General features: G+C 50.7%; 2 protein-coding genes and 1 long non-coding RNA gene across 7 annotated transcripts; 2 read left to right on the top strand and 1 right to left on the bottom strand.

Moving 5' to 3' along the window:
• Positions 1-22,369: 22,369 nt before the first annotated feature.
• Positions 22,370-57,383, top strand: PER2 (period circadian regulator 2). Of its 2 annotated transcripts, XM_080670910.1 has the most exons (23): positions 22,370-22,527; positions 28,535-28,782; positions 29,267-29,329; positions 30,724-30,878; positions 33,551-33,672; positions 34,863-35,064; positions 35,539-35,590; positions 36,487-36,629; positions 38,018-38,096; positions 40,203-40,309; positions 41,087-41,240; positions 41,449-41,557; positions 42,304-42,429; positions 43,317-43,401; positions 44,723-44,882; positions 44,974-45,098; positions 45,825-45,989; positions 46,926-47,180; positions 49,182-50,020; positions 51,307-51,493; positions 52,350-52,542; positions 53,482-53,632; positions 55,267-57,383. In XM_080670910.1, the coding sequence occupies exons 2-23, from the start codon at positions 28,553-28,555 to the stop codon at positions 55,414-55,416; spliced, it is 3,852 nt and encodes a 1,283-aa protein (XP_080527036.1). In that variant the 5' UTR covers positions 22,370-22,527; positions 28,535-28,552; the 3' UTR covers positions 55,417-57,383. The 2 variants fall into 2 exon arrangements, with proteins under 2 accessions (XP_080527036.1, XP_080527037.1); XM_080670911.1 differs by lacking the exon at positions 45,825-45,989 and having other exon boundaries at positions 22,387-22,527.
• LOC308249430 lies at positions 32,832-39,241 on the bottom strand. The gene is made up of 8 exons (XR_013960726.1): positions 39,112-39,241; positions 37,521-37,667; positions 36,545-36,683; positions 36,240-36,408; positions 35,095-35,127; positions 34,841-34,939; positions 33,568-33,775; positions 32,832-33,278 (listed from the first exon to the last, which is right to left on the bottom strand). It is a non-coding gene; the product is annotated as an uncharacterized lncRNA (long non-coding RNA).
• Positions 57,384-61,630: 4,247 nt separating the features above from the next.
• On the top strand, positions 61,631-65,297 carry HES6 (hes family bHLH transcription factor 6). Of its 4 annotated transcripts, XM_080669462.1 has the most exons (5): positions 61,635-61,801; positions 61,900-61,986; positions 62,093-62,174; positions 62,392-62,865; positions 64,688-65,297. In XM_080669462.1, the coding sequence occupies exons 1-4, from the start codon at positions 61,721-61,723 to the stop codon at positions 62,829-62,831; spliced, it is 690 nt and encodes a 229-aa protein (XP_080525588.1). In that variant the 5' UTR covers positions 61,635-61,720; the 3' UTR covers positions 62,832-62,865; positions 64,688-65,297. The 4 variants fall into 4 exon arrangements, with proteins under 4 accessions (XP_080525587.1, XP_080525588.1, XP_080525590.1 ...); XM_080669461.1 differs by having other exon boundaries at positions 61,631-61,801; positions 62,392-65,297; XM_080669464.1 differs by lacking the exon at positions 64,688-65,297 and having other exon boundaries at positions 61,642-61,801; positions 62,093-62,134; positions 62,392-63,439.
• Positions 65,298-67,231: the final 1,934 nt, after the last annotated feature.

Here is a 67,231-nt window from a genome sequence, read left to right as displayed (position 1 = left end):
ACACCTTCCTTTACTATTTCCACGGGTCACCTGGCAATGAATTCTCTCACCTTTTGTCTGAAATTCTTTATTGCACCTTCAAGTTTGAAAGGTAGTTCCACTGACTGTAGAATTCTGGGTCATTATTTTTTTCTTTCAGTACTTGAAAGATTTTACTGATTTCTAGATTACAGAGTAGAGAAGTCTTCTATCATTCCTGTCTTTGTTCTGTCTATTGTGTGTCTTTCTACCTTCAAGACATTCTTTTTAAGTTTGCCCATAAGTTTATGGAGTTTTTTTTACTTAAAATTTAATTATTATTTACATACAATAAAATTCACCCCTTTTAAGTGTGCAGGCTTATATACAATTGTTACCACCACCACAATCAAGATGTAGAACATTCCTGCACTTATACATCTCACCTGCTCATCTCCATCTCCTCCCCCAATCCAGACCCAGGCAACCACTGATCTGGTTTCTGTTGATCATAATTTTGATTCATTAGTGGAATCATATAGTACATAACTTTTTGTGTTTAATTCTTTCTCTTACAATGTTTTTGAGATTCACCAACATTGCTACATATATTAATGTCATTCCTTTTTATGGCTGAGTAGTATTCTGTTGTACAACTTGTTTATTCGTTCACTAGTTGATGGACATTTGAGTTACTTCAGGTTTTTTTTGTTATCCTATATAATAAAAGGCTAATATGCAAATTGACCGAACAGCAGAACGACTGGCCGCTGTGACACACACTGACCACCAGGGGGCAGGTGCTCAATGCAGGAGCTGCCCCCTGGTGGTCAGTGCACTCCCACAGGGGGAGCACCGCTCAGCCAGAAGCTGGGCTCATGGCTGACTAGCGCAGCAGCAGTTTTGGGAGCCTCTCCCGCCTCTGCGGAAGTGCTAAGGATTTCGGACTGATGGCTCCCAGACTGTGAGAGGGTGCAGTCCAGGCTGAGGGACCCCCCTCCGAATGCACGAATTTCATGCACCGGCCTCTAGTTTATGAATAACACTACTAAGACCATTTACATACAAGTCTATGTGTGAACATAAGTATTCATTTCTCTTGACTACATAACTAGGAATGGGATTGCTGGATCGTGTGCTAAGGATATGTTTAGTTTTACAAGTTACTACCATACTGTTTTCTTAGTGGCTGCACCATTTTTCATCCCCTCAGGCAATATCTGGGATCTCTGGTGGCTCCATGTCCCCGGATACCTGCTATATCAGTCTTTAGCTATTGTAGTAAGTGTGTAATGGTATCTTATTCTGGTTTTAATTTGCATGTCTCTAGGATTAACAGTTGTGAGCATCCTTTCATGTATTTATTCGACATTTATATATATTTGGTGAAGTAGCCCATAAAGTGTCATGCAGGCATTTAGTGACTCACTGCCTAGGTGCTGGGTTTCATAGAGAACTACATACCCTCTGGTAAGCAACTTCCTCGCCGTCCACTGCTATCCACTGCTCCTGGGAGCATTGCTCTCCCTGTGCACACTGCACCTAGGACTGTGTGAGCTTCGGTCACCTAGACAGGCCAGGTGAACGGGAAGGGCATGTCTCCCCTCAGCAGTGACAACCTCATTCTTTCCACATTTCACCATGCAGGTGGGCTGACTGTATGAGACTTTACTGAGAGATTGGGGGAAGCCTAAGAGAATGACACTCCATGATGAGAAGAATTTGACAACACTCACTGTGGGAAATAGACCCCATGAACTGACCCTCAGGGAGATTTCCTCATTCATGGCCCTCAGTTAGTAACCCTGCTCCCCAACCCCTGGACAGAGCACCTCCATTCTCTGAGCCCTGCCAGACAGTTCCCAGTCTGAATTCTCCAGACTCACACCACAAGGCCTCCTCAGGACAGCCAGCTGTGACATTTGGCATTCAGTCCCTTGGAACAGTCCAGGGTGATGATGGACAGTGAATGAGGCTCCTTCCAGGTCTCCTAGATCCCTGTATTCCCTGGTTGTCCACACACTTATCTTTATCACATGTGTCCCATTTCCTATGAACAAACATTGATTCTCAGACAGTTCATCATAAAGAAAAATAAAATAGTTCCCCAACTGCCTAGTCATTTCTGCACAGTATCACCCACACTGAAACAAACCCTTCCCATTCACAGAAAGAAGGATATAAGTGCCTGTCCTTCCCCTGGCCTGCCCATCACCCAACCCACCTCACTTTTAAAAGTGAGGCCACAGTAGGACAGTCAACTTCATGGTTGGGGCCCTAGTTCAGGAAGGCTGGACCAAAGCTCGGAAGTGCTTAAGCTCTGAGACAAGGACGCACGTGTTAGGGGGGAAGGGGTCGGTGTCATTCTCCCAGGATGGCTGTGTGGAGCCCCTCAGAGAATGCCATGGTGTCTGAGGGCTGGAGTGTTGGCCCCAACATCTTCCCTGATCTGCTCACTGTGGCCCAGAGGCTGCTGTGAGGAGTACCCACCTCAGAGCTCTGAACACTGACTGGGGGGGTGGCCTGATCAGGGGGTGAAGGGTGCAGTCAGGGAGGTTCCTGACCCTGGCCCCAAATGCTCTGCCTTCTCAACAGCCACCCCAGCCCCTTCTCAGACAGTTCACAGCCCAGGGCTGCAGGAGTAGCTGAGGCCAGCAATTGGCTTGTTTGCAAGCAGTGGGGAAGTCTATGTGGCCATTAAGAGCTCTCTGGCCACTGAGGCTCCACTGAGGACCCCAGCCAGGGCCCCACAAGGCGACGCCTGATCCCAGTTCTCCCACAGCCTGTAGAGAGCAGGGGGGCCTGTAGACCTGCAGAGGCCTGAGGCTCTGGTCTTGCTGCTCTCTGTGGGAACTTGAGGCCATGAAAGAGGGTCTGAGAGGGTCTGGGACAAGGGAGCAGAGCTGCCTGACTCCACTGAGGGCCTGTCTGGGGGGAGGTGGCTGTGGAATGGACACTCGTCCCTGGTCACAGCCTTAACACTGCCCCTAGGCCAATCCACACTCTCCACTGTGGGGTTAGGGTTGGGGGCATTCTGGTGCCTTAGAAAGCAGGGCTGATGAAATGCAAGTAAGTATTTTCCACTCCAACAAAGAGACCTGGAAGCAGGGCCACAGGAGGGTGGGGCACCCAGGGGCCAGCCCAGAGCCTCTAGTTCTGGGAGCTGGTGGGGAGGAGGGTGGCCACTGAAGCCTGAATTACTCCTGAACTCCTCAGAGTCATGAAAAGATTAAAGGAAAAGGCAAATAAATAAATAAATAAATAAATAATTTAAATAATTTAAATAAAATTTAAAATAAGAAAATTTCAGCAAAGAAACTTGTTTGAAACATAAAAGGCTGGCAGAAGGTGCTTTTGAAATAAGCAGTTTCTGATTGAATGAAGATGACCTGCCCACTATGACCATGACTCATCCCAGGAGAGAGAGCTCCACAAAGCCAGGTGACCTGCCCTCGCCTGGAGGCAAACACCCCTGGAGACAAAGGCCTGGGGAGACACAACTCAGAGCTCCACTTCTGTGAAGAGCCCAGGATGTGGGTCAGACTGAGGGAAGGGCTGGGGTAGCAGGTGCCAGGCAGGAAAAGGGGCCCTGAGCCTGGAGACAGCCTTACCAACCCTGGATCCAAGACTGAACTCCCTGACAGCCTCAGAAGGGCAAATATCAGTCGGTGGGGCCAGTCAAATGCCTTCCTGTATGTGGCATCATCTAAGCTGGGAGGTGACTGACACCTTTCTGTGAAACCTGAGGGGTCTTGTCCCCTCCTCTCCAAGTGAGCCTAGAGAAAAAGAAGTCAAAGTCTTCTGTCCCTAAACTTGCTTAGATGGCTTCAGCCTCAGGACCTTTGCACTTGCTGGTCCCTTTAGCTGAATAAAAACACTCATCCCCCAGATCTTCATCTGCTGGATCCTTGACATTAGTTAGGTCTCAGCTCACATATGATGTCCTCAGGATATCAGACACATTGCATCTGAACTCTCCAGCCCAAAATCTTTATTTCCTCCAAAGTCCTCTCTAACGTAATTTTCATTCATATCGGCCTTTTGTTTTCTGCCTCCGCCCCCACTCCCTGAGTACAGAGGCCTGGTTGGTTTGCTTACCCCTGAACCCCCTCTACCTTCCATGCTATCACACACATATAGGCACGTGATAGCTACCTGCCAAATGTTGAATAGATTATGCTCTTGTAAAAAGTGCTCTTCTTAGCCCTAGCTGGTTTGGCTCAGTGGATAAAGTGTCAGCCTATGGACTGAAGGGTCCCAGGTTCGACTCCAGTCAAGGGCACATGCCTGGGTTGTGGGCTCAATCCCCTGGGTAGAGGGGCATACAGGAGGCAGCCAATCAATGATTTCCTCTCATCATTGATGTTTCTATCTCTCCTTTTCCCTTCCTCTCTGAAATCAATAAAGACATATATTTTACAAAAAACGACCCTGCTCTTTCCAAAGGGCACTTCATATGATTTGCTATGTCACAATTTTAAATTTTTAAAAATCAAACTGTAACATTATATAGACAAAATGATCTCTGTGATGTTAAATATCTGCATATGTGTGCATGTACGTGAGTGTGTGTGTGTGTGCGCGCACACATGAGTATGTATGAATGTTTGAGTGAGTAAATGTGAGAGGGTGTGTGAGTCTGTGTGTGTGTGTGTGTGAGTGTGAGTGAGTCTATGTGTGAGTATGTGTGTGTGTCTGTGAGTGTGTTAGTGTGTGTGAATGTGTGTGTGTCTGGATGAGTGAATGTGAGTGCATGTGAGTGTATGAGTGTGAGTCTGCATGTGTGTGTGTGTGAGTGTTAGTCTCTGTGTGTGTGAACAAATCCAACAGTGTCAAGGTTTCAGAGAGTATCTGAGAGGATTATGGGATGTTTCTTCTGCTTTTGTATACCTCATTATCTCTTAGATTTATTTCTCAATAAAAACTTTTAAATCAAAAACAAAAGTTAAAAGTTAAGTTGTCAGAAGAGACCCCCACTTTGCGAAAACCAGGGTAGTAATGCCCTGCTGGGACCATGTCCCAGGCGCCCATTTACAACCACTTATGTATGACTGCCTCTGTCAGGATCATTGACAAGACAGAAGTTCACTGGTGCTGCGGCCAGCTCTGAGTTAGCAGCATGGCAGCTGTCACTGAGTGCGACCTTTACCTGTGGCCAGCATGTGACATTGGTCAATTCTGGCCTTTTCAACCCTCAACTGTTTCACAAGGAAAGTGAAGCATTTGCACTAAATAGCTTGGACGTCTCTTCCAAGAACCATTCGGAATGGCAAGTGCTCAGAGCACTCCCCACAGAAGACCCGGGGCAAAGCCCAATTCTGCCAGCGCGTCCTTAAACCAGGGTTGGAGGGCCCTTAAATCCTGAAATGCTACAGAATAATTGGGTAAGGGCACTTCCTGCTTTCATCCTATTGACACAGCTGCTGCTTCTCGAATACAGGATGCAAATCAGCTGCTGTTGGTGTCCCAAGCAAGCCTTCCAGCCTGGTATCCTAGTGTCCACAGTCAGTCACGATTTGCCCTTTCCAAAAGTAAATGCAGACAGGACACACCTGTGGATTTGGACTTTCTGCCAGAATAGGTGTTGGGAGGCGGGCTGACGGGCAGGTGAGATTGGACAGATGCCCACCTTGGCAGGTGCCAAGTCCTGTGAATTTCAGCTCAGCAGGGAACAGTCCACCTTGCTCCCTGTGCCCAGCCCCTCTGTGTGCACCACTTACCAGCTTCCAGCACACCAATCCTCCTCAGTGAGGAGCTGAAAGCATAGCTTCCTTTCCAATGATATAAAAACCAACTTCTGCTGTTGCCAAAGACCGGAGAAAATCAAGCAACGCTTAGAGAGATTGGAGTTCTACTTTATTATCATTATGTGAGGTCCCAGAGAAAAATGTCTTTCAAATTCTGGGCTAAGCCATAAGCAGAAGTTTCCTTTTTATTAAAGAGCCAGTCCTATGTGTGCTTAGTAGTTATCTCGCTGGAAGCTTGTGGCCTTGAAAACAACACAGTTCTATTCAATTAAAAAATATATCTGGCATGGTATGAGAGCATGGAGTATCTATTCTCTGGCCTACAAGGTCAGACAGCTAAGTGTATCTTCCTTATTAATCAAGCAGGCTAGAAAGCAAAGTTATTTTTGCAGAATAAGGGGCTGTCTAAAAATAGCAGAGTTGACTTTACAGAATAAGGGACTATCTAAATAGCAGAGAATTTCAAACAGTAGTTTTACAAAATAGGGGTTAGCCTTCTCACTGCCAGAGGGGAGGAGGGTTGGAAGGCTGAGGGAAAATGGTGAAGGGATTGCCTGGCCAGTTGGCTCACTGGTTGAGCATCAACCTATGAACCAGGAGGTCATGGTTCAATTCCTGGTCAGGGCACATGCCCAGGTTGCAGCTAGATCCCCAGTGGGGGGCGTGCAGGAGGCAGCCAATCAATGATTCTCACTCATCACTGATGTTTCTATCTCTCTCTACCTCTTTCTTCCACTCTGAAATAAATAAAATATATATATTTTTTAAAAGGTGAAAGGATTAAGAGGTACAAATTGGTAGTTACAAAATAGTCACAGGGACGTAAAGTACAGCATGGGAACATAGTCAATAAGATTTAATAACTATGTATGGTGTCAAATGAGTACTAGACTTATCAGGTGAACACTTCATAAGATATACAAATGTCTAACCACTGTGTTGCACTTGTGAAACTAATATAATGTTGTAAATGTATTCGACTATAACTGAGAATTTTTTAAAGTTTTAAACCTGAGTTCTCCCACCTAAACTATCCCCACCTGCCACCCCCACACCTTTATCAGATGCCCCCTTGCTCCCCGTCAGGCTTCCTCCGGGCACACTTAAATGGCAGTCATGTAATTGGTTGTGTAATGTCTCTCTTCCCACTGGAACCCGAGCTCCAGGAAGGCCAGGCCGCGTGGCTGTCTCCCCAGGGCACTCGGATGAACCCCAGCTGAATGGGCCCGAAGGAGGAAGTCTTAATCACTGTAGTGGACACTGTGGCCGACCACCCAGATGCCCTTCAGGACCAAGGCCCACTTCACAAGGAGTATTGGTCCTTGTCAGCCACTGCTAAGCTCCTCTCTGGAGAGATTCATCCAAAGGGGCCTACCTGCCCTGCTCTTGGAGCAGCCCACATGGGAAGACTGATTGAGTTGGGGGTACTAACCCAGTTTCCCAGGGACCCCCACCTAAGAGAGTTGCTCTCAGAAGTGGTCTGAGGAAGTAGCACCTAACCTGAGATTTGGGGAGCTGAATCACCCACTAGCCAGCTGACCTGAATCCCCACGATTGGTGTAAAAGGGAGAACTGAACCCCAGGTGCTGTGATGCTACAACCATGAAAACTTCCCCAGCGGTGTGGTTGAAGGGGAGTCCTGCAGGGGGCGCTCCTGCCAGTCCCATCACAGATCTGTGAGCCTCCAATGACTGCTCCATGGACATAAGGGCCCAGCCCCTCACCAGGACTCAGGGGTCCCTGAGGGCCATGCCCAGCCCAGAGCCCTGGGGATGGGGGCTCCTTGGAGTCCTCAGCAGTACCTGGTGCCCATCCTGCCTGCTTTGAGAGCACTCCACTCCACCCACACACAACCTCCACTTCCCAGTCCGTGTCCAGGGAGCCTGACCTGAGGCCACCCCCAGAGACTACCCGGCAAAAGAGCACAAATGAGAAAGCAACTTGAAGTGATATGATCTAGGATTTTGTGATGACATAGTACAAAAACAAAAAACAACCAATCCACAGTAAGGATAAGAAAGCGCAAGAAAAATACAGGCAGGCAGCAGGAGGCAGACAATGTCACTGGGGGATGGGCAAGTGGAAGGACGGGCACTGATCAGGCCAGCACGGCCACCTCCCCTCTCTGTACCCCGATGGTGGGGACAGAGCACCCCAAGGGGCAGCTGGTCAAGCAGTGCTCAGCAATGTTTGCTGTTTCTTTTTCAGCAGCAGCTTTTTCTTTGCCTTAGATGAGCACTGCGAGAGTCAGCCTAAATGTTATTTTCCTGTTTGGCTCATGTTTTCATTTGTACAATGTTGATTTGATTTGAAAGTGTGTGCATCAGAGGGAAGGCAATACCACATCTTGTTCAGAAGGCAGTAAACAGGGTCTTTGGGCGGCGGGGGCGGGGGAGGGATCAACCTGTTAGGGAAAGGGAAAGGAGTGGGGCTAACTGGCAAGGGGTAGTGCAGGCCAGATGTGGGAGTTGAAGGTCTCTCCGCAGATGCCAACCCTTTGATTTGTTTTTATTTTTTATCTTATAAAAAGAATGTATGTCTTGTATACTGTAGAACAGTGGCTTGGATTTCATAATTCAAGTAGCCAACTTCACAGTTTATGTAAGAGGTTATTTTAAAAGTTTCCTAAATTCCCATTTGTTTTGGTTCGGGGAGGTCAGATGTTCCATTGGGGCCCCAATCACAGAGTGGCAGCTGTGTGACAGGAGAGCCTGGAGGGGGCCTAGCCAGGAGGCCTGAATCAGGTACAGGGTCTTGTGTGGGGTTATGGCTCTGAAGGTAAAAGTGTGAGGCTGAAGGATGCCCGGGAGATGGAGGGAAGGATGCGAGGCCTGGGAGGCTGTTGGGAAGTGTGGAGAAGGAGAGGCAGGTGGAAATCACTTTCCCCCATAATCCGTTAGGCAGTGTTTGAAGCGTGACTGTTTCATGTGTCACTAAGTATAAGAACTGACATGCACGGGGCACTAGCTGCCTGTGTTCCAGACGCTGGGAGAAGCACATTTCATGTGCTTTCTCACTAAATCCTCAAAACAACTCCACAACAACAACAAAACACAAGTGGGCAAAGCAAAAATGGGAAAGGACTTGAACAGACATTTCTCCAAAGACGATATCCAAATGATCAACAAGCGCAAGGAAAGATGCTCAATTTATTAATCATTAGGGGAATGCAACGCAAAGCCACAATCATACTCATTAGGGTGGCTACTATTAAAAAAAAAAAAAAAAAACACGAAGAAAGAGAAAAACACCAACAACAATAGAAAATAACAAGTGTTGGCGAAGATGTGGAGAAACTCAAACTTTTGTGTATTGCTACTGGTGGGCATGTAAAATGGTGCAGCTGCTGTGGAAAATAGTATGGTAGTTCCACAAAAATTGAAAATAGAATTACTATATGATCAAGGAATTCCACGTTGGGCATATACACAAAAGAATTGAAAGCAGGGTAGCAAAGAAATATTTGTATGCCTATGTTCACAGCAGCATTATTTACAACAGCCTAAAGGTAGAAGCAACCCTAGTGTCCATGGGCAGATGAATGGATAAACAATATGTAGTTCATCCATGCAATGAAATATCATTCAGCCTTGAAAAGGGAGAAAATTCTCACATAGACTACAACATGGATGAACCTTGAGGACACTATGCTGAGTGAACTAAGCCAAACACAACAGGACAAACACTGTATGATTCTACTTATATAAGGTTCTTAATGTAGTCAAATTCATAGAGACAGAGGCTGGGGGAAAGGGGAGAGGGATCATTTAATGGGTACAGGTTTTCGCTTTCACCAGATGAAAAGAGTTCTGGAGGTTGATGCACAACATTGTGAATATACTTAACACTACTGAACTGTACACTTGAAAAAGGTTAAGATGGTAAATTTTATGTTATGTGTTTTATCGCAATTTAAACTTTTTTTATTTAAAAAAAAAAATCCCCAGGGCGGTGCCTCTGATAACCTGATGTTACAGAGGAGAACACTGAGGCTCAAGCACTGTTCCAGGTCCTGGGGCTAGTCGATGGCAGAGCTGAGATTGGGGTCACTCCACAGACTGTGCTCTCAGCAGCCACACTGTACTGTCCTGCCCTCGACCGACTGGAACTAAGGGAGACTGCCCCAAAAGAGGGAGAACACACTCATTACTGGACCCTTACTGAGACAGCAGCCAGGCATGAGGTGTTTCTTAAGAAAGGCAATATCTGGCTAACAATTTAGACATTAGTCTTGTCCATTCTCTTTGTTCAATAGAAATAGATGGATTTTATATTATGCCAACGAAAGCCCACTGCACCGGTGAATGCAGCCCCTGAATGAGGCTGGGCCCAGCCCCGGGACTCTGGGGTCCACATGCAGGAGGACCAGAGAATTTTCAGAGGTTAAGCAATTATTTTTATTGTAAGTGCAATGAAATTTTACAAACAAACCAAACACAGTTCAACTTGCTGGGACTTAGAAGACTCTCAACACATGCTGAGTGCACTTGGCTTGGCTTGAAGCTCCCTTGGCTTCAGCCATGTGCAGGAGCTCACCCTGGTGCCCCATGGCCCCCCACCACCTGGACGCAGGCTTTCACTGCCAGCTCCGAGTCCCAGTTACCAGCCAGGTTATGCTCCTAGGATATTCCCATTGTCCACTGTGGACTTTGTGTCTAAAGAGAGGTTTAAATTATGACTGAGTAAAGAAAACCAGAGTCTTGGAAATTCTCCTGAAAGAAAGGAGATGAGAGTCATGGTCGTGCTTCCTCCCCACCTGCCAAGCACCCACCACTGCTCTCAGACACAGCCAGGCTCAACTGCAGACACATTTCAGGCCTCCATACAAACCCAACAAAGGCTTCACCCACTGAAAGAAGGTGGTTACTGAAAATGGGTCAGTCTTTTGATACCAGTGGAAAATATGGGTCCCTGGTGATAGGCACACCACACCACACACACACACACACACACACACACACACACACACACGGCCATGCAGCTGGAGGCCCAGAGCACCAGGGACAGACAAGACTCTTCCCAATCTTGGCCAAGTCTTTGGAGGAATGATTCCGAGTTTTAGAAGCTCTACCTGCAGCCTATTGTGAGTTCCTTTCTTGGCCGGTGAAGAGTGTCACAGAAAGTAGCTCATCTCTGCAGTAACAGAAACGTGGCCTGAAATCTTGGTGACCTGAATGTTGAGGGGGAGAAAAGAGAAGTGGAGATAAAATATGGGGGAAAGCCTGGCTGGTGTGGCTCAGTGGTTGAGTGTGGACCTATGAACCAGGAGGTCATGGCTAGATTCCCAGTCAAGGCACATGCCTGCGTTGCAAGCTCGATCCCCAGTTTGGGATGTGCAGGATGCAGCCGATCAATGATTTTCTCTCATCACTTGATGTTTCTATCTCTCTCTCTCCCTTCCTCTCCGAAATCAATAAAAAAATATATTTTTTAAAAGATGGGGGAGAAAACACAAATATCCTTCAATAGAATGAGGTGAAGCTCATCCTTGAAAAAAGGGGGGAAATAATTCTTATTTTGAGAGCACTCCTAAACCTAGAGCCCAAGGAGAGAAGAACATAGTCCCTAAGAATAAAAATGCCTCCCTTCATTGTCCCAGGCTTGGATGCTACCCGAAGATGACTACAAGGGTAGTTGGATGATGTGTTCTGAGACTGGGAAGAATTCTGGAGTCCTGAGGTGAGGACAGAGAGGCGGGCAAGAATGGGAGCTGGGGACCAGAGTGGGAGACATGGGTACACAGTGCCTTGTCTCAAGCTCAGGCAGAAACGGAGAGCTGGGGACAGGGAGACTTTTCAAATCAGGCGATTGCCAGGACACTCACTAATGAGCCCCACCCAGTGCTGACTGACGTGTTATTTCTGGGCTCCAAGTCCTCACCCTGATGACACGGGTGATGAAGAGCGTGAGCAGGGCAGCCCCACATCCAAACCCAGTGCCCACAGGTGTCAGAGGAGGAAGGGGCTGCAGAGTTATCCAGAGGCTTGCTGAAGCCTCGCTGGGCTGGGCAGTGAGGGTTCAGAGCTGTGAGCAGGAGGTGGAGTAGATGCAGGGATGAGCCCACCTGCCAGCCCAGGGCTCACTGGGCACACCCACCTACATTGCTCTGGCTGGTGAGGAAGGGCCTCACCCTAGTTCTCTGCGTCCGATGCCTGAAACCCACTCGGGAGAGCTGATGGCCTGCAAGCAAACCTCCTAGAAGGTTTTCATTTTAAAAAAATATATTTTTAATTGATTTCAGAGAGGAGGAGAGAAGGAGAGAGAGATAAGTCCATGCACAGAGTGGGGAGGACAAGTGAGGAAAACAGTCATTCCATCTGCTGACAGGAGTGTGTCCCTCTGTGACCCCTCCCGGGGTTGTCCATCGGCACAGATGCGCTGTGGCTGTGCGCAGAAGCTACAGCCCCCAAAATGCAGACTCTGCTTGCCTTCACTCCGTGCCCAGGTCTGCCTATTTTGACTTCACATGTATGTCCACCCCCATCGTTATGTTTGACTTTCCTGTGGCATTTGTGTCCTGGCATGACTCTTACCCCCAGATACCCATTGTGCTCGCCCACATGATGTCTCAGCTCCTACTCCAGCCACTTGTGTACTGCCCTCCTGGTCACATCTAGCCATGTCTGTCACATCCTTTTTTTGTAGTTTGGTTGTTGTTTTTTATCTGATTTTTGTTCTGTCAACTATTTGTTTAAAATTTCTGTAAAGATTTGGACCATAAATATAAGCCCAGTAAATCTCCAATGGTGTGAAACTCCTATTTATCTAATTATTAAGACAAACACTGGAGCATGAATAGGAATCAAATAAAAATACAGTAACTTTGCAATATGAAGAATTCAGTGCTTTTGATTTTTACTGCTCTGGTCCAGATTCCCCATCCCTGTTCATGTAACCCAGGTCACAAAGCAAGTGATTTTAAACTGATACCAAACATCATATTCAAAATTAATTTTTTATTTTATGTTTATTAGATTATAACATTTAAAACTATGTTTTTATACTTATGTTTATTGTAATATATAAGTTCAGATTATATAGAATTTATAATTTATAAGTACAAAATATGTAACATAACAAATACTGTAGAACATATAAATAATATTAATGTCACCCATATTCCACAACCCAGAGAAAAATCTCCTACAAGTTTTGACATTCTTTTTAGTTGTTCTTTGTACAGTCACACAAACACACTTCCCTAAAAACATAGACTGTTAATTTATGCCCCTCGTCTGTAAGGTAAGTCCATTTTCTTTTTATAAATTGCAAGTCTGGGTCTCTGTGGCCAATATTTGACATCAAAGGCAGGAGAGTTTGGGTCCAGCTCATCTATGCTGGCCATGCTCACCCTCCCCACCACCGTGAACAATTGGTCAGGGACATTTGCTGACCTCCCCCTGGCCTTTGACCCTGAGGGCTGGAATTGATTGAGGGCTGGAATGCCAATGTCAGCTCAGACTCTGGCTCCACAGGCTCTGACAGTGAGCGACGGGGCCAGGAGGCACTGGTCATTCCCAGAGGCAGAAACAGGGATGGCCCTGCCAGTGTTGCTCAGTGGTTGAGTGTGGACCCACGCATCAAGAGGTCACAGATCCATTCCCGGTCTGGGCACATGCCCAGGTTGGGGGCTCGATCCTCAGAAGGGAGCGTGTAGGAGGCAGTGAAAGAAGTTGATGTTTCTGTCTCATCGATCTCTCTCTCTCTCTCTTCCACTCTCTCTCTCTTTAAAAAAAAAAAAAATTAAGAAAAACATATTAAGAAAAAAGAAACAACAACACCTGGAGCCGCCTCTCCTTCACTGAAATCCTAATCCTAATGAATACTTGGGTGAGCAACGCTGTCCTAACCAGGGCCCTCACTCGGGGGACAGAAACTTGAGCAGCCTCCTTTGTGCTGACAGTAGACCTTATGGCCACCAAGAGCAGGAATGCCCTGAACAATGAATTGTTCACGGTGGGAGTGTTTACACCACAGAAATGGTAAAGGCTACACATTGTTTCCCCCTCCAGAGAGGTTGCTTGTTAAACTTTACTAACACACCACTAGAGTCATCTCGAGAAATGATCAGAACCAATCCCTGGTGTCCTTGCTAAGACATTGAGTCCTAAATCACAGCTGAGGGTCCCTTGACCATGAATTCTCCCATAGCCCCCAATCTAGCCTTACACTTGCTCCTGCAACACTTTGAAGATCCCCATCATGTGTGTCCCTCAGGCCCTGCTGGCACACATTAGGCCAGGCTTGCAGTTCCTTAGGTGTGCAGGCTGGTCCTTACCTAAGCAGGGCTTACCCTCTGCTCCACTTGTGCTGAGACCTGACCTCATCACAGGCCTGGAATTAAAGAGAGGTGCTGAGGGGGGTCTTGAGGAGGACAAGCATCATCTGGCTGCTCCAGGCGAGGCATTCAGCAAGGACAATCTGTTCTCTGGCAAGGGGGAGGCAATCGCTTCTGCCACCTAGGAGCCTCCTGAGAACTCGGGGCTTTGAAATGTTCAGCTCCTCTGCTTGGTTGCCCACATCCATGGCCTCCTGACCTTGTGACTCCTAACCCTGACATAAAGGACCTGTCAAGGCTGTGACTTTGGTCTCCTTTGTAGCCTTGAAATCAGTGTAGGCCTGATTTCAGAGAGTCTGCCCGGGGTCTGTAGGAGAATGAAACTGCTGAGCTGCCACGAGGCCCCCAGGCCTGCTGAGTATGCCTGAAGTTGACAGTGAACTGTCCTGAGCCTCTCCTTTTCCTTTCTCAAGGTCTCCACCACTTTTCCATTAATAATATCATGACCATTGTTCCCCACTGGTGGGACCCCACACCTACTTGCCCTCTGCCTGCGCCCCATCATAACCGAGCACCAGTGATGACTTCAATAATAACTATGCCACCACATGATAGAGGTTCACCAGGGGTCAGCAAGCTCTTTCTATAAAGGGCCAGATAGTAAAATAACTTGGGCTTTGTGGCCTTGTGTGATCTCTTTAGCATAGTCTTTGGCTTTTTTCACTTCTCTTTCTCTTTAAAAATGTAAAAACCATTCTTAGCTCAAGGGCTATACAAAAATAAACCATGGCTGGACCCCAGTTACTACAATCCCACTTACCACTAGCAATGGGGTCCCTATGACCTTGAGACAAGTGGGCAGTTCAATTCCAAAATGAACCCCGAGAGCCCGCTTTCTAGAGCCAATTTCAGCATCTGAGTCCTAGTCTGGGTGCTCGAGAAACCAGCCTGAGGACAGGCATGAGAATGAATGCTTTCTCAGGAGATGCAATCCCAGGCAGCTAGAGGCAGGGAAAGAGGGAGAAAAAACAAGATGAGGCTATCCGTGCTGGCCTCTGTCTCCCAATGAGCCCCATGAGATGAACCATGTAAAGAACCAGACATCCAGTCCCCTGGGACCTCTCTGGACTGGCTGCATGAAAAACCAGGCCTTGGACTTTTGCCCACTGGAGGGCAAAAGGCGAGGAGTTGGTTGGCTGGCTCTCTCCTGCCTCCCACTGGTTAAGTATAAGGCCTGCTCCGTGCCCACGAGGGGTATGGGAGAACCCAACAGCATTTATGACAGTGACAGCCACTTGGGCTCTGAAGTCCAGCAAGCCCGGGACTGTATGGGATCCCTCATTTTCAGCATACATGGACTGGAGCACACCACCGGTGATCCCCAGGAGGGAACAGTGGGGACAGGGCCTCAGTCTGTTGATGGAAGATTCAAACAGGGTGAAGAGGTCTAGTCCTGCAGGGTGGACCCTGGAGCCACAAGAATTCCCTTCAGGAATCCACCCAGTATTGTCAGGATCTGGTGAGCTAGCTCTCCAGCTTCACCTCCTGAGTCCTCCAGAGGGACAAGAAGCTGGCAGGGTGGACCACAGCGGTGAGAGTGATAGGCTCTGATCTCCAGAAAGCCCCTGGTCCCAGGCTTCAGCTTGTCCCCCCGTTTTCACAGTCTACCTTCCCCATCTCCCCGTCTGACATCACACACTTCCCCATAGTAGTCCCTTCACCACGGTTGCCACGGGCCCTTTGTCCTGCTTCTTGGTCTACCAGCCTTCCTTGGCAAGTGGTCATTTTCCTCTCAATGCCCTTTGTTCCCAAGCCATAGCCACACAGTTTGGGAGGGAGGCAGGGCTTCTTTGTCTTTGCTCCCCTCTCCTGACTCAGGCAGAGGTTTGGGAGGACTGTTCCGTCCTAGGAGTGCCTCCCACCTGGAGGAGCAATGCCAAGGACATCACCGTCGTGCAGGACCTCATGGACATGAAATTTCTCAGTGTTTTCTGAGTTCAGAGCATCTTGTCAGGGGTCTCTCTGGATTCCCACAAGCTATCTCGGCCTGTAGCCTCAGTGGAGTGTCCTCATTTATGCTCAAGGTCTCAGGGAACTCCTCTGGGATAGGTATACTGAATTCCCTTGAGCACCCATCCCAATACTCGGGCAGGAATGCCAGCCAGTCCAGACTGTTGAGCTTGCAGTCGGAGTCCTGGGTTGGCCCCCTCCACCTGCCACTTGCTTTGCTCAGCAGCATGGATGTTGCCTCTCACTGTGCAGACAAATCGGAAGGCTTTCTGAGAGTCCAGGATGCTGGTGATGGCAATACCAGGAGGAGCCCCCCTCTCCTCCAAGCACCCCTATACTCCCACCTACATGTGGTCCTCCCCCTGCAACATGGGGCAGCAGCAGCCTCCTAGCACTGGGGGCTAGCATCTCCTATTTTCCCCTCCTTTTCCCTCTTAGGATTCAATCTTTTGAGGAGGAGGGGGGATGACACACAGCAGCTTTCCCCCCTAAGTCTCCCCAAGTCTCCTTCACAATGGGACTAGTGCCCCAAGGCCACTGCAGCCCACAGTTACCTGGGCTCCTGCCTTTGCAACTCAACCAGGCTACCTGTCCCCACCCCAAGAGGGGATGCCTTGCACCCACAGAGGTCCAGTCAAACCCCTTTGTTGCTTCCAAAAAGCTTTGGTCTGGAGACAACTAGTGTTTTCCCCATATTGGGCTCCAAGAGAAGCTGGTGAGCAAGGACCAACACTGCAGGGAACATGCAGTGAGGCAGAGACTCAGGCAGGATGCAGGGGCTCTGTCAGTCCAACAGAGCCGCTGTGAGCCCCAGTGGCTGCACGCACGAATGGTGGGTGGTGGCCCACCAGAAGGACTGCACCCCTGGCGGCCCCACCTGTGAGCCTCTGTGAATTTGAAAGGGAGTTGAGAGGGTGCAGGGAGCACTGGCCAGCCATGCACGTAGCAGATGGGCGGGGAGGGAGGGAATGTTCTGGAGACAAGAAGGACTTTGGAGTTTGGGCTTTGGTCACCTCATTCCCAGGCTCTGCAGGGGTGGGGCGATGAGGGCAGCCATGAGATCATTCTGCGGACAAAGGTTGTCTCTCCTTGATGACATAGGCACAGTCCCACACAGTTCCTTACTACACTGTAACATCGAGGGTGTCTTTACAAAGGGGAGAGGGATCTGGACACAGGCCACACAGAGGTGTGAGGGTTAAATAAGAGAGCTCCGAAAAGTGCCGAGCGTGATGCTTTCCAGGGTAAGGGCACCCTGAGGTCCATGCCCATCAATGAACCCCGGTTCCTAAAGGATCAGATACCCTGACAGGGAGGGGCTTTATTGGCCCTCAGCTCCTGACACGGCCCTGGACATACAGGGTTGGGGGTGTCACCTGGGCTACCTCCTAAGCACCAGCCCCAGCAATGCTGGCAGAACAAAGCGGAGGTGACAGCCTTGGGGGTACACACCAGGCAGAATGTGACAGGGCAACAGACTCTGCAAGGTCCTGTCCAGTCCAGGTCCATGACCTCAAAGACCAGCTGGATGATACACCAGCTGATGAAACATCCTCTGACCTGCAAAGGAAGAGTCGCCCCGGACATGGGTGTCATCTTGGACATGGGAGTCACCTTGGACATGGGGGTCACCTCAGACATGGAGAGCCTTGCTGGCAAGCTGCATGTCCTTGGCCTGCCAGGACAGTGAGGGGGATGGTGGTCCGGAAACTCTGGGAAGGGGCTCAAGCTGCCAGAGACCAGAGAAGCTGACCCAAACATTGACCCTCAAGTCCCGATGCAAAGATCTGACCAACTCAACCTACCCATCTCCCTCACCAAGGGGCACAGCTCTCATCTGAGTTAAGTCCTTGGCTTTTTGTTTAATGGCCTCAGGACCAGGAAGTTTGAAGTTTAACCCTATCTTAAGTGACACAATAGCAAACAGTTTTTTGGCTTCAGTTAAAATAATGCCTTTTATCTGGAAAACTGATAATAAGAGAAGTTGGTTGTTAATCCTCAGCTGAGGATATTTTTCCACTGATTTTTTTTAAATACATTTTTTATTGATTTCAGAGAAAAATAGAGAGGGAGATAGAGAGAAATATCAATGATGAGAGAGAATCATCGATCGGCTGCCTCCTGCACACTCCCTACTGGGGATGGAACCCGCAACCCAGGCATGTGCCCTGACTGGGAATCAAACTGTGACCTCCTGGTTCATGGGTCGACACTCATGCACTGAGCCATGCCAGCCAGACTCCATTGATTTTTAGAGAGTGGAAGGGGGGCGGGGGAGAGACAGAGAGAGGGAACCATCCATGTGAGAGAGACTCATCGATTGATTGCCAGCCACATGAGCCTTGGCCAGGGCCAGGGATCAAGCCTGCAATGGAGGTACGTGCCCTTGACCAGAATCAAACCCAGGACCCTTCAGTCCGCAGGCTGACGCTCTATCCACTGAGCCAAACCGGCATGGCAGCAATTTTTAAATTCTTTTTTTTTTTTTTAGATATAATAATGAAGTACCAGTAAGCAAGTTTCTACAGAATACAGCATAGTAGAGACAAAGTTGTGTGATTTAAGTTCTTTGCAGACCAGCAAATATAGATTAGATTTATTGGAGGAAATATTTTAAAAGAGTAGTTGCCGTGGATTAAAAGCCCTTTGTACCAATGATTTTATAAAAAGGCTCTTGGCAAACTATCAAAGAAAAATACTGTCTCTATATGACAAAGGGCAGCTATTTAAAACACACACGCACACACACACACAAATAAACAAACAAAAAAACAAAACTGAGCACCTGAAACTAACATCATACTTCATGATGAAATTTTGAGCACTTTCCCCCTCCCACCAGGAACAGAACAAGGATGCCTATGCGCACCACCTCTACTCGACACAGTACTAGAGGTCCTAGTCTGTGCCATCATAATGTGATGTCCAGATGTCTCACAAAGGGACAATGGAGAGATGGCCAAGTGGCACTCCGCAGAGACGTGTTCAGTTCCCTTTAGAGTGTCTTCTCCAGGGATGGGGAGAATGATGGAGGCTGTTCACTGCTGATACTTCAACCTATGACCTCCTGGGGAAGACCTATAACCACATATAACACCCACATATCTCCCCAAAACAAAGAATAGCCTTCCCTGGATCTACATTTAGTTAAAAACAAACAAACAAATAAAAACACCTTCCAATAAATTTGCCTTCTCTATACTGATCCATAGACCACTTCATGACAGATGCATCAGCTCTCTGGGTACTGCCTGATCCAGGGCCTTCCTGACCATGAGGGATAGATGGGCCTTATCTCACCAGTGTCTGCAACCCCTGGAAACAGCTGCTCATCTCTGTGGGCCCAGCCACCTGAGGGTGTCCCTGCCAGGAGCTGCCACTATCTCCAGCCTACAGCAGTTGGGTTGAGCAGCTATGTACCAGAACCAGGCATGAAGAAAACTGAGGTCAGAGTCAGGCATTCTCATCACCAAAGTCCCTGGACCCAGGAAGGGGGGCTCTGGGTCCAGAGGACCAGAAAGATTGGCAGTGTCTTTCCACCTCCTTAAGACACTGGCCCTTCCCTGTTTACACATATAATTCTCTTCCCAGCCCCCTGACTTTGCCATCCCAGCCCATGTCCTTGCTTGCTGACCCATAGATGATGTGATTGGGAGAAGAGGAAGCAATGACCAGCACAATGCCTGTCCTATAGTAGCTGCCCAGAAAACAGCTGGCTGACTGCATAAGCGAATCAGAGAGCCAGTGAGTGGCCTGGCAAGGGCATGGAGATGCAGGTGTAGAGGAGCCCTGCAGGCAGGGCCCAGGCCTGGGTGGGCAGGGCCAACTTAGGCCAGACCCATTGGAAGAAATAGGGTGGTGGGAATGGACCTGGGACTGGGGCAGGGCAGCCTTTGGCTAGGAGAAAGGGTGAAGGCTGAGACTGGAGCCCAGCCCCTTCCAGAACAGCATTCCTCAGGCAGCTGGGGACCTGGCTCACCACCCCACCCGCAGGCTTCCTTCTTGCCAGCCTGCCTCCCCTGAGGCCAAGAGCAATTTGCCTGGCCAACAGTTCTGGGCTAGAGGTGACAGCTAATCCCAATATGTTTCCAGGTCAGTGCAGGCTGATCAAGAAAGTATTGGTCCTCCCCCCGCACCCCCCCCCCCCCGCCCAACCTGGATGCCCCAACACACACTCATCACCTTGTTCAGTGGGAATGGCACCCCTGGACTTGGCCTGGTCCTGGAGTTTGCACCCCTCAGCATTCTTCTTTTGGAGCTGGTGTGGAGGCTTCTGCTCAGGGCTGTCCTGTTTTCCCGGGACTTACACCCCATCTTGGACTGCCTCTGAACTGCCTCATCACTCCTACATTGCAAACTCCTGACAAGCAAAGGATCCAATGAGTTGCATATTTGCACCCTCCTCACCGCCCCCCCCCCCCCGCCTGCTCCCCACCCCCCCCACACACCCAGGTATCAACCAATATCCATGCAGTGAATGAAAGTTTCCCATAACAAGATGAAGAAACTAGCTCTGGGAACACTGAACATAGATTAGATTCTGAAGAGTTCTAGAAGCCCACGACATTTAATTTCTAAAAAATTTATTTCAATATTTTACATATCAAAATAGAAAAGGCTAAGTTTAGGGTGGAAATGCAACTTTAGGCTGCAGGCTGACTATGGAACAAGACCTAGGAAAGTTGAGCAGCAGGAGAATCTGTGTGGATGAGCTGTCTGTTTACACTTGTTTCCAGAACAATGGAGCTCACCATTGACGTCAATGATTGTGAAGAGACAAAAGGGCTTGTGGGTGTGTTACTGCAGCTGGGCCTGGATTTGCTTGCGTGCGTGTGTGTGTGTGTGTGTGTGTGTGTGTGTGTTAGGGAGTGGAGCAGGAAGTCTGTTCAGGTTTCAATGTCAGAGAAACAGGAGGCGGGGACAGTCTCACAGTGAAGTGTGGGCCACACAGCAGACCTCCCAGGGCCTACATGGGAAGGCTTGTCCCAATCAACTTTGTATTTGCCCTAGTTTGCATCTATATCTGACCAAGTTGCATGCACACCTTATTAAGGAGAGGAAAAGAAGTGGTAAGAATTCCTGAATGTGGGTTTGGCTTCAGGAACTGGCAGCTTAGTTTGCCTGCAGGCTATCAGATCATAATTCTTCCTTCCCTTCCATCCCTGGTCCCCAGGAGAGGCCAAGGAGAACAGGCACGTGGAGGGAGATGCTGCAGGCCCCAGCTTCTTGGACAGTTAGTTCCCCTTCAGCCCTTCAGAGCCCTGACAGCCTTGCCTCTCCCATCAGACACTGCATTTCAGAGCCTGCTGCCTTGGAGCCTGTGTCAGGTCCTACAAGTAAGCTTCTGCTCTCTACTGGGTCACTATCCTGACACTTTAGACAGAAGGCTGGGGCTTAACATGCTCCAAACAGTGTTTACTGAAAGAACAAATGGCCTCAGCAAGGTGTCCAGGGCTCAGTGTTCTGTGTCTCTGTGGCTTGTGCCTTCCTTCCAATCGCCTTCCTTTCTCACTCACTCTTCAAGTGCTGCCTCCATCATGGAGCCTCTGGGATAATTCCCGCCCTGGTTAGTTTATGATTCACAATACCCAATTCAGTATTTGACTAAATTCCCTTTACACAGGACGGTCGCTAATGACGTGAGGATGCAGGGACAACATCATTTCATTCGTACCTTCCATAGTAAAAATGATCCTATTCCTGAACCAAAAATTGAGACACATGGTCTAAAAACTAAGAAAGGCCTCTTGTAAGTTGGCAGTTCTGGAAGATCTGGGACCTAGGTGGCCTGGGTGGGCGTGCTCCGGGAGCTCTTGCAGGACCGCCTGATCTTGGTCTTTACCGGGAGCTCCAGCGCCTAGCGGCGAATGAATGAGAGTCAATGAATGCGAATGTGTGAATGAAAGATGTCCTCAGGGAGTTTCTAGCGGCCATTGGGGACGCGCCTCTGGCCTGTCGCTGAAGGTGGTAGCCTCCCGGGGCCTGGACTTCAGCGAGGGCTCGCCGGCCAGCCGGCTGGAACGAGGTGCGGAGGAGCCTGTTTCCTCCCCCCATCCCGCGGTGGTACGCGCCACTCCGCGCTCCCCGAGCTGGGGACGCGAGCTGTCTTGAATGGAAGACACCGAGGCCGGAAGTGGAAGGGACCACTCGGGAGGACGAGGAGGGGAGCAAGAGAGCGCCGCGTCTTCATTGAGGAACCGACGCCGTGAACATGGAGTTCCATGTGCGTCTTATGTAAAGAGAGCGACGGGCACCGCGGCCAATGGGTGTGCGGCATACGCAGGCCAGCCCCCCTGGTATGCAAATGAAGATTCATCGCGACCAATGGGGGGCGCCGGGGGCGGGCGCAGCGCGCGCGATCACGTTTTCCACTATGTGACAGCGGCAAGTCAGCGGCAGCGGCGGCGAAGGCGGGCTGTGCGGCGGTTACACGCTGCTCACTACGCGCTGCTCTCAGCGGCTGCGACAGTGGGCGCCAGTTCGGCGGACGGACGCGCGAACCGACCGGCGGACAAGCGAGGGCGCGGCTCCGCGGTAAGTGCGCGGCGGGGCGGACCAGTGCCAGGTTGGGGCGCCCAAAGCCGTCCGGACGCCGGCTCGCTGGTTACGTAACCGCCGCCGGGCCGGCGCGGCCTCGGGCGGGCGGGTCTGGGGTACCGGCGGGCGGCCTCCGAGCGACGGCGGCGATTCTGCCAGCCCAGGGAAGCTCGATCCCAGAGCTTCCTGGGCCATTTGATTGCTTCTTGTCTTGAAACTGGCCTGAGGTGCGTGGTGGGTACTGTTATCCCCATTTTGCAGATAAAGAAACAGGTTCAGAGAGGTTATGCAACTTGTCTAAGGTCACGGAGCTGCTGTGATCACCACACTGGCCTGTCCTTCTCTAGATGATTTTCTTTTATGAAACCTCCCACGCCCAAAGTGGAGAGGGCCGGAAAGGTGAAGGCAACCAACGGTCAGTGCAACTGTCTCTGGGAACACGAAGGGCCCCTTCGGAAACAGGCTTCCTGCTCTGAGACCAGAGAGCCAAGTCTCCAGCTAGGGAAGGGCCACTGGTGGGCATGGGAACCCTGTGGCAGGAAGGCCTCACCTCATGCTCACTCCCTATGCCCACCCTGGACTTCCCTGCCTTTATTCTCTCTCCCCAGCTTGGGTAGAAGAGGGGGTCCCACTGTGATACATCAGTCACACCATCCTTCTTGGTGTCCCTTTGGCTGCCAAGTCCCAGACATAGGCCAAGGGGGCAGGTGGCAGCCTGCTAAACTCTCCAGGAAGGCCAGGGTAAGGGATGACAACTTGGTTGCCACGGTTTCTGTAACCCACGCAAAGAAACCAGTTTGGGAAGCTGATTCATACTCAAAGAACAACGGAGCCAGCAGGTACCCTGGAAATCATCTAGGGTAACCCCTTGGCTTGACAGATGAGGCCACTGGAGCCCAGATTCCTGTGGGGCACACATCATAGCCAGGCCAAGCCTAAGCTCAGGGTGTCTGCAGGGTCATGAGCTAGGTCAGGTTGAGCTTATGAGGTTCCATGAAGGCCAAAAGTTGGGTGCTGACTCCCTGAGAGTTCTGGAATTTGGAAGGAGGGGCCTCAGATCCCCAAATGTTAAGAACCCTAGCAGCATGGCAGAGGCCCCCATGAGTACCTCTCACCTCCCCCGTCTGACACAGCAAGGCCACTGACTTCCCTGGCTGCAAATGGGAGATGCCCCTACCCTTACCCAGGGTTTCTGGTCCCAGGCTGGATTTGACTAGGAAGGGAACAGGACTCTACCTGAGGCTTTAATTGGCCATTGAGTTTTTAAATACAAGGCTAATCACTTTTTATAAGGTGCGTGGGTGAAATGGGAAAAGGACTCCTTTTTAAGTGGAAGCTACGTGATATGCCAACACAGGGATGATATCGTGGGTGTCTGCAGTTATCTGTCACCATCCTCCTCTTGTGATTCACTGGTACAGCACTAAGGCAGCCCTGGCTTTCTGTGGAGACTGGATGCTGGGTGCGGAGGGGGAGCCCTGCTGCCAGCTGCTGCTGGGTGACTCAGCTCCCCTTCTGGGACTCAGTTTTCTTCTCTATAAGAGGGGCTCAGGTTAGGCCATCTTTGAGGTCTGTTTCAATTCCTAGGTTTTTGGATCCTTCTCACTCTAAAGATGACTTCCCCAGGCACCTACACAGATTTTGACACAGTCTTGCTTTCAGGCCACATAAGGTTACTCTGTAAAGGCACATCCCCTGTGAGGCATGTTTGCCTGCTTAGAAGGAAATAGGAAAGTTTCCTTTCATTTGTACTATTTCTGATGCACACACTTAACTTTTAGAAAAATCCTGGCAAGCACACCTCTGTGTTTAAATGATGATGTAACTTCTCTGGGCCTCAGCAAACCACAGGCTCTGTCAGGTCATTGAGTGCCTGGCAGGACCTCTCAGCATTTAGTCAAAAGAAAGAGTGACGCCGAAAACTACGTCTTAGGCAAATCTTACTAGAAACACATAACCCCAAAGCTATGCAGATGCTCTGTGCCCCTCCCTTGCAGACGCTGGCCCACCTGTGGAACCAGCAGGGGACCTGCAGGTCCTGACAGGGGCCTCTGTCAACTCTATGCTCCTTTGTGCACATCTGTAACGAGTTTGTTATTGTGTTTCCAAGTCTAGTGCAAATCAGAAGCAGTAAGTGACCAGGTGAGCAGCCACCGGCTGTGGGCAAGAGTCAAGGCCACTGGCAGTTCTGAAGGCAGAGAGGCTCTAGCTCTTGAAGGCCTTGAGGGCTCCTAGTGCTCTTCTCCCTGGGGTGACAGAGAGGAGAGTAAGAACAGCTTGGTGTTCACAGGACCTAGGGTAGCCGATTCCCTGAGTGCCACAGCTGGGAAGCTGGCACTTTTGCATTGTTGTTTTAAATCTGTGCTGCTCCATGTTTGGGGTGTCACCAGGCAGAGCTCAGCATGTGGAGGTGTCCAGTGAGGCCAGGACGTGCGTCTCCCCAGCCTCCTTCCCCTCCATATTTGGACACTGCAGTCACATTTTCCTCAGTTACCCAGCTGTTGCCATGGAGAGCACGATGTTTGTTTAGCAGGACAAACATTTTCTTCAGATTACAGCAGGCTGGCCTTGGGGACTTGGCTCCTACCAGGAAGACGCAAAAGTATTATAAATCTTAGGTTGTAACATACCGCCAGCTTGTGGACACGGAACACAGGCTGTGAGATCCTGTTACATAAAGTGCAAAGGCAGGCAGGATTAATCAGGCTGTGAGAAGTCAGACTGGTGGTGGGTGACCAGGGTTGGGTGGTGGCTCGACCACCAGGGATATCTGGGGGCTGGGGACACGGGTGCTCAGTTTGTGGACATATATCAAGCTGTGACCTTATGATTTGGGACTTTTCTGCATGTATTTATACTTTCATTTTAAAAAGTCAATTGCCTTAAGTGATTGAGCTGATTTCTGATTTCTACAAGGAAATGAACTTCCCCTTAGGCTCAAGGCTATTGAATGAGAGCAGCCTTTACCTGTCCTGGGGTGGCCATGGTGAGTGGAACAGGGGCCCAGGCTATGCTTTTGTTCCCTTTTTTATTTTTTTAGTATTTATTATGGAACCTCTTAATATATGACAGTAGAGAGGATAGTGTAATGAATCCCCATGAACCCATCGGTCACCTTCAAAGAGTTTTAGCTCTGGCCCCCTCCTTCCATCCCCACCTCTTCCCCCTCCTATATTATTGCGAAACCCATCCCAGACTATGACCTCATCGCAGACTGCACTTTCTAACGGTCCTCTGTTCGGCAGAGGCAGCCCTTGCCACCAGAGGTATGATCAAATGACCCAAGTCAAGGCCTGAGCTTAGCCCCTTTCCTTGGGTCTGACTGTTCTCCAGGGACAGAGCCAATGTGTAGACATCTGTGAAGGGGGCAGCAAAGGAACCTCGAGGGGCAGGTGTGTAGGCACCAGCTTCCCTGTCAGCCCCTTTCCTTCCTGGGCCCCTGGCACCCTGGACCATGAGCACCAACCCCAGGGCTGGAAACCCAGCTTTCCCGGGGCTCCCCACGGCTTGGGCAGTGCTGGCATGAGCAGGTGCTCCATAAATGTTTGTGGAAGGCAGGAGGCAAAGTCTGATTTGAGGGGCACATTGGTTTTGCCAACTTGGCAATTTGAGGTCGGTCCATTAGAGCTGTCAGTGCTGAGCGATGCATTTTCTGGAATGATGAAGTTTAGGATGATTTCATTTGGTTTGTTGTTTCACATTTCTGCATGCTTGCTTGACCCTCTTTGCAAAAAAAGATTGTCTTCCACCTAAGGTAATCATGTGACTCTTACTCAGTGAGCCCTACTCAGTCTCCCAGGGCCAGGACCATGAAAGCCAGGAGCTCCTGCAAGGAGCTAAGCGAAGCCCTCAGGGCATGATGGAAGCAAAGTGTGTGATGCTCTTTCCTGGGGATGTCTGTATGCCTGGGGTGGGGCCAGCTGAGCTCTTAGTCCTTTACATACAAGCCAGAGATAGCCCTCCTGGCAATGAAATATCTCCTTTTACTTTATTTTTTTACTTAAATATATTTTTATTGATTTCAGAGAGGAAAGGAGAGAAAGAGAGACAGAAACATCCATGATGAGAGAGAATCATTGATCGGCTGCCTCCTGCACGCCCCCTACTGGGGATCGAGCACGCAACCCAGGCATGTGCCCTTGACTAGAATTGAACCTGGGACCCTTCAGTCCACAGGCTAATGCTTTATCCACTGAGCCAAACCAGCTAGGGCTGAAATATCTCCTTTTAAACAAATTATTTCTGTTACAGTGTCTGTGTTCCCATCGTAATGGACAGTGATGATGAAAGCTAGCCTCTGTTGGACACTGACTGCATCCCAGACACCTTGCACGCCTGCATCCTTTCACCCTCCCAGCAGCCAATAGGAGGCAGGTGCTGCTGTTGCCCCATCTGACAGATGAGGAAACAGGGACAGGGAAGGGAACTTGCTCAAGACCACACTGTCAGAAAGTGGGGGACCCACTGAAGCCCCCACCACCCAAGAGCTGCTCATGTAACCACTCAGCTTTCATAATTCACTCAGCAAAAAAGGACTGGCTGCTTGTCTGAGGAGGACTGCAGGATGACATAGGAGGTGTCCAGGAAGTTGGGTGGGCAGCCCTTTGGCAACTCTACGGAACCATAGCAAGAGCCCTCTGAAAGAGCTTGCTTCCACCTTGCCCATGCCCTGCAACCCTGTTAAAGTATGAGTCACATCTTGCATAGAACTCTCCAGCAGTTCCCCATTTCACTCAGAATAAAGCCGGAGTCCAGGTTCTGCCACTTGGATGTGCAGATCTGGCTCTGATCTAATATCACCCTCCTCTTGCCTTGCCCTCTGCTCCACACTCAGCTATCTTCTTCAAACTCCCTGCCTCAGGACCTTTGCACTTGCTGTCCCTACCTAAAATATTCTTTCTCCAGCATCCAGCTAACCTGCTCTGTCACTCTGTTCAGTCTGTCTTTGTTCAGGTTCTTTTAAAAGCGAAGTCGGGGTAGAGGGTTACACTTTACTGGGAGATGCAATCCCAGGGCAGTCATGGTGAGGGAAAGGGAAATGAAGAGGAAAAGGCAGGACACACACACGTGATGACGTCCTAATGATGAGGCCCTGCTTCACGGACACCCAGCATACCACTCTGCCCCTGGAGATCTCATCAGCAAGACTATCCAAAAAAAAGACACAGAGGAAAAGAGAGGAAAGGAAAGGACAGACAGCTTCAGAACGCTCCAATCAATGGAGGGATGGAGAGAGGACTTAGCCACTGACCACTTCCACTGACCTGTCCCCTGTGGCCAAAGTTCACCCCAGGGAGTGTGATTGCCCTCGGGTCCAAATGCAAATTAAGTCACATCAGTCTGTACTTGACAGTGCTTCAGTGGTTCCTAGTCGTTTCCCAGATAAATTATGTGTAATTTATGTGTAAACTCCTCGCTGGCCTCCCTCCCTTCTGCACTCTACCTACTTCCGCACTCCTCTTGCATCCCCTTAGTCAAGCACTGGAAATGCCTGCAGTGCCTGGAACTCATGTGCTCCCCACCTGCTCTGCCCTCTTCACAGGGTAACACCCGCTCCTCATAGCCTCACCTCTCCCTCTGCCTGCAACCTGGTTTCAGGGTCTTCTGTAACTTGTGATGCTCGAGATTTCTGAACTCTGCTGCTCCCCATATCACCTGGGGAGATCCCAGACAACCTGTAGGTCCCAGGCCTGCCAGCCACTCAGTGGGAACCTGTGTATTTCCCAAAGTTCCTACATGCTGAGCAGTGATCATCAATGCTCTTGTTGCCTTCTGACGAGGCCATCAGCAGCTTGCCATGTCAGGGGGCTGCCTAATTCAACTGCCTTCCTAATTCATGGCAGGTGGGAGTTCAGTGAATAAGAACAAATAAAAATACCCATGAGATACCTGTGAATGACCCTGACTACTACTCCCTCACTTGGCAAAATATGGAGAAAGACCCTAATGAGACAGACACGGAAAGGCTGCATTCTTTCTGGCTGACATTTCTCTCATTTTCCAGCTTCCTTCAGGAGCCAACATGAATGAATTTGCTGGATTTGCCCCCAACCCCAGTAGCCCCACCAAGGAGCCCATGGAGCCCACACCCAGTGGGGTCTTGCTCCAGGAGGATGTCGACATGAGCAGTGGCTCAAGCGGAAATGAGACCAACGAGAACTGCTCCACAGGGCGGGACTCGCAGGGCAGTGACTGTGACGACAGTGGCAAGGAGCTGGGGATGCTGGTGGAGCCACTGGATTCTCAAGAGAGGTAGGGGCAGCCAGGGCCCGTGGAGGCGAGGCCCTTGTTTGTTTTTTCAGGGTCTCATTCTGTTGTAATTTGATTGTTTTACCATTTTTAAATCACGATGATCAACTTTTTCCAGATTTTTGAAAATCTTGTTAACTTAGAATAACTAAAATGTACTAGGGTTTGTCCTTCCTAATGATACCACTTGGTAATTGAAGATCCGGTTGCCAACAGATTGGTAGTGCATAATGAGATCTTGGGAGGCGGCGTGTCAGGTAACCTCACCTGCAGCTGAGTACTTTGTAGAAAATGAACTTGCTCCTTTAGCACTGGCTCTTCATCTCCCAATACCTAGTTTTCCTGGTCTCTGAAGGTTTTATGTGTCAGTTTTACCTTAACCTCGTGTTTCTTACTGTGGTGTGATCCAGCTTGTTATCGCTGATTAGATGGGGGAGCCATGGATGGAACAGTCTCTGAGTTCTGTCTTTATTTCTTGTCCTTATAGTCCAAGTGCCTACAGCCTAATGCTGGCGAAGTCTGAACACAACCCATCTACAAGCGGCTGCAGGTAAGGCCAGTTAGAACCCCTTTGACTTAGAATCTTTGGAGAAACCCAAAGATTTCTCCTTGGAGGTTAGGTTTGGGGGATATGTGACTTGTTTTAGGCTTCTTCTAGAAACTATTGGTCTGCGTTTTGAATCCAGCTGTGCACTTCCAGACACGACTGTCCCTGCAGGCTGCCTAGAGCCCCCATGTTGTTCTGGTCTATTGCTCCTCCAGCTCTATCCAAGCAGACCTTGTCTGCATCTGAGACCTGTTCATCTGGACTTTCCTCACCCTGTTTAGGTCTTTGTCTTCCTATCCACAGACACTTTCATATCTCACTGGAGCAACAGCCAGCTCTTAGTCCTGGGCATGAGGGCACTTTGCCATTGTAGACACCTGATGTCCATCATTCTCTCTGCACCTTCTGCTCTACACACGTCCATCTCCTTCAGCTGGTGCCCACCTGCCCTGCCTTCCCCTGTCTCTGCTCCTTAAGTTTGAAGATCCCTCTATAAATCTCCTCTCCTCTTGGGGGTCTTCCTATACTCCTCATTCATGTTTATGCCCTAGGAAGCTACTGCTGTCCTCTGTATTCTCCATCACTTAATCATCTTCTAGCTGAGGCAGACAAGAAAGGCCCAGCTCAACCAGCAGGCCTTGCTGGGCACAGCCTGGCTCTCACTCATGGGGAAAAAGCCAGCTGGAGGGATGTCTGACCCATTCACTTGCGTTAAAGCAGTGGTTCTCAACCACGGGCGAATCGTCTGCCCCAAGAGACATAGCAATGTCTAGAGACATTTTTGGTTGTCACAGCTGGCGGAGTGCTGCTGGTCTTCAGTAATTGTTAACCTAAAAATAAAAGGCCACAGTGAGAGGCAACAAGCATTTATTTGAGGTAAAAAGAACAGCTATTTAGGACGCACTGATTCAGGCAGAAACCCAAATAGTGTTCCAATTAGGAGGCAAAGGCAAGGGGTGTTTATGAGAAAGGGGAGGGGATCAATTACATCCATAGAAGGAAGGCATTTCTGTAGTGCAAATAAGGTAACATAGTGACACTAATTCTAAACAGTTTTTAATTTTCAGTTTGGCGGCTAAAATATCTGCTTTCCTGTTTCCTTTGTCAACAGTTCTTTGGGACACAGTGTTGCCCTGTTTTAGAACTCCAAAGTTTTGAGGAGTAAGACTACAAAGCAGCTTGCTTGGGGATGGCAGCTCCAACTCCATTTTAAAGTGTCCCCATTTATGTTATTTTTCACGTGGGTGAGGCCAGGGATGCTGCTCACCATCCTGCAGGCACCACAGAGAACTATGGGCCAAGATGTCCTAGTGCCCAGTTGAGAAACTGGACCAGACGGGACATCTCTTCAGAAAAGGGCCCCAGAAAGCTAACGTCTGATCTTTTTCACTCTGTAGTAGTGAGCAGTCTGCCAAAGCCAACACACACAAGGAACTGATCAGAACGCTCAAGGAGCTGAAGGTCCACCTCCCCACAGACAAGAAGGCCAAGGGGAAAGCCAGCACGTTGGCGACCTTGAAGTACGCCCTGAGGAGCGTGAAGCAGGTGAAAGGTATGCCTGCCTCGTGTGTTTGTTCCAACCTGTAGAAGTAAGTTTCCAATCCCCCCAGATTACAGCGTGGACTGTGTTGGCTTTCAAAACTCAATCCTGACACAGAAGAAAGAAACTTAGGAGTCTTGTGGAGCTGCCACAATTGAAAACCTCAATTCACTGGAAGCTGTCTATTGCATTTGACTTTTAGAGGAAAAAATAAAGTGGGTAGAAAGCCAGCTGATAAGAGAAACCTATTTACAACATAAAACTTCTGTGCTGTGGCCTAGGTCAGGTCATGGTGAGGAGAGTGCAGCATCTTCCAGGCTCTGGCTGGAGTGGGTGACCACTGATGGCCCGGTGATGTGGGCAGCTCAGAGTGGAATTGAAGCGAAACATTCCACAGTGTTTAGCTGAGGACTTGCCCCTCCTTTAAAAGAAAGCATGAAGGGATCCCAGGGGTGGGTGGGTTTAACAGAGCTCATCCTTGAAAGACAATATCTTAGAGCTTCTTCATTCAAGACCGCAGGCTCTTTATTTCTTTTTGTTTTAAATATGTTTTGCTTATTTTTAGAGAGAGAGGAAGGGAGAGGGATAGAGAGATAGAAACATTGATGAGAGAGAAACATCATCAATCGGCTGCCTTCTATACACCCTCTACTGGGAATTGAGCCCACAATCCGGCATGTGCCCTGACCAGGAATTGGACCAGTGACCTCTTGGTTCATGGGTTGAAACTCAACTACTAAGCCACACCTTTATTTCTTGTCTATCTAAAAACATGTGAGTTTCAGTGGTGGTGGTCTTTGGACCAGGAAGGCAGGCAGGGCAGAGTGCCTCCTTCCATCACAGGTGCATGGTAACAGGACCTCTGAAATCCAGCCTTCATCCACCTGTGGGCATGTTTGGATTTTATCATTAGACTAGAGGCCTAGTGCATGAAATTCATGCATGGAGTGGGGGGTCCCTCAGCCCAGCCTGCACCCTCTCCAGTCCGGGATCCCTCTCACAATCCGGGACCGCTGGCTCCTAACCACTCGCCTGCCTGCCTGCTCACCCCTAACTGCCTCTCTGCCAGCCTGGTTGTCCCTTAACTGCCCCCCTGCCGGCCTGGTCGCCCCCTAACTGGTCCCCTGCCAGCCTGGTCACCCCCTAACTGGTCCCTTGCCAGCCTGGTCGCCCCCTAACCAGAAGGAAGTCGGACATCCAGAAGATGTCCTGTCAGCCTGATCTAATTAGCATATTACGCTTTTATTAGTATAGATGGCAGCACGTGACAGCTTTTAGCGCTGGTTGGTGGACTAGAGAAAGGCTTTTGTCTGAGGACACATTGCAGGAACTTTCACAAATGCAGGAACCTATGAGTAAACACTACAAACCCAAAATGTGTCATTGGGCTCAGACACTTTCCATTTCAATCAACTCCAAGCCCTTAGGTATCTGCCTTCACTTGCTCCTGCCACCAGACCTTTCACTGGGCAGACACCCCATGTCCTGGGTCTCAGGTCACCTTGGTGCCTCTGCCTCCAGACCAGGATCCTGTGCTCAGGGTCATCTCAGGATGGTTTAGCTATAAAGTTGGTCGAGAGGTCCTTGTAGCCTGGCCTCTCAATCTGCTGCTGGGAAATGGGATGAGAACTTGGAGAATTCTTAAATGTCCTCAGTGCCTCAGAGAAAGAGTAGAAGTCTTGGGGCAGGTATGCATGTGTGCAGTCCTGGTCTTGCAACTGGGGCTACTCCATGGACCCTTGTCATTACAGTGAAACCCCAGCCCCTGCACGCGGAGGGATTTCTTAGCTGTTTGGTCCATTGTGACGAGTAAGCTGAGTCAGAGGGAAAGTCAGTATCTCCTTGGGGCAGATGTGTGAGCCCTCCCCCCACTTTACCTTCACGTACGTATTTCACACACGCACTGAGTCCCAGTGGACACCACATATCAGAAATGTGCATAAGAGTAGAAAAACCTCCAAGGCTGATAGAAAGGTGAAACAGTGCTTTATTCTGTTACCATCAGCTACTATCTCAAGGTATAGCCTGTAGTCAAAGCAAAGCCAGTCACTAATGAGGATACCAAGCCACATTTCAAATAATGTTCACATTTCTAATGTTTGGATGACTTTCGTGGGAAGGGATTGTTTCATGTAGTCTGGCTGGGAGAGTTTGTGCCAGACATGGAAGGTGGCTATGTGCTGGTTTGTGTGGCTTTTTAGGGGGCCCTCTTCGGCCCCTTGGCCATGGCTGGGTCACCCCAAAGCCATGCCAGATGTTCCAGGATGAGTGGCCCTTGTCTTCAGGGTCTCTTCTGAAAAGCTTGTTCCACATGTTGTTTCTTGTGCCCAGTGACCTTAGCAGTTGATTCTGTCTGGATGGGGTATCAGTTGAGACCACCACGGGAGGCAGACCAGGGGTGCCACAGCCATCCTGCATGGAAATGATGACATTGCATCATGATTAACAACCTCGTGGGGAAAGTGAGCATTAGGTGGAACTCTGTGGCCATGTTATTTAAGATAACGTGTATTTATTGTTTACAAAGTTCTGTAACCATAGGCCTGATTTTCATGGAAACGCCCAGATTTCTGTTTTGTCTTTGTCTTTCTGTGATTTGTTCTCTCAACGTCCAGGAGATAGTCTCCTAGCCCACTTTTCATGAGAAAAGTAAGTTAGGAGTTGCCTCTTGGTCTCTCCCGCAGCCAACGAGGAGTATTACCAGCTGCTCATGTCCAGCGAGAAGCACAGCTGCGGCCCCGATGTGCCCTCCTACACTATAGAGGAGATCCAGAGCGCCACCTCCGAGGTCATTATGAAGAGCACGGTGAGTGTCTCCTGTTGGGGAGTCCTCCTTCGGTGAGCTGATGACCGCCTGGCCGGTGGCTTGATGGCAGCAGAATTTGGAGTTTCAGGAAGTGAGTTCAGACCTTAGAAAAAGAATGTAGTCAGTGGTTCAGAAGTCCTGTTGCAGATGTCTCCCAGACCCTGTGCTCTCCTGGCCACTCCACCCCGTACCTCACGTGTGGGAGAGTGACCCCACCTTGACCAAGCACAGTGCACTTCAGGGTGAGGACACGCCAGGGGCAACTGGTTCACTGTTCAGGGCTTCATGGGGGGTGCCCTGGGATTAAACTCGGCTTCATGAGACTCCAAACCTCATGCATTTTATTTTATTATTATTTTTTTTAAATCTTCACTTGAGGATATTTTCCCATTGATTTTTAGAGAGAGTGGAAGGGAGGGGAAGAGACAGAAAAATCGATGTGAGAGAGTCATATCAATTGGTTGCCTCCTGCACCAGAGCCAGGGAACAAGCCTGCACTGCGGTACATGTTCTTGACCAGGACCCAACCTGGGACCCTTTAGTCCACAGGCTGGCACTCTTATCTACTGAGCCAAACCTGCTAGGGCCAAACCTGATGCATTTTAAAGTAGCTGATAAAGGTGGGGCCCTTGGAGGTGTGGGGACGGGGAGCAGGTTGGCTGTACCCTGAGCCCCCATTTCTCAGAGAGCAGAGAGCACCACATTTCTCAAAGCTGTCTTGGAGAACTGAACTCCCACTCCTTCTCACCTTCCTCCAGTACTTCCCCCACCACCACCAGTCCTTAGCTCAAGAGGTCCAGAGCCCTGCAGCCCCCAGACAGTCCCCTGCACCCCAGGAGAGGGACACCCCAGCCCAGGTGACAAAGGGAGAGGTGTGCAGGGCCTCTTCCACCTCTCAATTCAGACGCCAGGGGCTCTGTACCCAAGAATACTGAATGGATGACACCCGTGGGAATCCGCACCCTGGGTTCCTTTTGGCAGTGGAGCCCCGATGTGATTCTTCAAATAATGTCCTGTTTGGACCCCAGTATATATGAGGGGAAATAGAGTTATTCTGGTCAGGACTGAGGAAGGGTCCCAGAGGCCTTCCCTTACCCTCCATGCCCCTTTCCTGTCACCTGCCCCAAGTGTGTGCCCATACTGTCCCGTCCCCTCTGCCCATTCTGACCGAGGATGTTCTTCCTTTCCAGGACATGTTCGCTGCGGCTGTGTCCCTGGTCACAGGGAAAATCCTGTACATCTCCAACCAAGTGGCCTCCATCTTCCACTGTAAGAGAGACACCTTTCACGATGCCAAGTTCGTGGAGTTCTTGGCGCCCCATGACATTAGCGTGTTCCACAGCTCTACCACGCCTTACAAGCTTCCTCCGTGGAGTGTCTGCAGTGGGACAGGTGAGGGGAAGGGAGCGCCGCCCACCTCACCTCTGCCGGAGACCAGCACAGCCGTGGCGGCCTCTGTCCAAGGGGAGAGATCAGAAGTTGTTCAGAATAAATTTAGAGAGAAAAAATAGTCCTTTCATGAATTTCAGAGAGGGAGAAAACATCTCAGAGGCTTATAGGACATGTTAGGCATTTTAGAAATGAAGTTCTAAGAAGCTGGAGTCTGAGGTGAGTCTGCAGAGCAGGGAGGGCCCAGGCACATCTGGGGGCATCAGACCCCTGGCTGTAAACTCTGGAATGTGCCACGCTCATGAATATATTTCATTTTAGTCAGAACTGGGATAAAGGCTCTCTAAGGCTTCGCTTTGAGCTCTGGCAGGTTTGTGTCACACCGTGGCTCTGATTCTGGTGCTGTCTTTAGGAGGACACAGTGCTCTCTATACCTCGTTGTGTCATTGGATGGGTGACTGTGGGCTTTTCTTTTAGATTCTTTCACCCAAGAATGCATGGAGGAGAAATCTTTCTTCTGCCGTGTCAGGTAAGCCCAGTTACTGGTCTTCCTAAACTTAAAATGGCCCAACCATTTCATCCAGAGCACCTGGTGGGAAGTGCAGGAGGTCCAGGTGTCTCCCACCAGTCCCTGCTCCACTACAGGCAGTTAGGGCCATGAGCCTGTCGATGCTCCCATCTTTGGAGCGTGGGCCTTACAGCACGCATACACGTGGCCAGAGCTGCATTTTAAATGTTCACAAGGGGTTAAGACAGCCTGGTCAACAGTGGGGTGATTTCAGCCAGTCCTCACTGTGGATGTCAGCCCGAGGAGCCGCGACTTGCTGTCCATCACCTGGAAATGGGCCAGGGGCCTTCCCGGTGGAGGCGTGTATCCTGGGATCCTTGAGGACCCCAAAAGTACATGCAGCCTTTGGTTCGAGTGTATATTTTTTAAGTGCATTTTCCCGGGGATAGCCCCGTAGCTTGCCCAACGGGCTTTTAGCCTAAAATGGGGTGACCAGATAAGCCTCCAGCTGCAGTGTCAGGAGTGACCGCTGGTCAGACAGTGGTGCCCTCAGAAAGCGGGCCAGGACCCCACTGTTGGAGTAGCATTCCTTTCCCTAATTAAAACTCAACCTGCTCTAGAGACGGCTCAAAAGATCTCTCAATGCTCAGGGCTGATGACTGTGACTTACCCTGTGATGTCATCGGAAATCTGAGGAGCCAGGTGGTGGGCCCAGCTTCTCTGGTGGGGAGGAGGCAGAGACAACAGGCCAAGGGCAGCCCATCCATCTACCAGTATGCTGGGGTGGGATGGGAGGGCATCTTTACAACAAATGAAGGGATTGCTGAGATGACAGCCAGCTGTGGGGGAGGGGACCAGCAATAAGGGATGGTTCCTTCTGTCATAACTCCACCCTCTAATGGCACTCTCCTCTTCAGCTTCGGGAAGAACCATGAAGATGAGATCCACTACCACCCGTTCCGTATGACGCCTTACCTGGTCAAAGTGCCGGAGCAGCAGGGTGCTGAGAGCCAGCTGTGCTGCGTGCTGCTGGCAGAGAGGGTACACTCCGGCTATGAAGGTGACAGCCAGGCCCAGGCCAGCCAAGGGCTCCTCTGGTCCCTCAGTTACTCCCCTGGCTCAGATGTAATGTCTGTAAGGTAGACTCCAGCCCAGCCTCCCCCAGCCGTGGACAGGGCCTCTATGTCCCTCGAGACAGCACACCCGCCTTTGTCACCTGGCCCTCCTGGGACCCTGCCACACCACCTTCCACGCAGTTAAAGGGTCTGTGTGCCAACATCTCACTGTGACCGCGGGTGCCCTTCCCCTTCCCCACCCACTGCCTTCCATCCATGCAGTGAGAACAGTCCTGACAGTCTGGGCCCAAGTCCCTCCCATCCTTGTGTACACCCAGGCCTCGGCCTGAAGTGCAGGGACACCAGCTCTTCCTCAGAACCCCAAGCCATCCCCACTTTTACCTTCCACTGAGTCTGCCATCCTCCTGACACCAGGCTCCTGCAGACAGTTGGCCCCCTAACACCCTGTGTTTGCTCCTAGAGCCCCCCTCCCCATCGCTGCCTATAGAAATCTAGTCTCTATAGCAGGCTTAGCTCGCCAGGTGTCCTTTCCTGGTCCTGCCAGCTCCTCAGGCCACCCCCCAAATTACCAAATCTGGGTTATTCAAGCATCCTGATCATGTCCTTCTAACAACCCCCCCCCCCCCCCCAACAAGCTGGGACATAGTCTCGTACTGGCCACAGCACTGTGGCAACTCAGCAAATCCCCATGTCAGAACCTCTGAAAGCAGAGAATCTATGACCTCTCAGAGGTTAGTGATGTCTTTTTTTAAAAGGCATTTTATTAAATGGTAGAAATGTTTTAGGTATGTGGCTTGCTTTTAAATATTCGATGGGTTCCTGCATATAGAATATTGTCTTCCAAACAGTTCGTAAAGATTTATAGAGTTACTTACATTTCAGCAGGTTATTCGCCCATGAGGTCAGTTGCCATCAAGAATGAAGCATTTGGAATGTTGAATGTTTTGTCCATGAATTTGGAAGTTGAGGAAAGTTCTGGATATGACTTCCTTTATGCAAATTATCTTTGCCCACCTTAGAAACTGAAGTCCCAATACATTGACGTTTGCACAAGTTTCAATCCAAATACTTAACTCATTTTTAAAAAGAATTTGTTCTGCTCATCTTGTTGGATCTTAAAATCTTGACTATGGCCCTGCAGCAGCAAGAGTTTCTGAGAAGCCTGTGCATAGCGTGTGGTTTTGTAAATGGAAAGTCCTGGCTTTCATGACTAGGACTGGCCCACAGAGCCGAGGGGCCAGCTAGGGCTCTCAGGCTGCTGTCAGAGCCCTATCACTGAACGAAGCACGTGGTTTTCTAGTAGTTGTCATGTAACTACAAAATGTGTGCATTTCTCAGAATCAGACATCTGAGCAAAATTCTATTCTTTCAGCCCCTAGAATTCCTCCGGAAAAGAGAATTTTTACGACCACACATACGCCCAATTGTTTGTTCCAGGATGTAGACGAAAGGTAAGTCCCGTGGTGCTGTCCCCGCTGTCCATGCACGCCTTGTGCTCACCCTTGTCTCAGAACCAGTGCTGCATCCCCAGGCCCGCAGGTTCCCTCACTAGACATTTAGTGTTCTGTCATTGTCTTGGTAATTACTTCATAACTAAGGAAAGCTCAATGAATGTTCATGGTTTTGACATTGAAGCTGTTGAGCTAAATCTAAGCCTGCATGTTATGTGTGGTAATCAACAAAAGCATTTGAGTATGTTTAAGCAATGAGATAATTGTGGAATTACACTAAAAACCTCCTGAGATACAAAGACTATAAATGGGGCTATCAGAGGAGCCGGTAGTTGTTCTAAGACTGTTTAAACTCATTTCAAAGTTAGACACGGATAAGCACTGGTACAAGTGGGGATGGTGTGCCTGGGACAGGTGCACATCAATGGGCGGGTCCCAGCACAAGTGCACCTGCCAGCCTGCGTGTCACCTGCACGCTCTGTCCAGAGCCCCTTTGTGGGTGTCCCAGCCAGGATGCTGCAGCTGCTGGGAGCACTGACATCTGAGGGTTCTCTGGCATTGGGCCAGGGCCCTGGTGTGCCTTCCCCCAGCTCCTTCTGCACAGAAAATGCTCCAGGCTGCTGGCAGTCAGGGAGTTTACTCAGAAGACACATGGGAAGTAGACTGAGAAGAGCCAGCATGCTGAGCTTTCTGAAATGGGCCAAGGTCACCTCCACAGACACTGTCGAGAGTTAGGTTCTCTCCACTGCCCACCCCTGGGCACAAACCCTGGGGCCTCCTGGGAAAGTTCTGCTCTCAGGTGGCCCGGGATCAGCGGCCTCCAGCTCCAGGCTGCTCAGGTGGCAGAATGGCTGCAAGGCACAGGTTCCTGGGCCCCACCAGCCCTGCTCAACCAGGATCTCAGAAGGTGGGGCTGGGAGCTGCATTTGTGAGGCAACCTCAACATAATTTTTATTCCTCCAAAAATCTAAGAACTTCTATCTGCAAACCCACCCTAGGAGTCCACTTAACTCACGTTCAGAAGGGTTGGCAAGCAGGCGCACATAGTCTGCACAGCCTTCCTCAGCAAAGCCGCCTCCTTCTCCCCCTCTTCCTTCCTCTTCCACTTCCTCCCCCCTCTTCCTCCTCTTCCTCTTCCCTCCTCTTTCCCTTCCTCCTCCTCCTCTTCCCCGCTCCCTCCTGGCCAGGCCTGGAACTGGGAGGACGCCAAGAACATTCTGTACATCCGGCCAAAGGAAAACACAAGGCCCAAGAGAGTTCCCCACCACAGGGAACGGGGAGGCCTCTCTCTAAGACTCAAAGCAGAATGTCCTTCCACGTGAGCAGAAGAATTTGGGAAACATCTGTGTGGGTGTAAGAACACTGCCCGAGGAGAGGAGGCTGAGGTGCAGCTCAGAAGAGGGGACTTACAGCCAAGCTGCAGAGGGCACTGGACAGCAGAGGGGACAGGACTCTGGGAAGATGGACACAAACCATTTCTCGGAAAAGAAACTAACAGCTTTTACAAGAAGATCAGTGGGCACTGAGGGCAGGTCCCCAGGCAGTACTGGTGATACCCAGGGAAGCCACAATAAATAAGGAGTAGATATAGTGGCAAAGTAACAGGAGCAGGAAAACCTCCTGGGCTGGAGAAGATGTGCAGGCAGGGTTTCCAGGTGCAGGCTTGTTAAAAAGTTTTCAAAACTCGTTAAAAATATCCATGCCAAAAAAATTTAAAATATCCATGCCAGACCATATCTGGCCAAACTTAGGAAACACAAAAAAGAAAAAGATCTTAACAGAAGAAAAGGAACATTTTCATGATTGATTCTTTCAGGAAATAGACACAAAGCTAAAGCCACCTTGTAGGGTCTTGTTTCGTATTACAGACCCATGGGGATGCTGTAATCTTTTACTAATTAATTGAAAGATTGCTTCTCTGTTAGCCCAATTCCCAAATTTTGATCCTGTAAATGGGGCTATCAGGGGAGCTGGTAGTTGTTTTCTTTCCTTGTGAATGGACAGACGGTTTTAGAGATGGTCTGCTCCCCTGTTTGGAGGCTGCATTATGGAATGTGTCCCCAAGCATAACTGCAGGGGTGACACTCCTGTGCACTTGTCTTGCAGAGCGGTCCCGCTCCTGGGCTACCTACCTCAAGACCTGATCGAGACCCCTGTGCTTCTGAAGCTTCACCCCAGTGACCAGCCCTTGATGTTTGCCATCCACAAAAAGAGTAGGTCCCTTCTCATGGTGAATCCTAAAGGCTTTGACAAAAGCTGGTATGTGCCTGGGTGTCTCCCGAGGTCAGCATCCAGCAAAGATGGGTCAGACTGGCTTGCAACGTATGGGTGATGGATGCCCCACCTCCTGCCAGAGTCCTGGCACTGTCCGTGGGTTCCTTTGTGGCCCGTGGCCTGAGTGACATCTTGTTCTTACTGTTGGTATCCCCAGCAGGTGGGAGGAGGGGGGCACAGGTTCAGCTGCGGTGGGCGAGGTAGTGGGCAGGCTGGGGTAGTGGTCAACACATATGCCCCCAAGCCCAGGCCCCACAGATACAGATGACACTTGGAGACATCCAGTGGAAGCTAGCAGAGATGTGCATCCTGAAACATAATGATGTGGCCAAAAACAAACATTTGTCATGACTGAAAGTGGAACGGTTGTATGGATGTATGCATAACCCATGGACACAGACAATAGGGTGGTAAAGGACTGACGGGGGGCAGCTAGAAAGAGTCAATGTGGGAGGAAAGGGGACATATGTAATATTTATAACAATAAAGATTAAAAAAAATAATATCAATAAAATAATAATTCAAAAAATAAATAAAATAAAAAGAAGACACACACACATACAAAGAAAGTTGACAGACTGAGAGCTACAGCTTAGAACAGGTGTTGGCAGCTCTTAAATTTTCAAATAGCTATGAACTCGAGGCATCTGGGCTTGTCTTTTCTCTTCCTGCAAGCCTGGTTGCTTCTCACCCCCGAATGCTCTTTTTTCTCCTAGTCCTGCAGTCTGGCGGGCAGCCCTTCGACTATTCTCCCCTTCGGTTCCGCACCCGGAATGGGGAGTACATCACACTGGACACCAGCTGGTCCAGCTTCATCAACCCCTGGAGCAGGAAGATCTCCTTCATCATCGGGCGGCACAGAGTCAGAGTGTGAGTGCTTCTAGGGCCCTGGGCCACTAGGCTGCCCCTGCCTCTGCCCCTACCCCTGCCCCTGCCCCCAAGTGGGAGGGACCTAGTTCAAGCAGAGCTGTGAGAGGGAGGAAGAGGGTGGTGAGCAGGCCGGTGGCAGCAGAGAGGAAGCAGGGCCTTGCAGGGGTATGCAGCACAGCCTGACTATCAGACTATGAATATCATGCAGGGGCCCTTTGAATGAGGATGTGTTTGCTCAGCCATGCGCAGAGGAGCAGCAGGCCCTGCACCCCAGCATCCAGGAGCTCACGGAGCAGATCCACCGGCTGCTGCTGCAGGTGAGTGCCCACCCGCAGGACAATCCCTACCTTGTAGGCAGCCTGAGGACTGCTCTGAGTCCTGAGGTCCCATCCTTCCGGCGTCTCACTCTGCACTGCACCCTGGTGCCTGTTCTCTCTTCCACTGTGTGGGCGGTTTGGGCAAAGTCTGTGCCAGGCCCAGACAGTTGGGCACACCTGCTGCTTGCCCAGGTTGGGGCAGCCCCAGCCTTGCACTTTGGGGTCTGTCTCTGACCTGCAGCCTTTTGCTAATGGCTGAAGGATGCACCCTGACCCCTGCTTCCAACTCAGCTCCCAAGTCCTGGGTACTGACGCCACATGTCGCCTCCCACAGGTGGATGGGGTCACTGCAATTCAGGATGCTGTGCTGGCACGAAGAGGGACTTGTGAACACCTACCACAATCCTTAGGGACATAGAACTCAAGGAAAACTAGTGCGAGCACAGTAACCCCATGGCTGAGCAGCTCTCGGCTTCCTGGTTAGCCAACTAGGGCAAAACTGTAATATATCGAGTTTAGTTTCTAAAACCCTCGATAGAATCAAGATCAGCCCACCCATGTGAGCAGAGGGGCAGACTGAATGAAGTCCCTCTTAGTGGAGTCTCCCCAGGGCCCATGATCCAGGGACCCTGGTGCTGTGGGTGGAGGCTGAGAGCTGTGAATCGGCTTCGGGAAGACAAACCCACAGGCCAGCTGTGCCCCTCCCCCAACCCTGTACCTAGGCCTCCTGTCTGCTCTCTCCCCAGCCCGTCCCCCACAGCGGTTCCAGCGGCTATGGGAGCCTGGGCAGCAATGGGTCCCACGAACACCTCATGAGCCAGACCTCCTCCAGTGACAGCAATGGCCGGGAGGACGCCCGCAGGAGGAGAGCAGTAGGTCCCTCTGCCCCACCCCTGGGAACCTGTCTGTGGTGCATGCGGGAGTCACAAAGCACATTCAAACAACCCTGGCTGCTCTCTAAGTTCTGTTCATGGGGACTTACTTTATCATCTCTAAGAGTTGAAGCAGCAAGTCCTGGCCGGGTGGCTCAGTTGGAGCCTCATCCCGTACACCAAAAGGTCACGGGTTCAATCCTTAGGGCACATACCCAGGTTGCGGGTTCGATCCCCAGTTAGGGTGCATACGGGAGGCAACCAATCGATGTGAAATCTCTTTCTCCCTTCTCTCTAAAATCAAAAACATATCCTTGGATGAGGATTAAAAAGAAAATGAAGGGGAAAAATAATTGAAGCAGCTAAAACTGTAGCTTAAGCTTTGGATGAAAAGTTATTTAAAGAAGGCAAATCAGCCCTGACCGGTTTGGCTCAGTGGATAGAGTGTCGGCCTGCGGACTGAAGGGTCCCAGGTTCGATTCCGGTCAAGGGCATGTACCTTGGTTGCGGCCACATCCCCAGTAGGGGTTGTGCAGGAGGCAGCTGATCGGTGTTTCTCTTTCATCGATATTTCTAACTCTCTATCCCTCTCCCTTCCTCTCTGTAAAAAATCAATAAAATATATTTTTTAAAAAAAGAAGGCAAATCAAGCAAAAGGGGAGGTTTAACTTTAGGGTAGAAGGAAGAAAATGTAAAGTGCATCCCCCTTTCCTTTTACTATTCTTCCAAATCACCGGTCCGTTTTCTCTAACTTGGCCTCACAGATTCCCACTCAGCACCTCCTCCTCCTCGCTGAGATTACTCTGGCTTCTCCCTCCTCGAGGTGGGGCTGAAGTACTGTGGAGTCTCCAATGGAGAATAATGTGCTTATTTTGTCTTTATTCAAGGAAAATTCTAAAAACGGTAACAAGGTTAAAACCAAAAGTCATTATTCTGATGAATCTGGAGAACAGAAGAGAAAATCTGCTACAGGTAAAAAATTACTCACCCTTTCCTTAGTAAAACTGTAGTCTGGCCAGGTTTTTCTGGCTTTCACCTGAACTGTGGGTGGCAGGGAATTTACCCTTTAAATGTGTGCACATCCCCTGCCCTGTCCCTCAGGCAGCAGGGCCTTCACTCCTTCAACACACAACCCTGCCCAGCCAGTGTGGCTCAGTTGGTTGAGCATTGTCCCATGCACCAAGAGGTCACTGGCTAGCTTCCCAGTCAGGGCACGTGCCAAGGTTACAGGCTCAATCCCCAGTAGGGGGTGTGCAAGAGGCAGCTGATCAATGATACTCTCTCATCAATATTTCTCTCTCTCTCTCCCTTCCTCTCTCTGAAATCAATAAAAACATATTTAAAAAACAAAAAACACAGCCCTAAGCTTCAGTGTGGGTATCTGGCACCCTGTAGGCCCTCACTCCACAGAGTGGCCGTGGGCCATGTGTTTGCACTCAAGTGAGCATGTGCATACTCTCGCACCAAGGACGCTGCCCAGCTGTCCTGCAAACACTCAAATCCCTGAGTGAGTGGAAAGTGCCAGCTTTGCTCCTGGGCCGCCTTCTCAAGTGTGGCCCCACCAGCATGGGGGGCTGTCAGCCCACCCCCACTGCAGCCTGACCCTGCCTTACCACGTCACGACTTTACACCCTCACGCTTGGGCTCCTGCTCAGGTGTGCACATGCATGCTCCCCAGGCATCTGCCCTGGGGGACTCTCACTCATCCTTTGTGCTTGGGCCACATCTTTCCAGGGAGCCTCCTAGGGAATTTTGGTGCCAGAGCTCACCTCTGGCCAGGACTGTTGGCCTTTGGGATAGACGCACACTTCTGCCTTGTGCTGGGTGCTGGGGACCCACTAATGAGCAGGAGGCTCCCAGGGGAACATTGTGCAGTGCACATGATGACAAGAGCAGAAGTGTCCCCGGCAGGCTGCCCCAGAGGCTGCTGAGTCACCTTTGAAAAGAAGGGACTTCCAGGAAGCAGGGAATACTAATTGATCATGAAGCACCTGGGATTTATTGGCCCCAAAGTTTTAGGAGTTCAAGTAAGAACTGGCCTCTCTCACTGCTGAGTCCCTGACCTAAGTGCCACTGAGTTATATCCCAGTCAACAGCATCCTCCAGGCTCCATCCTCAGATGGCACAGTGGCCGCTGCCCCAGCAGGGCTGCCCAAGTGTCAGGCTGACTCTGGGTTTCTGTGTCTGTGAGCCATGTTCTGAATCCCCAGCTTTATCCTTAGGTAGAAATATACAGAGTGTACTCTTTGGGAGAAACAAGTATTAACTGAAGGCAATTTTGCCGTTCTTTCAGAAACACACAGTAGTTCTCCTGCTCAGATGACAGCTGTCCCGGCCGCAGAGGACAGGTCCGGCGCCAGCCCACCCACTGCCGCCTTTCCAGAGGAGCTGGCCAACAGGAACCAGCCGGCCGGCTCCTACCAGCAGATCAGCTGCCTGGACAGTGTCATCAGGTGCGGGCACCTCCCATCTCCCTACTCCATGGTGTCCTGCTGTCCAGGCTCTGGCCCCATTATGTGAAGCCATTTGTGATCCTCCTCACAGGTACTTGGAGAGCTGCAGTGAGGCCACCACGCTGAAGAGAAAGTGTGAATTCCCGGTGAATGCTTCCACGCACAAGGCCAGCGACAAGCGAAAGGCCACAGGCAGCCCCAGGCCACCTCCTACAGGTATCGTGTTTAGGCTGTTAAATCCCCCTGGTGAGATCAGGCATCATTAGAAGGTCTAGGGCCCCCTTCTCTCCTCCCATGGGAGTTCTGAGTGGCTTTGGGGACACAGTATATGGTGTATGCTCTTTTGTAAATGACTATGGTACATAAACGTCAGCCACCTTCCTACAAGATAGATGTAAAGGTGACTCTGGACTCTGAGAACAGGACCCCTCAGGGCTGCTGGAGGCCCAGGGGCCTCTCAGGTTATCATTCTCAGGCTAGCCCTTTTCCATGATGTCTGAATATTAACTTAGGTTAGATTAAATGGCAGGCCACTTGAACGTGGTGCTCATCCCGGTGGTCATTACTAGGATGGTAAATCAGGTATCCCCTTGTGATGCAAGCACATGCAATTGGACAGTCATGCTGTGATGGACAGTCTGTGCTCTGCCCACAGACCTTCGAGGGGCTGGGCTCCCAGCAGAGGCCCCTGACCTGAGCCCCTTGAGCTGCCCAACTGCCTGCCCCTCCCAGACGACCCAGGATGTAAGAGTCAAATTGTCCACATTTCAGAATTTCTCTTCTCCACCTTTCCCCCATGAATAAACACATGAGGATAACCCATCACCTGCCAGGATGTGTGCAATCACTTGGGTATAGGATCTGACTAGACAGTGGCATTTCTTACACAAATGGCTCGTTTTTATTGCATTTTTGTGTCTCCTTCCATTTTCTCTTATAAAGAGGCAGTGGTGCCCTCTAGAGCAAACACACATGCAGACGTCAGCGCGCACTTGACCTCGCTGACGCTGCCCGGCAAGGCGGGGAGCGTGGTGTCACTTACCAGCCAGTGCAGCTACAGCAGCACCATCGTGCACGTGGGTGACAAGAAGCCACAACCTGAGCTAGGTACGCTTGTTGGCTCTGGGATGATGTTGAGAGTAATCTAATTTTAATAATAAAAATGAGAAGTTTTGACTGCCATCTTAACGTTTTCTTTAAGTTTATGCAAGTGCAGAGCAGACCTACCACAGCCTAATAAAGGGGGTCCAGGAAATCCAGAGACCTGTTGTGCAGGGCAGGGTGTGGCCCCACCTGTTTTGATTCCTGCTGTGCTCTGGCGCCGCCTACTGGCAGTTGTCTGCTCAGGCGTAAATATGGACAGCGCTGTGGTGGTGCTGAGCCAGGGATCCAAAGCAACCTCCTCTCATTGGGCTGAGAGAACCCTCAGGCGTTGGATCCTTCTCCCCGCTTCCCATGCCCGGCTTCGCCCTTCCCTTCAAGGCCCCCGCTTCCCTGTTTGAGGGCAGGAAAGAGCCAGTACAGGTCTGAACAGCAGTACAGCCAGGGGTGGCATCTCCAAGTTGTTCTCCAGAAGAGGGAGATGATGAGGAAAAAAATACATGTCAGAGTCAGTGTCCAGACCCCCTTCCAGGACGGTCATTGCATCCACCTGTCCCTGTCCTGTCTGTACCCCAGTTCCACATGATTCGAGCTGCCATGTCCATAGTCCTGAACCTGGGTGGGGCACACAGCAGCCTTAGTCTGTTGTGCTCTGAAAGCTGATGACAGCCAGAGAATATCTTCCCTGTCAGAGGCTGAAGCCCCGAGGTACCCGAACTTCAGCCTAAGCAAACTGACCCTGGAGCCCTGGATAGTAGGGTCTCTGCCATTGCTGTTTGCCTTTTATTGTGAACCTTCTCAGAAGGCTACACAGATATTCATGGACTTCACCCCCATGGGGGGCTTCGTGCAGTATCTCACGTGGCAGTGGTCTCAGGGTTTGTCCGTTGTTTTAAAACACAGGGGCCCTTGCAGATGAGTGGTCTGCATCTTCTCTTACAGAGACAGTGGAAGACCCTGCAAGTGGACCTGAGTCCCTGGACTGCCTCGTGGGCCCCGCCATGCCCTGCAGCCTCAGCCAGGAGAAGGAGCCCTTCCGGAGGCTGGGCCTCACCAAGGAAGTGCTGGCTGCCCACACCCAGAAGGAGGAGCAGAGCTTCCTGTTGAAGTTCAAGGAAACGAGGAAACTTAGTGTTCTCCAGTCTCATTGCAATTATTATTTACAAGAGAGATCCAAGGGGCAGTTGAGTGAAAGAGGTAGGTGGTGATACCTGAATTATATGTGGATTTAAAAAACCTTTATTCCTAATAGTACTGAGTCCAGTGCAGCTTTCAAAGTGTGAAATGCCCCCAGCTTAGGAAGCCTGAGTTTGTAAGATTGCTTTTGGGACTTTACTAGTTGATGCCATCTGTTTCCGTGGCCCCCTCTCAAGGATGTCATCTCGTGTTCCCCAGGGAACGGTGCTCTAAATAGTGGTGGAGTGCAGGATGGGACAGTTGCAATGCCACCTCATCAGATACTTCTTGCCTGTGTGACTGTGAGGTGCAGGGGACTCCACCCCATCTGCCCACCCCAATGGGGCTCTTAGAAAACCAGGCAGGCCACAGCTAACTCACCCCAAAGAGAATGGGCACAGTACTGATGGGGTATTTGGTGTTAGCTCTTGAGGAAGGAGGGAGTCCAAGCTGATACCAGAAGATGTACCCTCCTAGCCAGGATGACTGAGGGCTGAGCTGCAGCCTCCAGAGCCTGTGTGTGCATGAAGCTGTCCTTTAGGCAGATTGCCACCAGGTGGTTGAAGGGCAAGGGATGAGGGAGAATAGACTAGATTCTTTGCCCCTTTTCTGGTCCAGGAGCCTGGCTCCAGACCCCTAGCCACCTTCCCAGGCCCCATGGACAAGGCTGGGCTAGTCAGAGATGCCACCTTTGTCCTGGGCTCCCAGGGTTTGACCCAGGGTCAGGGTTAGCGAGCGCAGGAGACACACAGCACATGACCCCACTCCCCTGGGCCTCAGGGCAGGCACAGCAAAGTGAATATGAAGTGAAAGAGGCCAACACCCTCTATAAAGATTGTCTTTTCTACTCTTTTTCATTTTCTTCTTCTTCTTCTCCAGACCCAGGGTCACTGCCAGACCCTAGGGAACCTCTGGAAATTATAAAAAGGTGTTCTCCCAGCCCTGGGCAGACTCACCCAGTGGACCTGGCTTGGGACAGAATTGCAGCTCCTTGCCCCCTTGGCTCAGCAGTTTGCAAGGTGCACAGACTGCAGAGCTATGCACAGCAGCCTGCCCAGACCCTGACATGGTATTTCAGGAGCCCAGTGCTCTAGCCACCAGTCCCACCAGGGGCAGATTTCCTTCTGGAAGAACACCCGCTAGAGAATGTGAATCACAAAACCTCTACCCTCTTAGCAGTTTGCCTCTGGCTGGCCCACTTGCCTTCAGCATGTAGCAAAGGTGAGAACCCCCTTGGCACAGCTGACAGGTGCCCCACACCTGCTGCAAGAGCCCTGAGTCAGCCTGTGTGCCATGACAGGAAAACCTGAGGTTCCTCGGACCATCCCATTGTCCATCCCACCCAGCCATAGTACTCCTGGTGCTGGCCCATGGCCAGGGGAGGCATGGGGACATGCCCAGAGTCCCTTTTGTCACCAGTTGAGACCCTCCAGCCTCCTAAAGAAGCTCAGCCACTTTTCACCAGAGAGGAGGGATCTGGCTCTGAGGGCAAGTGCTCCTTCCCGCCCTTTGACTTGCACTCAGGTGGAATCACAGGCAAGACAGGAAGCATCTCTTTTTAAGGACCAGTAGTGGTAAAGCTCATAAAATTCAAAAATCAGCTTAGATGATATCAGATTTCACAAACCAGTACTGGGGAACATAGAAATGCCAGCTTTTTACTTTTTATTTTTTTGGACAAATAAAACCTTTTTAATGCCACGTATCACCATCATTATTTCATAAAATAAAGGACATTTTAATGCCAGAAGAAAACAAGAAATGTGATCTTGCAATTAAGAATGGTCCTTTGATTGAATACAGTTTTATAAAAACTTAACATTTTGCCCTAATTTTTCTCACTGCACCTAGGATCAGGGAAACCGTACGGTGTTTCTGACAGTTTTTAGGCTAACATTTGGGAACATTGGACTGTTAAACTAGGAGGTGCCTTCAAGTTTCTGAGATTCTATATGTCTCTGAGAATTGACGTAATAGAAATCACGTACATTTTCAACCCTGGTTGTTTTTCTATTATTGTAGCTGCTCCTGGACTAAGAAACACCTGTGGAATAGATTCAGCCTGGAAAAAAACTGGGAAAAACAGAAAACTGAAGTCCAAACGGGTCAAGCCTCGGGACTCCTCCGAGAGCACTGGGTCTGGGGGGCCCGTGCCCCACCGGCCCCCGCTGGTGGGCCTGAATGCCACAGCCTGGTCACCATCAGACACATCCCAGTCCAGCTGCCCCTCGATGCCCTTCTCTACCCCAGTGCCAGCTTACTCCCTGCCAGTGCTCCCAGCCACAGGAATTGTACCAGTGCCAGGGGCCGTGGCAGCAGCACCTATGGAGCCCCACACCAGCTTCACAGTGCCCACTGTGCCCATGGACATCCAGCCCCCACCTTTCACTGCCCCCTTGGCCCCAGTCATGGCCTTGGTGTTACCCAGCTATCCCTTCCCCACAGTGACACCGAACTTGCCCCCGACCCTCTTCCCTGGCCAGATGATCCCTGCCTCGCAGCCTGAGTTCCTTGGTCAGACCTCACTCCCCAAACAGTCGTGTGCTTGTCCTCGGGCAGAGTGTTGGCCACCAGTGTCACGTGTGGCCACCCCAGCTACGCCAGTGTCGTCCACCGGGCCGTTGGGTCGGGCCTCCCCACCACTTTTCCAGTCCCGCGGCAGCTCACCTCTGCAGCTCAACCTGCTCCAGCTGGAGGAGGCCCCTGAGGGCAGCACCACGGCTGCAGGGACAGCAGGGTCAGCAGGTGCTGGGCCAGACTGCAAACCAGGTACATCCTGGGACTGGCCACCAAAGGCACCGCCGAATGCAAGGATTCCCTGCTGCTCTTTCTCTACAGCAGGTGGCCCCGCAGCACCCACGGTAGGTCATCTCAGACACCAGTGTTTTACGCTGAAGGTCCCACCAAGTATTTCAATTTTGACATAAATACCTGTGCTGGAAATTAATGTTTTCCAGCTAAACAACCTGATCAGAGTAGACTTGGGGCCTTTTTATTGTCTTGGATCTGAACGAAGGAAGATTGATTGTCTGATGATAAGTGCAAGGTCCAAACAGCGCACATGTCTTGGTGACTTGTTGTCATGGGCCTTGAGGTTTTTTGTTTGTTTGTTTGTTTCTTGTTTTGTTAATCCTCACCGGAGGGTATTTTTTCCATTGATTTTTAAAGAGAGTGGAAGGGATGGGAAGGAGGGGAGGGCAGAGAGAAACATTGATGTGAGAGAGACACATTGATTGCCTCCCACACATTCCCCGACCGGGGCAAGGGATTGAACCTATAACCCAGGTACATGCCTTTGATCGAGAATCAAACCCTCAACCCTTAGGTACATGGGGTGACACTCTAACCACTGAGCATACCAGCCAGGGCGGGCTTGAGATTTTATGTGACAACTGTGAGCACACAGCACAGCTGGTTAAATGCCAGAACTCAGCTCCTGAGAGGGCGGTGGAGGCAGAGGTTCTCACGGTGAGCCAGCGGCCCCATTCTCCTGTGCCTTCAGGACCGCTGGCATACTCTTACTCCATTAATGAAAGCATAGTTTCCCACAAGTTTTGTGTCCTGACAGCTCAGTGTGCAGTGGCCTGAGCTATGGCAGTGCAACCAGTAGGTGCTCTATGGAGGGCATACTCCCCGGCAAGGAAGTGGGGCCCAGGAAACAGATCAGCCTCCCAAGGTGTCTGCCACCCTCCCCACTCCCGTTTCTGGGGTCTGGCCTACAATTTCAGTTCCAATGGCCCGAGGGTTGGGGTGCTCCCAGGATTGCCCCCACTCTGGGGCATAGGTACAGGAAGCCAGAACCCACCACCAAAGAGCAGCCTTGGGTATGTGGTGGCCTCTTCCTACCTCCGTGTATGCTGCAGTGGAAGAGCAGGCATAAAACTTTCCCCCCAGGGATCTGAGAACTGCGTGATTCTCCCAAAAACTACTTGAATGAGATGCATTCATAGGCCACCACCTAGATCCTAATTGTAGTCCCAATACCCACAGGTCTGTTCATTTGGCACACGAAAAGGCAGGGTCTGAGGAGGAATGCCATCCACTATCTCCCTGAGTGGTTTTGTGCAGTCGCTTTGCAGCTGCCCCCCAGTTCTGGGGAGCTGTGTCCTGCCTGTGCCTTGACTGGTGTCTTCTCTTGTTCCTAAAGCAAGATGAGCCCTCAGATGCCCAGAACAGTGATGCCCTCTCCACGTCCAGTGACCTGCTTGACCTCTTACTGCGCGAGGACCTCTGCTCAGCTGCAGGGTCAGCCCTGTCTGGAAGTGGGGCCTCTGCCACCTCAGGCTCCCTGGGCTCTAGCTCTCTGGGCTGCGATGCATCCAGAATTGGGACAGGTATGTTGGTACCTGAGGTACTTGGGCAGCTTTCACTTCTCCCACACTAGAGGGAGCCAGGTGCACCGGAGCCACAGGCCATATGTGCTCAGGGCCTAGCACCAGGTGCACATCAGGCCCAGCAGGTGTCCAGCTGGCACTCAAAGCTCACAGCAGTTCAGACAGGCAGACAGGTGCTCTGCTCCCAGGTGGTGGGGCCCTACACAGTCAGAACTCGCATTCTCACCTGCTGGCTTCCATGTCAGGGCCATAGCAGGCCTTACACCCCACTGGCCCTTATTGGATCATCCCCCAGGCTCCCTGGGCAGGCTGGGAGGGCCGGCCAGGGTTTGCCTTCCTGAGTTGGTTCCCCTTGGGTAAGCCTAGCATATGGATGGCGTGCTTCACCCACCAGATCGCACAAGTGGGTGGACCTATTAAAATGGGACATGAATCTTCCCCACAAACTCAAAGATCCCTGCTGTCCCAAAGTGAACTTCCACTTCTCCATTCTCTGGCCTTGTTCCTTCCAGGAGGCTCACTGGAACATACTTAGGCCAGCTGCCTCCCGCTTACAAAGCCAAAACCAACTTCTCTGTGGCCTGTTTTGGTGGAGAGGTGCTAGGAAAGGGAACATGATTTCTAAGACAGGCTCAACCTGGGCTGCTCAGGCCTCCCCAGGAGAGCCACTCCATGGCACTAGTTGATATCCCATTTTAATTATCCAGGTAATTCGAGGATGGGAAGAAAAGGGGAAACCCACCAACACCGGCGCAAGTTACCAAATAAGACTCTTGGCTCCCTAACCCAGCATGTGTCCACAAGCATGGTCTGCAAGGCATCAGTGGTCTAACACGCCACTTTTTGTGTTTTTAAGGCAGTAGTAACACCAGCCACACCAGCAAGTATTTCGGAAGCATTGACTCTTCAGAGAATAACCACAAAGCAAAAGCGAAGGCAGACATGGAAGGAAGTGAGCACTTCATCAAGTACGTCCTCCAGGACCCGGTCTGGCTGCTGATGGCCGACACTGACGACAGTGTCATGATGACGTACCAGATGCCTTCCCGGTAATCATTCGGCCTTTCCCTAGGGACATGGGAAGGGTTGGGTGAAAGAGTCCTCAAACAAGGCCGCCAGTCAGGGGGGAGCTTCCCTCTGAAAGCCACCTCTCAGGTTGAGTTGAGTGGAGCAGATAGAGAAGCAGGTTCTCTCTAGATGGTTGCCTGGGCCCATAGACCCCTTCAGAGTAACCCGTTGCAGGCTTGGAGAAAGACAAGCTCCCGGCAACCCTCCAGGGTGTCGCACTACACATTTATGAAGCATCTGTGCCAACTTCATCTCTTTTGCTTTGTTGGCCAGTAACCTTGTGGGGTAAATGGGGTGTGTATGTCTTAGAGATGCAGAAACCAAGGGTCAAGGTAGATAACCGTCCCATGGCCACCAGCTGCTATGTAGTGAATCGGGTCTGTCCCCAGCTGCTCCAAGGAACATTCATGGTCCCTGCCTCTGTGAAGCCTCTTCCATAGGGCAGGTGGGAGGAAAGAAGGGAAAGGGGGAGGGAGGAGGGAAGGGAGAGAGGATTAACTCTGAGGTCAGGACAGCCAGGTCTCTGCGTTAGGGTAGACCAGGGCTCCATCTCCAGGGCCGCTTCCCGCTGGCCTAGCATTGGCAGGAGGCAAGGGAAGGTATTCTACCCACCGCCTCCTGGTAGGAACTGCCCAGATGAATTGCCCTGTACAGAACCAAGCATCTGCAAACACCCAGCTCCTGTGTATAATTTAAAGTAAAAGTAAAATTGTGACTTGGATTGTCATTTTAATAGAAAAACCACAGATTATTACTAGGGATGGTAAGTAACCCTAAACAGGGTATCCTATTTTAAATGAAAAGGAAATTTGCATTAATCAAATTCATCTAAAATTCCATTATTGATACTGAAAGAAAAAGTATGTTCTTTAAGGAAAAAGACATTCTAAAGCTTACCTCTTTCTAAACATGCGGTGAAGAAACGTAGACGAGGTTTTGAAGGAGGACAGAGAGAAGCTGAAGCTGCTGCAGAAACTGCAGCCCCGGTTCACCGAGCGGCAGAAGCAGGAGCTGCAGGAGGTGCACCCATGGGTGCGGGCAGGTGGCCTGCCCACGGCCATCAATGTGTTGGTAAGCTCACCAAGCTGCTTTTCTGATAGCACATTAAAAGGCTCTCAGGAGCACTCGGTATTCTGCTTACTGTTCTGTGAATTTAAAACTTCCAGAATTCAAAGTTTATTGAGAAAGTGAAAAGATACTGGGACACTGTAAGTCTACTTCGAAGAACTTTCTTCCAATGGCTTTTCAACGATGTTCCCAAAAAGGTCTTCTGAAATATCTAATCTCAATCATGAGCTGAAATTTGAATTTTTTTCTTTCTTTTACTTCTGTTTTCTATTTAAAAAAAGAATACCTTACCCTGACCAGATAGCTTAGTTGGTTAGAGCAACAGTCGCCAACCGGTGGTCTACAGACCACTGGTGGTCCGTGAGGTCCGAAAGGTTGGTGACGGCTGGGTTAGAGCATAGTTCCAATACGCCGCCAAGGTTGTGGGTTCAATCCCGTCAGGGCACATACAAGAACCAACCAATGAATACATAAATAAGTGGAACAACAAATCGATATTTTTCTCTCTCAATAAATAAATAAAATTTTTAAAGTCTTTTTTTATATATATATTTTATTGACTTTTTTTTTTTAATATATTTTATTGATTTTTTACAGAGAGGAAGGAAGAGGGATAGAGAGTTAGAAACATCGATGAGAGAGAAACATCGATCAGCTGCCTCCTGCACACCTCCCACTGGGGATGTGCCCGCAACCAAGTTACGTGCCCTTGACCGGAATCGAACCCGGGACCCCTCAGTCCGCAGGCCGACGCTCTATCCACTGAGCCAAACCGGTTTTGGCAATTTTATTGACTTTTTACAGAGAGGAAGGGAGAAGGATAGAGAATTAGAAACATCGTTGAGAGAGAAACATCGATCAGCTGCCCCCTGCACACCCGCTACTGGGGATGTGCTCACAACCAAGGTACATGCCTTTGACCAGAATCGAACCTGGGACCCTTCAGTCCGCAGGCTGACGCTCTATCCACTGAGCCAATAAATAAAATTTTTTAATCTTCCTATAAGATTAGGTATTTAGAAAACCTTTTTGGGAACAATGTTGAAAAAAAGAACACCTTCTTATTATAATCCCTCAATATCCAGGTAGACTGTTCAGTAACGATAGGAATATTAAATTTCTGCTCTTAAAGGCTGCCTCCCTGCAGCTGCCCCTTCTGTCTCTGTTTCTTTCTGAGAGTTCCAAAGACATGTCTGTACCCCAGCCTCTCTCCCCACTCCCTCCTGAGGCCCACACCCTGGAAGCTGCTCTTGCCAGTTCTTGGTGTCCTCCAGCCACTGAACTGCTGCAATTTTTGTCCCAGTCTTATACAACCCCAACCTTAGCGGCATCTGGAGTGAGTCACTCCCCCTAGGACCCTCCCTCCTTTGGCACATTATTGATATCCCATTTTACAGATGAGAAAACTGAGGCTAGTAACTTAACTCCAGGTCCCATAGGCAGACCACCTCTCAGATCAGGGTCCAGCAGGGCTGGCCTCCTCCTAAAACAGACATGACTCCCACAGCTGAGCAGCACCCTCAGAAACAGCTGGTCCTCCTCTCTCCTCCAGCAGCCTTACAGCTAACACCTGGTCACTGCACCTCACTCAGGTTGAACTGCATTTTTCTTACTGATTTCATGTTTTTTCTCTTTAGGAATGTGTTTACTGTGAAAGCCAGGGAAAAGGCAGCTTTTGTGTACCATATGAAGAAGACAGCCCTCCTCTGGCACTCAGCGAAGCCACAGACAAAAAAGAAAGGGAAAACGGACTTCCCCTGAGCCACAAAAACGAAGGGCAGACGTAACTGCCCCCAACCCACTCCCCGCCCACTCCAACAGCCAATCTACCTTAGACGGTGATGGAAGAGGACAGAGCTTCACAATTTGTTTCTAAGGAAATGGACAGATAAATTTTTGTTGGTTTTTTTGTTTTGTTTTAGGAAAAAAATTCATAGTTTTTTGGAGGGTGGGAAGAGTTTAGGAAGAAATACGTTTTTATATTTAAAATATAAATGTGCACTTTGGAAGAAAAGGAAGAGACTTAGCTGTGATATAACTTAAGAAAGACTGAATCCCTTGTGTAAGTGTCAGGGAGGCCACCTGAGCGCTCACAGAAGTCCCTGGACCGACTAGGCTTCCGGGGGGTGTCCAAGGCATCACACCAGGCTGTGCCCATGTGTGACTCCAAATGAGCTGAGGGCACACCTCCTGTAGCTCTCCAGGGTGTGTTTGTGTGGATCAAATTCTGTCCTCTCTTGGAAGCTGCTTTTTATCTAAATTATTATCTAGTCAAACTAGAAGTTTTTAAAACATACCAAGTGGAAATGACTGCCTCTCCTAATTTTCTTTTTGAAAATGTTTCGCATTAAGTGGTGTGAAGCAAACCGGCAGCTTTGGCTTCAGGCACCGTAGTGCCAGACATTTCTACCTGATGTCACTCTAGTTTGGGATGAACAAAGTTGAAATGCCTGCTCTGAACTAAGGCCTAGTGATTTGTGTAACCAACTCCATCAGATTAACACTCACCCAGACCCTTCTGTGAATTGATGTAGAACATCATTCTTGGCTCCTTTTCAGACCATGACCAGTATGTACATGAAAGCATGTTGTCTGTCATCTCTTCATGGTGACTTCCCTCTGCAAACCAGGCTTTGATCCCTGCGTTTGGGACCCATTCGTGTTCTTCAATTGACGAGTCCCAGACATCAGCTCTGGCTCAGGCAGAGCAGCCGCTGATACTGTGAGCTCACCCTTCCCACCACACCCTGGGCTGGGACAGCCCTTAGTCTCTTCATGAGCCTCACTTCACTTGGTGCAGCTTCGGTCTCTTTGGTGACTTCCCCCAGTTTCTCTGGCACTTTCAGGTCATTGGGACACTTGGGGAAGAGTGAGGCCAGTCTGCCCAACTTTTTGCAAAACCTCATGATGCATCATATGTCCCAAAGATTGTTCGGAAAAAAATTGTATTGGTCCCTGGAGTGAATGAGAAGTTCCCACTGATGAAGCAGTTGACTTAAAATTGCATTGAGTCTGTAGAAACTTAAAGGAAACAGGTTTCTGCTTGTTCTTTGATGGAGAAGTGGCTACCAGAATAGTGAAGACCCCTTTAATCCAGTTGGTTTCATAATAAAACCATCCTATTCTTGAATATCAATCCTATTTTTTTATTATCTCAAACAGAAAACTGTCTAACTTTTATTTTATTTACAAAGTAATATCACCTTCAGGAACCCAAGTTGAGGATGTAGTCTGTGCCTCTGTGTGATAATTAGATGCTACAGACTGCTCCCTGCCTCTGAAGTGAGGTCATGAAGGGATTACATGGGTCTTCTGAACACAAACTGCCAAAATGTCCTCTACTGTTACGAGTGTTTACCGTAGGCATTATTTCATTGTTTAATGCACACCCACTGGTTGTTGACTGCATAGCTCCATTGTGCTGAGAATGACAACAGGAGCATTTTGTGAAGTTGTTTACACGGTGCCATGCCTCCAGTCATGTTTCCTTTAGTGTATGTGCTGACACAGGTGTTACGAAAACCTTTCCTCAAATTTAAACTGAGCCTTCTTTTTAATATATTTCTAAAATATATGTAAATAAGCTCCCAGAGTCTGTGTGATGACTTGTTAGCCTTGCCGGACAAGTGATTGGTTCATGCCCAAACCAAGCTTTCTCCGCCCAGTGCAATATGTTGTTGACTGCTTGTGTCTTTTTATGACTTTTTTGCCTTTTAGAAAATTGGTAAATAAAGCAAGTATATTTTTATTTTTATTTGTATGTATTTTTAATGTAACACAGAGGAAAAACTGAATAGAGATAAAAGATTATCAAAAGATGTTTTTTAAAAGAACTCTAGAAATTCTCTTACAGACTCTTCTCACAAAGGACCCCCTCTTCTTCCCTGCACGGCAGCTTTGAGTTGGTCCCTCCTGTCTGAGTGTGGCCCTCCCCAGTGGACTTTCTAGGATATAAAGCTCATCCTGTAATCACTTGGGGGTGGGGTGGGGTCGGGCAGGGTGTTCTACTGAGCCCTGGAGCTCCTCTCTGCTCTGCATAACCCCAGCCACCGACTTTGTTCCCTTGTGCCCTCCCAAGGTTGTCTGTCCCCCCTGGGCCGGCTGCCTGGATGCTGGCCACAGGGCTGAGGATAGGACGGCAGGGCCAGGAAAGCCTACTGCCTCCATCAGAGATGATACAGGCAGCACAGTACCATCTCCCCCAGCCCACCTGCCCACTCCTTCCTTCGTGATAATAAAGCCATGCAGGGCCTGGTCAAAACGGTAGAGGACCATGGCGGGTCAGAGTGAAAAGATGAGCGAATCATGGACCCAGTCCCCACCCAGCCTTCCAGAATCAACCTATAGAGAAGGTAAGGAAGGCTTAATTATGATTACAGGACATAATATAAAGGGATATAAAACTCATCCTGTAATCAGGAGGCTTGACCCTGCCTCCTGGCCTGACTGCCTACATCCATGTGGTGATGGAGGGAGGGGGCAAAAGACTAAGTCCTCCCAGTGAGCACAGAGGCCTCTGAAAACTGGCCTTAAATAGCCAGATATGGCTGTTTCACTGCAGTTCTGAGTGCCTTTGGGGACCCTTAATTGCATTTTTATTTACCATATAACCCCAAGGGCACAACACCCCCCTTTTTTACAAACTGAAAGGAGCTGCTCAGAGCCCCCTGGGCTGATTGCCCACAGGGGCCTAGACATCCACAGGCTGCCCACTGCCTTTGTTCCCTGGGGATTTATGGCCTGCCACCTCTGTTGCTATCTGGTCCCCTTGTGGCCACGGAGCCCTGCCCAGCCTTTGCTGGCCTCTGTTCCTGGATCTGAGGGGATCAAAGGGTATACTCAGGAAGTCTGTGCTCAGGCAACCTTTGAAGGTGGGATCAGTCCAAGGGACAAATGGCAGGAAATAGGTCTGCTCAGGGAGGCCATGTTAAGGAGGAAGTGAGGACTTGGTGGCCCCAAGATGGAGTAGCCAGGCTTCTGTAAGGAAAGGGCCAAACTAGCCAACTAGTGGCCCACTGAGCAAAATTGAGGCTGACTTCAAAGATGGGGCCCTGGGCAACTTCCAGTCCAATCAAGACTAACACACCTGTTCTATCCTTATGCTTTTTCCCCCCCAAGGGCTCTTGGTCATATCCCAGTTGGGCATATCCCAGGACTTAATTTTTCCTTCCTTCAACTCTAAACAGCATTCTTCAACACCCCCACCCCTACCCCATGCAAAACAAGGCTTTCAGGTCCCAGCCCTCCTTTCATCTCCCCCCTTCCCCTGACAACTATCTCCTGTCCTTTCTTTTTACAACCAACTTTATATTATGTCCTATAATCATAATTAAGCTTTCCTTGCCTCTACAGATTGATTCTAAATGCTAAAACCCTATGAATAGTGTTGTGACTGTGAAAGAATTGGCTACTGAGCCAAATAATGTGCTAAGATTATTCTGGGACTGGTTTTTTTATTTTTTATTTTTTCTGGAGTTCCTTGTTGCCTTTCATTTTTTGCTTGCACCATTTGCCTTTATTTGTCCCTTGGCCCCCATACTCAGTACCCAATCAGGTGTTCTATTGAACTTTTCCCTGAGGCCTCCCCCAAGGTCCTGATCATCCTGTTCCATTATGAGCTGATTTTCATGGAGAGCACTCTAAAACACATGTTTGGCCTTGTTCAAATAATATAATGGCTAATGACAGGGGTATGAATCATAATTTGAGAAGTATCACTGAGTTTATTTTTCCATATCTCAGCTTCTCAGAGTAGTGAAAACTTAACTGTAATTGTGTATGTGTGCGGGTGTGTATGCATGTGTGCAGGGCTGTGTTTCCTTTCCTGGAGTGATGTCTAAATGGCAAAGAAGAATAATGTTACAGGCCAGCTTGGGGTCCACCCCCTAACTCTGCCAGTGCCCCCAGTAGGTATGGAGGATGGAAGGTCAGTTGGGTCTCTGAGCAACCAGGAGAGGGCAGAAGGGAGAGAGCTGGGTTTTCTGGCTTGTGGAGGAGACTGAGGACAACAGGGTGAGCAAAGTAAAGGAGTAGGTTCATACCTGGGTGAGTAGTGCTGGGCTGGGGAAGTCGCAGGGGCCTGCTCACAAAGAAGCAACCAAGTGGCAGCTCAGACACAGGTGAGAATCAGCAGAAGGGGCTCCCAGGTAGTAATAGAAGTCAGTGAGGTGACTCCGGGAACCTTCAAACCTCTAATTAAACTAGCCCTGCCTGTGAGGTCCCTCTGGTGGGGAGCCAAGTGAAATTGCCACCTGGAGGGCTGCCAGGTCTGCCTTAAGTGGCTGGGGATGGAGTGGTGATAGTTTCTATGGCCTAGTCCTACCAATCCAAAGTTCCTGGACATTCCCTACCCACCCAGTGCTCCTAGGAGACCAGGTAGATAGGGGACCCTAGATCGGGCTGTATCCTTGACCAGGGATGGAGGTACAATCCTAATCTTAATCCCTGGTGAGTAGTAGAGTACTGGTTAAGGGTGCAGTGCTACTGTGGAACAGGTGCACTTCCACCAGGTGAATGAATAAGGAAGCTGAGATCTGAACAGTGAGGAAATAGCCATTGAAGGGGGAGCCTGGAGAGTGTTCCTGGCAGAAGGCGATGCCACAAGGCATTTTGGCATCTGGCTCTTCCTGGTGGTGAGAACATAGGCCATGGAGCAGGGGCCTGACCAGCGTCCCCAGGGCACTGTCCAAGCGGGAGGCTCCACGGCCCACACATCCCACCCGCATGGAGGCCGGGCTGGCAGATGGGCGGCCCGCGGTGGGGGTGGCGGTCGTCTGGCGGACACAGGCGCGCCCGCCTCCTGCCCGCGGGACAAAGCCGGCAGCGACAAAAGAGCGGCTAACACCTGTCTCTCTTGGCGCGGCCACCGCTTTTCTCCGCAGAAGCGGCTGCAGCTGCCAACTGTCACGGGCATCAAGTTACGGGGTCCAGACGGCGGCTTCTGCGAGCCTGGGCGGCGGCGGCGGGGGTGGGGGTGGGGGCGGCGGGCCGGGGGCAGGAGGGTAAAGGGAGCTGAAGGGGGCGGGCACGGCGGGAGGGATGAAGGAGACTGGGGAGAGGGGGGCCAGGCAAAGGACCAGGGATGGGGACCAGGGAAGGGCGGGAGGTGGGGAATAATCAGGGGGTAGAGGGTGAGCTGGGATGGGGACCGGAAAAGGGGGGCTGCGCCCGGGGAAGGGTGGACGTGGAGCTAAGAGGGGAAAGGGAAGTTAAAGGGGGACCGAAGGAGCGAAGGGCATTAGGATTAGGAGGAGATAGAGGCTCAAGGGGTGACGGGATGATGTCCAGCTGTGGGGGCTGCGGGGCAGAGGAGGGAAGGACGAGCGGGGGTGGGGAGAATGACCAGAGAAGGGGAGCCTGGACGTGCGGCAAAGCCGACGAACCCCGCTCCACTAGGATCCCCGCACAAGCGGAGGGCGGCGGAGGGGAGGGCGGTGTCCAGACACACAAGTCCGCAAGAAACGCAAGGGGGCCACGTCCCACTCCCGCCCCCGTTGCCCTATGGGCTCTCACTTTCGGGGCTCTGCAGCCACGCCAGTCCAGACCCGGGGACCCCTTCAGTCTGGAGACCACGGGCTTGACTGACTTTGCCCGCCATGTCCAAGACTCAGCACTCAGCGCTCCTCTGGGGAGGCACTTGATGAACCCAAATGTGGATGCATAGGTGGATGGATGGATGAGCTCCTGCTCGCACGCACAGCTGACCTGGGGGCGTTGTTCAGGGTATGCAGGGAAACCTGCGCACCCGAGCCTCAGCTCCTAGGGTCACCGCCCCCTGTTGTGCCTCCCCTGAGGGGGTCGCGCAGAGGCGGAGCTGGGGTCCACGCCCGCCAGCCACACCCCGCCAGCTGCCTACCGACTAGGACAGCGGGGCTGGACAAAGCGCGCCGCTTTAATTGGCTGCGGTGCGCCTCCGGCCAGCGGCTCCAGCCCTACGCGGCCAATCGGCGCATAGAGATGCAAATAAAGCTCTATAAAAGGGGCGGGGCCGTGTGCGGGCGGAAGAAGCGAGAGTGGGGAGGGCAGGGGCTATCGCCGGCGGTGCAACTAAGGGCGCTAGGCGCGCCCGCGGCGCTTCGGGCGGTGCTGATTATGGCTTCGCCCCTGGCGCCTGGACGCGACCGTGCGGGCCGGGAGAATAAGGACCGCTGGGAGGCGCGGGGGGACCGCAAGGTGAGGGCTGGGGCCCCGGGCGTGTGGGCGTGTGGGCGTGCGGGGGCGGGGGGCGGGGGCCGGCGCGGCGCTGCAGCTTAGTCGCCCGCTTCCCGCAGGCCCGGAAGCCCCTGGTGGAGAAGAAGCGGCGCGCGCGGATCAACGAGAGCCTGCAGGAACTGCGGCAGCTGCTGGCCGGCACCGAGGTGAGGCTGGCGGGCCGGTGCCCAGGGGCTGCTGAGCGGGCGGACGGGGGTCGGGGCATTGCCTCGCCTCACCTCCCTTCCCCACCTGGCGCCTCCGCCGGCGCAGGTGCAGGCCAAGCTGGAGAACGCCGAGGTCCTGGAGCTGACGGTGCGGCGTGTGCAGGGAGTGCTGCGGGGCAGGGCTCGCGGTGAGTGGTGGCAGGGCGCGCGGGCTGGGGCTCGTCGAATTGAAGACTTCTCCGTCTGACGCCCCTGTGCAGTCAGCGGCGAGAGCTCATCCCGGAGCAAGGCGTGCCCCAGCATCTTCGGGGTGAGCCCCATCACCGCTTGACGGGTGGGTCAGGACATGGCAGTCCAGGCTCACCGGACCGGGCACGGCTCTCTCCCTCCCATTTCCGGGTGCAGGGCTCGAGCAGCTGCAGGCAGAAGCCAGCGAGCGTTTCGCTGCCGGCTACATCCAGTGCATGCATGAGGTGCATACGTTCGTATCCACGTGCCAGGCCATCGACGCCACCGTCGCCGCCCAGCTCCTGAACCACCTGCTTGAGTCCATGCCACTACGCGAGGGCAGCAGCTTCCGGGATTTGCTCGGGGACGCTCTGGCCGGCCCCCCGGGAGACAATAGGCGAAGCAGCTGGATCACAGGAGGGGCCCTGGTGTCCCCGATACCCAGCCCCCCAGTCCCTAGCCCCCCAGTCCCCGGGGACGACCTGTGCTCTGACCTAGAGGAGGCCCCTGAGGCTGAACTGAGCCGAGCATCTGCTGAGGGCCTGGACTTGGTGCCTGTGGCCTTGGGCAGCCTGACCTCTGCGGGCATAGTCCAGAGCATCTGGAGGCCTTGGTGACCATCACCAGCCTGCCAGTCCTGAGCCTGCAAAGGTGAGTCCAGCCTTCCCACCTCTAGTTCCTCCTCCCTGGAGTCCAGATGTGGTGGGGCAGGGTCCTGATGTCTCCCACATCTGTCCTTTTCTAGTGGATGGCTTGTAGGGAAGTCCTGGATGACCAGCCCAGTCAGGCTCCTAGCCCTTTCCTTAAGAGAGTAACTTTTATGGACCCCCAGTCCTATTCCCCGCTCCACCCCCACCTCAAGGAGGGAGCTGCAGAGCTACCACCAGGGCTCCCTCTCCCTGGCTTTTGCCTGTCCAGCCTTTTTAGGCACTGTGTGGACCTTGGGGCAGGGGTGACCGGAGTGGTGCTGAGCCTTTCCTCAGTGCAGGGCGCTAGTGTTGGGGCAGAAGGAGACCTCAGGCCCTGGCAGCCCTGACCTGAGCAGAAACTTGAACTTGCCACTTCAGCCAGGGCACAGGGGAGGCAGGTGCAGAATTGCCCATAGCTGTCAGAGAAGCAAGGCTTTCTGTATGTCTTGCATTTAGCAGACTTGAGTTTGTAAATTAGGTTGCTATTGAACATTCCAATTTACTAAATAAATGATTTTGGAGAGTTAGTTACCCTTCTGAAGTATTACTGAATGATGTGGTGTCATTAATGTGTCAAATATAAATACCAAACTAAGTAAGTTTTTCCTGTATCTAATGCTCACGCTTCATCAGCAAAGTAAGCAGTATAATGGCAGTGGAGATGGGATACTCTGTCTCACAGTGGACAGTGCTTCCTCCTCCCTATTGCATGGCAGCTCCAGACGGGTTTCCCCTGCAGGTCGTTAGACTTGACCTGCTCTCCCTGGGGTTGTGTGCAGCCTGGAGATGGATATCATTGGCATGGGGTTTGTCTCCAAAGTAACCAGGCAATAGGGAAGCAGCCTATCCCCTGGACCATTCTCTGGTTCATGAGCTCCCAGGAATAAACTAGTGCTTAATTTCTAGCCACGTGATTTGGAAGTTTCTTTTAAAAACCTGTGTTAGAATCCATAAGTGTGGTGTCAGTCTGCTTGTGTTAGGTTGTCACTTTTCTTGACTGAGAGCGAACTTCCACTACTGCTGGTGACTTCCGTGACCCAGATCACAACTTGAAGTGAAAGCACCATGGCTGCAGGCAGCTTGGACTGGGCTCAGGAGGTCAGAACCTTGGAAGGAGAGTGAAAGGATGGGCAGCTGGAGTGTAGGGAGACTTCCCTCCTGGGCTGGGTCAGGACCTGCAGTTACCATGTGGTCAGTTAACAGCAGTCACTGCTGTAGGTAATCCAGCCCCTCTTTTGCTTCAGTGCTCCTCTCTAGTTGTGTACCTGTGCTTTGAGAACAACTTTCCCCACAGCCCTCTTACAAAGCCCCCAGAAGGTCCTGACTACCAGGGGCATTTCACACTGGCTTCCTTAGAATTCAGTCTTAGGCATCAGTCATCAGGTTCTAACCAGATGCAGCTTAATTTTAGTGACTGGGGATAAGTTGTTGAAGGGGTGGGTGAGGGAGGCAGGTCCATAAGACAGGGCTTGAGAAGATAAAAATATTATTCTTGGGATTATTTTAATTGCCCCACACAGATAGATATAGGATGTGTCCACAGGAACACATGAAGAGCAGATCCACCTGTGAGACCTCTGTCCCCTGTGGCTTCCAGAGGCGACTGTGGTGAACTTTGGCGGCCATAAATGGCTGCAAACTTGGTGGATTAAAGCACCACACATGTATTACCTTGCAGTTCTATTGGTTAGAAGTCCGAGACACAATTCACTAGACTAAAATCAAGGCAGGGCTGCACTTTCTGGAGGATTGAGAGTGAATCTATTTTCTTTTTCCTGCTTCAGAGGCTACCTGCATTCCTTGGCTGGTGGCCCCTTCCTCCATCTTCAAAGCCAGCAACGTTGCATCTATCTGACCCTTCTCCCATAGTCACAACTCCTTCTGACCCTCCTGTTTTTAAGGTCCCTTGTGACCCTTGTGATTAAATTGGGTAATCCAGGATACTCTCCCTATCTCAAGGTCCTTAATCCTTAATCAGATTTGCAAGGCCTCTTGCCATGTAAGGTACATTCACAGGTTCTGGGAATGAGGATGTGCATATCTTTGGGGATCCATTATCCTGCGTACCACATCCACCTTTGTGTCTGCCCAGGCATTCTGCCTTCCACCAGGATGCACTGTGTCACTGGGTTCCCTCCCCTCTGATATCTTAGTGACTCTGCTCTCTTCACTGCATCATAAATCTCCCTTGCACTTGCCGAAACCGGTTTGGCTCAGTGGATAGAGTGTCAGCCTGTGGACTGAAGGGTCCCGGGTTCGATTCCGGTTAAGGGCATGTACCGTGGTTGCGGGCACATCCCCAATGGGAGGTGTGCAGGAGGCAGCTGATCGATGTTTCTCTCTCATCGATGTTTCTAGCTTTCTATCCCTCTCCCTTCCTCTCTGTAAAATATCAATAAAAAAATATATTAAAAAAAATCTCCCTTGCACTGGATCATTCTTACCATCCTACAAACAAGCTGTAATACCTCCATCTGGAAGAAGGGGAGACAAAACTTCCCTGGCCCCCACGTACCCTGTTAGCTTCTGCCTTGTTTCTCAGTTCTCAAACAAAATTCCTTAAAAGCAACATCGACATTCACTGTCTTCACCTACCCACCTCTCACTCCCCTCCCTTCCTCTCCAGTCTGGATGTTGTTTCCACCTCTCTACTGAAACTGCCCTTGTTAAGATCTCCAGAGACCTCCATGTTTCCAAGTCCAGAGGTCGTGTCTTTAAGTTTCACCATACCCCAACCTTCCAGTGAAGCACTCCTCATAGTACCATTCCTACCATTCCTTCTGTCCTGAAAACTCTCCAACTCAAGAAAACTCCATCTGGCCCATTTGGTTTCCTCCCTGTGCCCTCCATCCAAAGCCCATCTCCACCCTTGGCCTCCCTCCATCTTGTGTACTCAATATCTCCACTTGGGTGTCTGGTGGACATCACAAGCCAGGGGTGATTCTCACCCCCAAACGCACTGTCACTGTACTTGTTACCACTTCCAGACACCCCACTGATTAGACAAAAAATATAGAAGTCCCCCTCGATTTATTTCTTTTTCTGTCATCACACTTCCACCCAATCAGATCCATGAATCTAGTTCGAATTCCTATTTCCACGTGGGTCATTTTTCCCACCAATCGAACCCAGGCACCCTCATTTCATCCTTAATCCGACTTGGGCAGCAGACTTAACTCGCCTCGCAATTTCCACGCGGAGCGCCTGGCCGAGGCCTTTAAGACCCCGCCTGACCTCCCTCTACAACTCGGCTCTAGGCTCGGGCGTTTGTCAGTGACCCGATAGAGCGGATCCGGCCAGTCTCGTTCAGCGCGGCGTTCCAGCCGGTGGACAGCCCAGAGCCTGCGTTGCGGAAGCCAAAGGGATTTCGGAAAGAGGGTGCGGAACTCCAGGGGCTGGGGATGTTGCAGAGTTTTGGCTACGCCCCTTTCTGTGGGCGCGCCCCCTCCGTCCCCTTCCTGCCTGAGGTGAGCCACGGAGCCTCATGGGAGATGTAGTTTCCACCCTTCGACTTCCCTTTCTCTGAGGCTGCTGCTGGCCAAGCCGGGACTGCGATTCCCAGAAACCTCCCTGGTCCGAAAGCCGCGCCCCCTCCGCCGAGGGCTGGGAGTCCTGGTGACCCCCGGTGTCAACCGAGTTCAGTGATCACCCCTACTCCCATCCCCACCAGGCTAGCCAGTGTTCTCTCCAACATCCCAGGCATCGGGAGAGGAAGCGATAAAGGCTAGTGCCCCGCAGCACCTATCCTCCGCAGCTGCAGCCGCACATCTGCGTTGGCTCCAGCCCAGGGCCCCTGGGATGGGTCCCCTATCGGACGCGAGCCATCGACCGCGGGGTACAGGCGGCCTGCACGTCGTGGTGGTAAAACCTCCCCGGAGTTCGAAAGCCAACAGCGGCGGATGTCGAGGAAGGAGAGGGTTGTTTCAGGCATGTTTCTCGAGGAGGGAACACATAAAAAGTGAATAACCGTGAACTAATCCCTGTCTTAAGTGAATGAAGTATAGTTTTCTGGTAAATTTATTTTCATGGTTCAAAATTTCAGAAAATGTGAAAAGTCAAATCATTAGTGAAAAGTCAAATATATTCATAAGTAAATTTTGTATTGCTCACAGGAAAAGCAAGGAACCAGGGGACTGGGCCACAGTCAAGGAATGGGCTGTGGGAGGTGGGATATCTCTATACAGGTGAGATCGTAGAGGGCCACATAAACATGGCAAAGAGTTTGATTTTATTCAAAGTAAACGGAAAGCAATTGAAGGACTTAAGTAGGGGAGGGCAATGGGCTGAGTTAGGTTTTCAAATTATCCCCCCCCCCTTTTTTTTTAATA

Source organism: Plecotus auritus (assembly GCF_963455305.1).
Source record: "Plecotus auritus genome assembly, chromosome: 5".
Classification (NCBI taxonomy): domain Eukaryota; kingdom Metazoa; phylum Chordata; class Mammalia; order Chiroptera; family Vespertilionidae; genus Plecotus; species Plecotus auritus.
The sequence above is the reverse complement of the archived record's forward strand: the minus strand, read 5'-3'. Positions and strand labels throughout refer to the sequence as shown.

Bases quoted from the DNA above. Each gene is read 5' to 3' on its own strand.
- PER2 (XM_080670910.1), top strand. From the start codon at position 28,553: ATGAATGAATTTGCTGGATTTGCCCCCAACCCCAGTAGCCCCACCAAG. The intron at 47,181-49,181 runs GTAGGTGGTGAT...CTATTATTGTAG, and splicing joins GGGGCAGTTGAGTGAAAGAG to CTGCTCCTGGACTAAGAAAC. The intron at 51,494-52,349 runs GTATGTTGGTAC...TGTGTTTTTAAG, and splicing joins TGCATCCAGAATTGGGACAG to GCAGTAGTAACACCAGCCAC.
- HES6 (XM_080669461.1), top strand. From the start codon at position 61,721: ATGGCTTCGCCCCTGGCGCCTGGACGCGACCGTGCGGGCCGGGAGAAT. The intron at 61,802-61,899 runs GTGAGGGCTGGG...CGCTTCCCGCAG, and splicing joins AGGCGCGGGGGGACCGCAAG to GCCCGGAAGCCCCTGGTGGA. The intron at 61,987-62,092 runs GTGAGGCTGGCG...CCGCCGGCGCAG, and splicing joins AGCTGCTGGCCGGCACCGAG to GTGCAGGCCAAGCTGGAGAA.